General features: G+C 42.0%; 5 protein-coding genes across 5 annotated transcripts in view; 2 read left to right on the top strand and 3 right to left on the bottom strand.

The window, feature by feature from the left end:
• Positions 1 to 8,785: 8,785 nt before the first annotated feature.
• TBX19 (T-box transcription factor 19) lies at positions 8,786 to 21,988 on the bottom strand (the record flags this gene model as incomplete). Its single annotated transcript, XM_080353856.1, has 8 exons — positions 8,786 to 9,122; positions 9,927 to 10,059; positions 10,927 to 11,028; positions 11,894 to 11,955; positions 13,000 to 13,061; positions 13,851 to 13,985; positions 15,886 to 16,150; positions 21,792 to 21,988. The coding sequence occupies 8 exons, from the start codon at positions 21,986 to 21,988 to the stop codon at positions 8,888 to 8,890; spliced, it is 1,191 nt and encodes a 396-aa protein (XP_080209982.1). The 3' UTR covers positions 8,786 to 8,887.
• Positions 21,989 to 29,658: 7,670 nt separating this feature from the next.
• Positions 29,659 to 40,310, bottom strand: SFT2D2 (SFT2 domain containing 2). The gene is made up of 8 exons (XM_080353874.1): positions 40,194 to 40,310; positions 39,341 to 39,427; positions 38,949 to 39,034; positions 37,775 to 37,856; positions 35,682 to 35,717; positions 35,505 to 35,563; positions 34,713 to 34,742; positions 29,659 to 34,094 (listed from the first exon to the last, which is right to left on the bottom strand). The coding sequence occupies exons 1-8, from the start codon at positions 40,254 to 40,256 to the stop codon at positions 34,055 to 34,057; spliced, it is 483 nt and encodes a 160-aa protein (XP_080210000.1). The 5' UTR covers positions 40,257 to 40,310; the 3' UTR covers positions 29,659 to 34,054.
• A 3,587-nt stretch (positions 40,311 to 43,897) lies between these two features.
• Positions 43,898 to 51,902, bottom strand: TIPRL (TOR signaling pathway regulator). The gene is made up of 7 exons (XM_080363574.1): positions 51,682 to 51,902; positions 49,362 to 49,541; positions 48,426 to 48,525; positions 47,148 to 47,279; positions 46,643 to 46,738; positions 45,826 to 45,888; positions 43,898 to 44,182 (listed from the first exon to the last, which is right to left on the bottom strand). Exons 1-7 carry the CDS (start codon positions 51,780 to 51,782, stop codon positions 44,033 to 44,035), a joined length of 822 nt encoding a protein of 273 aa, XP_080219700.1. The 5' UTR covers positions 51,783 to 51,902; the 3' UTR covers positions 43,898 to 44,032.
• A 3,841-nt stretch (positions 51,903 to 55,743) lies between these two features.
• Positions 55,744 to 64,688, top strand: GPR161 (G protein-coupled receptor 161; the record flags this gene model as incomplete). Its single annotated transcript, XM_080357794.1, has 5 exons — positions 55,744 to 56,183; positions 56,975 to 57,699; positions 59,199 to 59,303; positions 62,001 to 62,120; positions 64,441 to 64,688. 5 exons carry the CDS (start codon positions 55,744 to 55,746, stop codon positions 64,686 to 64,688), a joined length of 1,638 nt encoding a protein of 545 aa, XP_080213920.1.
• Positions 64,689 to 67,935: 3,247 nt separating this feature from the next.
• The window catches only part of TTF2 (transcription termination factor 2), a gene marked incomplete at both ends in the record, with an annotated part of 19,831 nt that continues 16,540 nt past the window's right edge, over positions 67,936 to 71,226 (top strand). The window contains 5 exons of the mRNA XM_080358245.1: positions 67,936 to 67,963; positions 68,054 to 68,165; positions 68,406 to 68,492; positions 69,228 to 69,294; positions 69,742 to 70,716. Of these exons, the coding sequence (XP_080214371.1) occupies positions 67,936 to 67,963; positions 68,054 to 68,165; positions 68,406 to 68,492; positions 69,228 to 69,294; positions 69,742 to 70,716 (1,269 nt within the window). The remainder of the gene's footprint in view (positions 67,964 to 68,053; positions 68,166 to 68,405; positions 68,493 to 69,227; positions 69,295 to 69,741; positions 70,717 to 71,226) is intronic.

Raw genomic sequence — 71,226 nt, forward strand, 5'->3', positions numbered from 1 at the left:
TAAGTATGCACTTTAGAATTATAGGAAACTACTTGCTGAAAAATTTATGCTGTAAATTTTAATCTGTTCTAACTGACTTTGCTGAAAGAGTAAGCTTCATGCATAAGTACTTCTAAATGAGCATATACACTTACATCTTTCTTTCAGATTTGCCCATCTATGGCTGCTAGAACATAGTCCTTCCAAAAACTCGTAAAATTCACAGATTTTTATCCTTCATGATTACAGTATGCAGTTAATTGGAAAAAATAACATACTCTTTAGAAGTACAATCCTACTTCAGTCTTACCAGATCACACAGTTCTGGCAAATCTAGCATTTGCTTATTTCTTCCCTGACCGTCAAAAAATCAACTAGAGGTCCCCATATTGAAAAAGAACGCAAGACATACATGTGGAAAGAAATTATAGCAAACATCTCAACTTAAGAGTTCAGTACCCTCAAAATAAGCTTTTATTAGTTTTTTAAACCAGAATTATTCTGAATTTCAAAGTGAAAGTCAGTTTTAGCTGAAACAGTACCATTCAACCAGCCTTCTGAACATTTTAAGCAACACTTTAACCTCTCCAAAACAATTTTAAAGTATCAACGAAAACAGGTATTCCCTGAAAAGAAAACTCTGGTTTTTACAAAACTAACATTTAATATTAGTAGCAACAATAAATATTGGCCACGAAAACTGTCATCTCTTTGCATACATATGCACCTAATTGGTTATATTACCAGTAAATGCAACTTTTAAGCCACTACAGTTACTTATCATTACATTTTTTATTAAAAGCTCTAATTTTTTTTCCCAAAAAAGCAGCCAGGAATAAAAGAAAAAAAATGGGAGAGAGACTGTCCCAGTTCAGGAGAGTTCACAGCCTGAACAGGGAGGACAAACAAGCAAAGACAAAACACAGGTGTCAAAGAGGTTCATCCCTGTTTCTCCTTGTGCTCCCCTGGAAACCTGCCTCTCAGAGTACACCGATACTTAACAAATACCACCCTGCAAGTGAGGAACAACCCTTCTTAACCAAACAGGATATAGATTTGGACCGTGAATCAGTTTTTTCCCAGGGATCACACCCTCTCATCCAAGTCTCAGCTGTATATACCACACAAGCCTGGACTTCAGCTAACGCCTCACCATCATGGACATTTTGCATGTCACCCTTCTGATGGTTCAAGCATCATAACCATAACTGAGAAAAATCCATGCACATTTGAAGCTGGTCAGAAAAACATCAAGCCTGCTGTGTTGAGCTCCTTGTTCACCAGAGGGGATGACATAAAGACAGAAATTAAGCAGCTACATACCTGTCAGGGTCAGCAAAAGCAGAGCTGTAGACCAAAGGATGGGGAGACACGGGCTACCACATGCAGGCAGTGCTCTCATCAGCAGGGCATAACCCCATTGTGCCCCAGTCCAGCAAACAAAGCAGAGCTGTGATGGAAACACATCCTAGCAACAGCCCTGCGAGCATGAGGCAAGTCAAGAAGCCAGGTCCAGGAAAGCCAAACACCAACTCAAGAAGAGAGTCAGAGCATGAACCCTGTAACACAGCCCAAACAGAAAATAAGGCCCTCAGGCTGAGCTCAAATGAGGCTCCTGGGCTCAGGGGCAAGGGTGTGAGTGGAGGCCCCAGGTGAAGCTGGTCAGAGCAATTAAGGTTCATTAATGCACCCAGGGCTCTCGAAAAACCAAGGGTTACAGTATATTTTTGTGGCTTAAATGAGGTGCCTCGTTAATGCCTCAACACCATGAAGTTATGTTTTTATATTTTGCTTTTACTACATGCTCTCTGAAAAACAACCTATCTGCAGAAATATAAAATATACGAGGTAAGGGCTATAGCAGCCAACAAGCACCCTGTGTCTGGGGAGTTTGACTCTTCACCCCTTTGCTAGGAGTGTTGCACCAACTACAGCTGCAGAGATTACAGTGACATGGGGACATGGGACACGGGCTCCAGTCCTGCCTGTCCTCCCAGTGTTTGTTGCTCCTGGGTGAGATTCTGTGCAACCTACAAAGCCCACAAATTTGGCCTGGTCCTGCCAGTGAGTCTGAAGCTGTCCTGAGTTTCAAGTTTGTCACAAAAGTAAAGGTGAGGTAAATTACATAGGAGATTTCCTGATTTTTCACAGAGCAACCTAGAAAGACAGAAAACAGTGTTACCTCAATGTCACTGCCTCACAAACAGATTTCTAAAACATTTTAAAAGATTTTTTTGTGGCATCATCTAGCACTGCAGATTACTTAGATGGACTGTTTCCGTCTAGGAGTCAAGTTGTGGTTTGGGAACACCAGCAATGTCTTATTCAGATCTCAGCTCACAAGTTTTAAGAGTACTAGGACCACTGTGCTGTGTCTGCTGCCTCAACTGGTGACACATGTACAAACACTCAAGGCTCTGTAACTTTTATGTATAAGAGTATGCCGAAAGGCCTCAGTGAGACAATGCCTCATTTTGGCAGTGCTGTATGGATGTGCAATAAGAGGTACTCCTACCCCACAGATCTCCCACTACAGAGGCTGAGAGAAAATGCAAAATGCCCAGTTTTCAGATGCGAAAATGATATGCCTGGTGCAACACTGCCCCGAGACAAAAAAAGATGCTCAGGCACTCGACCTATGAGGCTGTAAATAATACATGCAAAGTTCTACAGAAAGTCTACAAAAACTATAGGCATTTGGTCAAGATAATTCAAATCCTCCCCTAGTTCACTCTTTCCCCACAATTCTTCATTTAAAAACTGAGTGTATCCTTCAATTGACCATAACAATCGCTCATACTTTATGTTGCAATAACATCTTAAATGAGAGACTTTCAAATCATATAGTAAACATTAGCATCTCTGTGATAAGGACTGTTATTTATTGTTGCTGTAGGCCTAGCAGGCTATGACGCACCATAGCTACAGCCATTAGGTGGAAACAGTGTTTTTGTACCAGTGTGTTGTATTTAGAAGGATTATTTTTAACACACGTACTTGCATAATCAGAATATATGACTAGAATATAAAAATGGTTAAGTATTATCAGCTGTTATTGTGCTCATCTTAAGAGCAAACAGAAACACAGAACCCAGATGAGCTGTGCAGAGGATCTGCCGAAGAATGAGAACTCAGAACCAGCTTCAGGAAAAAACTACACCTGAGCGCTGAAGCAAGTGTCACACTTCAGCGTGGACAAACCACAGCAGTTAAGTTTAAACTGACAGAACTATTTTCTAATATCATAAAATTCCAGATTCTTTTAGGTTTTAAAGTGTTGTTAACTGCACTACCAGCTGTACTTCTTTCCCTGTTTCTGCATTTGCTAAATTCCAGCCAACAAAGGGTCAGAGAATAGATATTTCATGGCAGCAGAGGTCAAAACAACAGGAGAAAACTGAAATAATGGCAACTAGGCCTAGTTTTCCGAATGCTACCAAGTCATTTTACAGATTCGGAGATGTGACACAACTTTTTTTTAACAGCTAAGACTGTGGAAAATTGCCATATCCTAAAGAAAATCTGTGATTGCTCCAGTGGTTGATTGAATCCAAATACAGAAGCAAATTTCTTCTGCTTACCCTGCAAACCACATGGCATTTCAGATTCGAACAATTACCTATATTTTACAAAACTACTTCATGTCTTTATTGAGCACAAAGTTGTAGATACTCTAGAAATGTGGAGTGCAAAAAAAACCCTAAATCCAGATCTCAGTCCAGGGTGCCTTAATGGGACTGTTACACTACTGTGGAAAGCCCACACTGGGAAAGCAGGAGGAAAATAAGGATGAACACAGATTATAGCAAAGTATCTCTCAACTACAATATACAACTGTCCTCCTAGAGGATAGTCTGTACTAACATGAGCTGATTTTTAAGAAGACACCCTGACAAACAAAAGATCAAGGCCAGAACTTACAAAGACCATGGTGTACAGCGTGTCCTTCATGAGCTGTCTCTCTGACAGGAAAAGAGGTGGATGGATGGATGGATGGATGGATGGATGGATGGATGGATGGATGGTTCACCAGCAGTACTGCTGACTTCTGAATTTCCTTGATGTTATGACTGATACGTATGAGCATCACAGACTGAGGCAAGCAAACAGTTCAGAGTGAGTCACAGAGAGAAGGATAAATTAAGATCGTCCCAACAGCCATGCTGGAGATTCACTGTGGAGCACCTTTCTGCCTCAGTCAGTGCTGAGCCAACACCCCAGCTGAGTACAGAAGGTGCCGCAGAGTTTTGTTGGCAAAAGTGGCCTTTACAAATGCCCGTCTCAAAATGCCTGTGTGTTTTGGCATCAGTATATACCAGGGAAAACTGGTGTCCAGGTTTTGATTGCAGAGTGACAATAAACCCCTGGCAGATGTATTGTTAACCTCTTCCCTCCCCTCCCTCTCCCCTCTTCCCACTCAGGACAGGCGATCAGGAGAGAAAGAAGGACAGAGAGAAGAGAGTTGGAAAAATTAACAATGTTTTACTAATGCTACTAATAAGAATAGAGAAAATAATACAAAATATACAAAACCAATCTTGAAAGTCTCAGCAACTGCAGAGCTGGCAACCAAAGTCCTGGATTGGACTCTGCAGCCAACTGGAGCTGGATTCAGTCTGTCACCAGGCCTCAGTTTGCAGGGACGACTAGCAAGGTCCTCTCCTAATGTCAGCCATAAGGAAAAGGGATGAGATCCTCATGATCTCCCACTTTTATATGAAGTATTCACATGAATGGGATATGATACTCAGTTGGTCATTTTCTTGGTCACCTGTTACTCGTTGGCCCTCTCATGAGATGTGCATCAATTCTCATCCATCCTTACCAGTCCAGTGACCTTGCATACCATTGCTGTCTACCAAAACATGTATCTGGCTTTTCAGGAAAGCAGCTAATATGAAAACTTCAGCTGACAGGCAAATTGACTAGAAGAGAAACTTGTTTTTAACAAAACCAGGACAACTAGGCAGTCATCCTAAAGTATTTCTGCAGCAGAACAATCCCCAAAACACCTGAAAATTTGTAAGCCTGAAAGCTCTTGAAGATCTGAGAACTCAGAAATATCCCAGTCAAGCACACTCAGAGATGAAGCAGCAGACCCACAGTGGGCCGGTGTGAGCACAGCGGCACGATCTCCTGGGGAGGGCAGGTCACAGCCCACTGGGCAGGAACACGGCAGGACAAGGGTGTGAAGGGTGTGTCAGCCTCACCACCCAACATGTTGCTCACCCAAAATGGCGCTGCCCAGGCTAGAGAGGAGCAGCAGCCATTGGAGTGCTGCCACACAATAGCCAGGTCATGTTAGGAGGGAGCAGGAAAGCTCAGGCACAATTAAATGGCCACTGAAGCCCACAGAAAGCATTAACATGCACTAAGGGCATCCTCCTTCCCCACCTGGCCACTAGCCCTGCCAGGCTGCCCAGCACCGCTGCTGGAAGCAGGGACATGGAGGGCAAGAGTGCTCAGCACTGGCTGTGAGTCCCTTTGGGGCCTGCGGGCCCTGTTACAGCTGCAGACCACAAACCAGAAACTGCAGTACTGAAGGCAAAACAGCCAAGATTTGGGCTTGAGGTTTGGGGTTTTTTTTTTTTTACCCTTTAGATCTTCTGCTTTCACTAACCCCTTTCACCTCATCATTTCTTTATACATTAAAATAAGGTGTCACACAAACCACCTTGCAACCTCACAATTAGTATCAGAGTACACTGCTAAAGCCCTGCAGAAACCAAAAACAAATGGTTTCTCCCTCTAACTACATGAAGATTTGTATAGGGATGTGCCCCTGGTCCTTGACCTCTGGCTGTCCAGGTGTATGGGTACAGCATGGTTGCCCATGTGGCCAGCATTGCTTCTCAGTCAGGACAAGACCTACCATGTTTTATGGGCCAAGAGACTCCATAATCTGGTTAAGCTAAAAAACATGAACTATCATTAACACCAGGTAGTACATTTACCCTGGAGACTTCAAAAGAGCTTTTCCAGTCTTTCGATGTGTTTCTCTTCCACAAAATCAAGGAGTGACTTTGTTAAAACGTATAAAAATTGGGGGAGGGTTGCTTCTCTTTCTGCAGTTTCAGTTACTGCTTATAGCAACCAGTGAAATATTCAGTCAGAAATTATTATTGCATGGTTTTTAATGGCAAGCAGAAATCTGTTGGTGAACAAAGGCATTACGGGTGCCAAACCAGATCCACAGTAATGGTTTATTGGAAGGGAAACAGTTCATATACAGTTTTAGGGAATCTGCCTCCCACGGGAGAACGGTGCAGCCAGCATCCCAGCCTGTTACTGCACTATGGGGAATTCCACTGTGCTGGAAAAAGAGATATACAAAGTTAAAGCAGCAGCTTTTCCTGTGATCAAGTGGCAAAAGCTTTCCTCAGTGCTCCCACTGCTCCTTAGAAGTGATCTGTCCAAGCCAGATACCAATTTTCAAAGCCTTTGTCAAAGTAGCAAAATGCCAAAGTAGTGAGCAAGCCTGGGGTGTTTTTATCCCTCTATGTCATTTCTCAGGCTTTGGCTAAATCAAATTGTCCGCAATGACAAAAATTAGCTTGTTTCTGACATCTCAGAACTTTTTGCCTCCTATGACGTGAGTCATGGCTGCTCTTACAGTGATAAGAAAAAAAAAAATTACTCTGCCTGTTCATTTTGATCTTTTTTTTTAATCCTTTCAGTCCTACGGGACTATCAGGAAAGGTAATTTGATTTTCTCCTAGATTGTTTATTTGTGCAATAAAAATGCAATTTGTGCAATATCTTACGATCCTTCTTCTATTACTGTAATGCAGTATAAGGGGAAACTAACAAATTATCCAACTCATTAACCATGAAGGAAGTATAGCAAGTCCTGGAACACAGACAAGCCACCACTTTCCTCTTTCAGCATCTATAGCTATCTTTTATAGGCTCAGCGTGTGGTGTGTATGTGGGTAGCTAAACAGCCAGAAGAGGGTAGCATTCATTAGTTAATAAGCCTCATCTGTAAAGCAGAGCTATTTTTGAGAGAAACACCTGGATTTCTGGCTGGAAGGTAGAGAAACAAAACTGAGAAATTTATGGCCAAGCTTTTGACAAAATATGGAAAGCCAGATTTACAGTCAGAACTGACAAGGATTAGGCTGATCACTGGCCAATGCCTCTATTAATAAAAATGCACATCCAGAGCAACTTCATTACTTTATTTTTAGGGAATAGCAGCACAAGTCAGCAAAACTAATAATGTTCACGTTGTCTTGCCTGCAGCGAATCTGAAAAATGGGGAAGTCATGAAAATGCATAACAATGAGAGCACCCTAAGGAGATGGTTCAGGGTAGAGGTATAGAATATGAAACAGGAGCTTGCGGAGCTTACCAGGGCAGATGTGCCTTTGATGGCCTGAGTAAGTGTCCTCCTTGCTGCTGCTCCTAATATTTACCCAAAATAAATGCTGCTCCCAGAGACTGTGTGCAATAAGTAAGTGTTCTCAAAGAGAGAGTTGCTGTATCTGTCAGAAGCAGAAACACCTGTGTAGGGACACCAGGTTGCAGGAGCTTTGGAGAACTCTCTTCTATACCTACATTGAGAATTTCCTCTTTGAGGGCTATCTATCCAGTCCCTGTCAATGTTCATAACTGTAAACAGGACTGAACTGCTGCTGGGCATCTCCTTATACAGCAATTTTTTCTTCACCCCTACAAGAGATCAAACGTCAGACTCTTCTCTGAGAAGTTGATAGGGCTTGCCTGAGGAGGTCCATGAGAGAAACAAGGAAGATTGAGGGATGACTGTTATTATCTACATTACAATTAGAAATTCCAGACAGGATCAGGCCTCCACTATGCCAGATGTTGTACGCTCATACAGAATAGGAAAAGCTGTGGCCTGAAAAGGGAAGCTGAAACAGACAAAAGTTCAGAGGGGAAACAGGTAAGAAGACATGAAATACCATAGCCAAGATCATACAGCCAGTCACTGGCCAAGGAATAGAAAATTCCTGGCCTGTCAACTTGTTTCTGGCAAAGCTACTTTAAATTGCTCAGAGGCTGTTAAATGAAGAAGGCTGTATTTGTGTTTTTACCTTGGAAAGGCACTGAGGAGACAATACACCATTTATTCATATTTTATTTGAGCTCTATACCTGAAGCAAAGTGGAAATGCAAGTTGAATCTTCTTTCTATAATTCTTTTCCCTCTACCCTGTCAAAAATAGCACATATAGAAAACATTGGAACTTTTCATTTCAGAGACGGTCACATCAGACTATAAATGCTCAACCAGATGCCCTTCACCCTGCTGCTACAATGCAGCCACTTTCTCAGCTTGTGTCCACTATCCCTATAGCACACAAACAGCAAACAGGAAGCGGGGAAGGGGAGGGGACAGAGAATACTGTATGCAGGTGGCATTAGGGTCTCAGACTAATTTAATCCCCTGAAGGGTTTAGTTGCAGGCATTTTGAAAACCTTCATTTGAGAGTTTCAGAAAGTCAGCAGCACTGTCCCTTCAAATTATCAGTTGCAAACTTGCTCACAATTTCCCCTGGACTTGGCCGTTAGTTACAGAAAAGACTTAAAATGACAAGCAAATAACCAGCTGCCATGTTGGCTTCACTCAGTCCCATGTCTCTGACCATTTTTTTATGTAATATAGAAGCAAAACTAATTTAAAAGATTCTTTCTGAACATCATCCTGAGCGATACATAAAGGTCATAAGGTTACAGTAATAAGCTGGTTCACATAACATTTCCTGCCTTTGCATTATGCATTTTGGCTTCTCTGGCACACGAGAGGTACATTATGGAAAGTGATGTTTGATGAAGTCGGTTTTCTGCATACACATCCCTGCCCTGAGCTGCAATTCTGGGAGGTCATTTGCCATTTGTGTCAGTCCTGTTTGGCTGAGCTTCCCTGGTGAGCTGCCTCTCCGCTAAAAGGAGTTTGAGGATGTCCAGGCAGGGTCGGCCAGTCTGGCCAGAGCGGTTTCCCCTTGCGTTTCCATGCTGCCAGACACCACTCCCTGCAGAGGGATTTGGACTGATGATGAAGCAGGTAAGGGGACATTACCCCTCAGAAACATGCTCGAAGGGCTGCTGTTCACCTCGCTTCCCGGGCTGGTGACATTTACAGCGGTGTTGCTCACTGTCCACAGGCAAGGGTAATGGCTGGGAAAAAAAGCAGTATAAATTGAATTATTTGTTTCAAAGCATTTTCCCCTGCACAAGACTCACCACAGTGAAGTCAAGTGCATTATCTACTAAAAGGCAGCTATCCAAATCAAATTAATAAAGTAAAACAGCCTTGCAGATCTTAAGTGAAAAACCATGAGCAACCATCAGGCTCTGTGGCCTTGGAGAGAGACGTGGAGAGAAATGTATAAATACATGTGAGGTTTCAAGATTTAAAGATGTTTTTCATTAATGGTTATGAATTTTAAAGAATTGCAGCTGATTCTCCTGGCGCCTAAATTAGAGAAGAAATGTGAGCATTTCTTTTGGGAAAAGAAGGGGAAATACTTGATAATTGATTGACTCTCCAGGTGCAAATTCCAACCATTCCTAGAACTGTTTACTACCCTCTTAACTATATTTTTATAACAGAACATGAATTAGATTCTTACATCCCTGCATGGGAGTAGGATCTTCATTTCATGCAAGAAAATAGTGAGGAACATACAGAGAAAAATAATTTGGCTTTAAAACGCTCACAGATTGTAGATACCATTGTTCTCTGTGGCTGTTCCAAGATCCTGGTTTTCAGCAGTGTTGGGGTAAAACAAAGCTCCCATTGATTTCAGAGCAGGAGATAACTAGCTTGTCAGAAAGATCTGTCCAGGAATCTTGAGTTGGGCAATTAGGATATGTTTCAAATCCTGGATGCCGATTAAAGCTTGGAATGAAGTGTGAATCACCAGGGCAGTCCTACAAACCTCACTGCTCCTGATACCAGCAGTTTTCCCATAACCTTACCTGGGTCCAGGGCTGGCAGCTCCCTTCGTGTGTGGCACTGAGAGCAAATTAGCATGTGGAGAGGATGGCAAAGTCCAGCTGTCGTGTCCTGAGAATACCTGAAGATTATTGCTGGAGCTCTCCAACAAATTAACTTGGGGGAAAAAAAAATACATAGCAAGCAATAAACAAATCCTCAGTAACTATTACAGAGACACTGTCTTATAGCAACAGAACGTGAGTCGGCCTAAGGAAGCAATCTGATCATGAGGTTCCTAACCATAGGTAAAAGGACAAAATTCATGTGTTTCTTAAGAGAGCTGCAAGGTGACATTGTAATTCCAGGCATGATATATGGGAAGGTACACCGTGATAGACATAGTATATGCATTTTTGCAAGTCTGACTGACAGTCTTTTCATTAATGATAATTGCCATTTTACTGGCAATGTTTTGATACAGATTTCCTTATAACCTGAGCTTAAATATTTCCGTTAAACATGATGCCTTGCTAAATTATAATCAGTAAGCAGACTACTCTATCCTTACTCTTGTTTCTGGGCAATTTCCTCTGATCAAAGTAGAATCAGTTTCTGGAACTCTGCACCCAGATCTAGAGAGTGAAAGGGCCCCAGAAGACATTCTGGCAATATCAAAACACCCTCATCTCAAGTCAGCTGCTGCCATGTTCCCAAGGATTGCTTCGGCTTGAGAGCACAACCGCTTCATGCCATGACCTCGACAGAAAGCTTGCAATGCTCTTTTTGTATAATTGGGAGCTGTACTTTGAGCAAGGTCATTCGCTCTAATTTATAATTAACAGTTACAGTGCACCCACCTCGTGGTACCTCTTGTTTTGCTGCCTTAAACTCACTCTGTGCATGCGGATTGTTACAGAGGCTCGTCATACTGTTTCCTAGCCTCCGCTCTTGCATGTTTTAATGCTTACACTAACCTAAAGCAAGGGTCAGTCAGGCAGAGAACACCTGTTCCCTGGAAGCAAAGCAGCAGTACAGTCATACCTGTAGGTGAATGATTTCTCTGCACGTAGGAAGGTGGGTATGGAGCAGCCCGATGCCCTCGCAGTGCTGAGTATCGCTCACAGCCGTGGGGAGTGTGTGGGGCTGGCAGAGGCAAAGGTCCAGCATACTGATAATTAGAGCTGCCTGATGCACACATTGTCTCTGGGTTGGAAATCAACCAGCCACTCACTTGGAGGGAAAAGAGACAGGAAAACTGTTACTGCTCTGAAACACTGCTGTGCAATGAAGAAACCAACCAGCCTTCTTGCAGAATCAGCTCTGCCTCAAAAATACCAGGCAGATTTCAAAATACTGCTTTATGGAACCGACAATCAAAAAGGAAACAAAATGAAACAAAACGAAACGAAACAAAACGAAATGAAACAAAACAAAAGCCAAACAAATAAACAAACAAAGAGCCCTGCAAAAACACCCAAAATGCCAACCCAAAAAACAACTGTGAGAGAATGTCATAAATGTCAAAGAACAGATTAAAGAAAAACGAACCATCATTAAAATGAACACAACCTCTGTTCTTCCCATTTTTTTTGACCTGTTTGCTAGTGAAAGGTAATCTTATAGTTGACTAAAAATATTCACATATTAAAAAAAAAGGGGGGGGGGAGAAATCCCTAAAAATGTCGTATATTATTTTGTAATATTGAAAATATTGAAAATAATATTGAAATAATATTGAAAAATCATATTACAGGAAAGTTACATATATATAAGGAAAATCATCACTCTGCAGAAACTGTTACATTATTTGTTCCTGTGATGTTTATAGATTTTTTAAAATTTTTTTTTTAGAAAAAGGTCCCTTTCTATGATCACGATTCAGGACTCAGTAAACAATCAGTATGACACATTTAAGCAAACAATCAGTATGACCCATTTAAGCAAGTCCCAGGTTCCCAGCACCTATCATATCACACAAAAATTCCATCCCAGTAAATAAAAACCTTACAGTGAGAATATGTCATATGTTGACCTTCAGAGGTTGTTTCTGGAGCATCCTTGGGGTGGTTTCTGAAAAGCAAAATACTTACTGGTAAAACTTCTCATTGAGAAAATACAAAAGATAGTTAAAACCAGAACTAATCACTAAAAAAAAATGGAAAGTAAGCTAAAAAGAAGGGAATTCCATTGTCTTTAACCACTTGATAGGCAGCAGTAGACTTTTCTGCACTGTTCCATTAAGAAGCAGGGACTTATGTTTCATGGCATGCATAAAAATTCTCCTAAATTTGCACCAAATTTGGTGGCAGAACCTGGAATTCTAAATCTACCTGTGGGCACCTTTCCTGCTTGTGCCACCAGGCTAAGCCTGACCTCCCGCCCAAACCAAAGCAGCTGGAAACCCTGACCGTGAGACACAGCAGCTTCCTAAGTGCTGAGAGGTATGGAAAGAAACACAGACTCTCCTGCAGGCAAGTGGGACACTTCACATGTCAGAAGATGTAGCAAGTCCAAACAAAATTTACCAGCAGTTATGGACCAGAATGCATCATTTAGATGCCCCACTGCATTAGCATGGCTGATGGCAAGTAACACTGTGAAAGGTAAATCACAATTCGTTTCCAATGGAAGCACCTCTAACGTCTTATATAGTGAGCACCTATAGGTTATTTCTAATAAATACATCATACATTATCACACAGGTTTAACAACAGCAGTGTAGTTATGTTACAGTTACAGTGCAACTTCACTTTAGTTATGCTTTTTGACATCTGCAGTTAGCTGTTATTCTCCCTGAGCTATTAAATTATGGGATTCATTGGAGTGTAAGTACAAAGTGGTGAACATATGCAGTAAGTAACATTGCTGGGGAAATTCACATCAACTTATTTCTGGCTTCCTGTGTAGATAGTACTAAGTTCTAGGAACCCCAGAAGGATATTCTCCCATTTCAGACCCTATTGTGGTAATAATTATACGGAGAGTCTTCCCACTGATTTCAGTGCAGTGACTCAGGATTTAAGACAGCAGAAACAAAATTAAGTTACATTATTTATCTTTCACATTGTGATGCCACAGTTTTAACCATATAAGCAGCAAAAAAAAAGGACTAACCTTTCTTTTGCATCCAGGAAGGCTTTGGCAAAGGGATTATACTTGATTTTGAGAGCTGTTATCTTGAGTTTACAGAAAACAAGGCATGTTAGTGAAGGCAGTTTGGAATAGAGACTTGACAAAATATCTTGCAGAGTAATCTAAGTGGAACTGACACAGTTACCCCTACAAAAATATATCCCCACATATGATGTTTTCCAGGGCTGGTTGTGAGAGCACTTTGCTCGTTGCAGAACACCTGTCGGGGCAGCCTCATGGCATAGTCCAGTCTGGGAAAGCCCAAGCGATGCTGGACCCTTTCAAGAGAGTTTAAACACCGAATTCACTCCAAGTATGAATCAAATCTGCTGCAACACTAGTTAAGGGACGTCACACAAGTTAGTAATTGTCACAAACCAAAGCATCCCTGAGTTACAATTTTGGAGTTTGGATTAAATTTTCCCATGCACAATTGCACTATTCTGCAATTGTGTGTATTACAAAGAGTGTGGAGAGAGAGGATTATCATTACAATTATCAGTTGTTGCTGCAGAAAGATACTGGACTTGAATGTAGGGGTTTGGTTTTTTTTCTGGTAAGGGATTGGGATGCCAGGACAGATGGACCAGTCTGGAATAGCTGTGGCAGGATATTAAGCTAAACCTGGCTTAGAACTGCAGCCAGACACTAGATTAGACAATGTTCTACTGCAGAGAAAAGACAGAGTATTAGAATGGATGGAGCATTATAGTGCATGGGACTGGTGGGGAAACAAGAAAAGAACCAGTCTGTCCATGCTGATCTTGTAGTTAATAAGCTTTTAAACATATCTCACTAATGGTGACCAAGAGCACAGCATGGAGTCCACCTACCTCCTCATTTTGATAGGCAGTCACAGCTATGAACTGTGTCTCAGGGAAGGAGCAGTTCATCACCATCCGGTGGGGGCCTCCTACGCGAACTATGTGTACCTGGGGCTCATATTTATGCAGGGAGTTCAACATGATCTGCAGAAAACGAAACAGACAGACAGACCTCAGTGCCACCCACAGCTGCTATTATCCTTTGGCTCTACAACAGACCAGATGTCACTGCTCAACCTCCCCAGCCTGTGATCACTGAGAGAAGAAGGACAGGCATCTCCCTCCCTTCTGACGAACCACAGGGCTGAGCAGAATGAAACTTCACTGGGTTTGGATTTAAAGCTTTTGATACAGCAGCATCAGTGAATATCTGTGTTAGCAGCTACAGCCTTTAAACCATTGGGCTTCCACTATACTAGAGGCTGTTGAAACAGTTTAAGGGGCAATCCCTGTCCTGCTTCTACCTTCTGAAAGACTCAGCATCACCATCACAGAAATCAAGGCCAGGAGAGAGCTGAGGCACACACCTTGTCATCTTTTTGGGGCAAGACGAAGTGCACCTAAACAAGCCTTAGTGGATGTCTATAACCTGGCATTCAAAGCTGTGAATAACATCAATTCCAAAACACACCTTTCTCAGGAAGTCAATTATATTGCTTAATTCTCTCTACTGCCAGAAAAAAAAAAGATACTAAAAAAAAAGTACTTTTGGAACTGCTGTGTGCACATATATGCGGAAGAACACAATCATTAGCATAAAGCACTGATAGTTAGCTTTTGCCTTCTAGTAACACCACAAAAAGGGAAGCTGAAGCACAGAGCAAGTGCATGGCTTACCTTAACATTTTTGTCAAGACTTCAGAAGAAATCCAGGAGACCTTCAGATGTTTGCTATTTAGTGATATTTACTTAGTGACTTTTGCTTAAGTTCTGCTTCTCATATGGCTTTTCCTTCCTTGCTTTCTATTTTTTTCCTATCGACTTCACCATATATACACATCATGTTCCCCTGTGGCTTGTTTGTTATTTGGTTTTTTTTTTTCCCCAGGGTATCTCTGACCCTCCAAGTTGGTTTCCTGTAGCTTTTTTACCCCTATGCATACTTTTCTGAGGCCTTTGACTTTTCTGCGATCCTGGATGCAGGACAAGAATTTGCAAATTCAGATCCCATTCTATGTTCCACAATAAATCTTGTGTGCTGATTCCGTGTGTGACTTAGGAAAAGTCAGGTCATCTTTCTGTTCTCCAGTCTCTAAAAATTGAGATAATTTCCTACCTAATTAGGGTACTAGGCTTATGGAGGTACCTCACAAACCTAATGGAAATAGCAGATGGAGTACATATAATATTTACGTGAAAGGAATTGATTCTGGGCTGACAAGTAGCATCCAATGTGGGAGTTTTGTACAAAACAAACAAGCAAACAAAAGGTCTTGTGCAACATTTTACCTTTAGATGCATCATCAAAAATAAAATACAAAACAAAACTAATTTTCCTTTTTGCATTTTTAAGGGGTTCAAAGAGAAAGTCACTTATTTCTGGTACATGTGGTTTCTTTCCAAAGGCCAAAGCTGATTCAATAGAATATTGATAATTATCATGATGCAGAAGCAGACATAGTAATTATTTCATTTAGGAGCAGCCTTTTATTCTGCTATCTGACTCCTGCCAACATTCCACTTACACCAAACAACATGGGGGAACACAACAAAAACCTAATACCCATGACCATTTTTCCTCCTTCTCTGAAGTCCTATGTAAAAATCCCCAGCACACAAGACCAACTCTGAAAAGCCCCCTGATGATTAAGTAAACCACAGCACTCTGTCTCTCTTAACATCAAGAAGTCCATTAAAATCTGAAAGCGCCAATTAAGGCCTGTTTATTCCTGTTTACATTTGGCCTCCAGAGAATAATTGGCATCTATGGGTGAAGAGGCCTGTAAGGGCCTCTATAATTACATAAATGCACCCTTGATATTTCTTGATTGGTAGGTGCTTGCAATTGAAGCCAAGAGGTGTATGGGGAAACATCAGGCCATACCTGCCCACTCCCATTGAGCTTGTTGGTAAGTTTGACTTTGCTGAAGGAAATGGCAGCTTTCATCCAATGGGCCCCAAAGTTGGGAGAATCTGGGTGGATGTAGACGCAGCTGTGGTTTGGTGGCTCTGGTTTCCCAGCTGGCACCCATTCTCCATTGACGTACTTCCAGCGGTGGCCATCCGTTGGGGCAAAGTCCAACAAGAAAGAATACATGGCATTTGGGTCTAAGCCCGACACACTGATCTTCAAAACAGGGAACATCCGTCTGGCCAGGAAACAACAAAAAAAAAGAGACACTGCTGGAAACTGGTTTTGGAGACTGCTCATTATGTTTGTGACCAGATCGTTGACCAGGTCAATGTAAAAAACATCTTCCCTCCCTCCATCTATCTGAAGAAACCTCTTAAAGGTTAATCCTTCATTTCATTATTTGTTCAATCATTTGGAAAAAAAAAAAACAAACATGTTACCTCTAAAGTAGGGCACTAAGGTCTTGATCATGCCAAGAGTTACGAACATGATGGACTGTGTATAGCATCTGGACATGCTAAATACATCATTAGGTGTGGGACAAGAAGGCATGAACAGGATCAAACAGAGTTGAAAATGACAGAAGGTGGAGCTGAATCACAGATTCACTGCATTAACTGCAGAATCCTGTTATAAAGAGCACCTCTTTGGTTCCTGAATTCCCCCGACGCACGCTGCCGTACTCTAACCAGTGGCCAACTCCCACCTTGTCTGATGCTGGATATATCTTCTGAAATGATCCTGCAATCTCCAGCACCCAGGACATAATCCCAGCCACGTACTCATCAGACTCCAGTTAGACTTATTAACCGTACTACACCATACAAAAGGTTTTTCTTCCTTCCCTGATGTCTCCCACTTGAGTGCTGGTTTCCAGATAGTGCTGTTCTAAATGACCTAATAGGTCTGCTACATTTTCCTTGTCTAAAAATACTTTTTTTACTTTATCGAGGTTGTATCACGTTAGTCTGCAATGACTTAAATTTAATAAAGTGCTTTTTTATCTAATTTTCCATTGTCTTCCACATATTTAATTACTCTTTCCTTCAAAATACATCCTGAGTTCTTATAATAAGGATATATTTATAAGCCTGTAGTTAGCTGAAATGTGTTTTCTCCCGTTCTTAAGTGCAAGCATTCACCTGCTGTCCCACTATTGTTACCTAAATCTCCAGTTTGAGAAGTCTGGTTAAAATCCTTGACATTAGACCTTGCACTTGGCAATTCTTTCAGTAATTTGGTCCTGTTCTTCTGTATTCCCTGACCTTATCAGCTTGCTCAGATTCTTCTGCTTTTAGTTTCACCGCAGATGCAATGTTGTCCTGTACTAAGCTCCAGACACCCATCACCCAGCCTTCCCACCATCTTGTGCATTTAAAACTGAAACCCTGCCTTTGTTTAGTTTTGGGAAAATGCTCCTTTTGTGCTTAAAGGTCCGAATGCCACATTTTCTCAATTCCCTTTTAATTATTATTGTTCCTCTTGTAAAGGAGATTTGCAGCAGCTCAGTTAGGCCTTCAGCAGTTTTCTGTCTGCCCCAGTACTTGTGATCCCTTGAACGGGCGTCTCGGTGCTTGGAAGTCTGCAGCCAAAAAGTTAGTAGGGCTCCAATAGTCTCAGGAACTGGGAAAAAACTGTGGTTAGCAGAACAGAGGAGTGTCCCAACAGAGGTATCTTATTCATTAAGTTCTATTCATTAAGTTTCTTAGCTTGTCAAAGAATACACGTAGTTTATGTGGAGGATTATTGTAGCTCTTACATATCACCTCCTACATTCTTCTTACATGAGTAAGAGGCCTCCCTGCCCAAGACATCTCCTTACCGACCTCTCCTGGCACTTGTCATTTTGCCGTGCCACATCTTTACACACAGGTCAATGAAGCTTCAAGCGCCTTTTCTCGATGGGTACAGAGAGACTGGTTACACCAAACAACCACAGCAATTACCTGAGGCTTGTAGATTTCTAGGCTTAGTTAGGTAGCAATCCAAGACATCCAAAATACAGAAGAGCACAAAAACTCCAAGCTGTCTCCAGGGACATCAAAAGCCTCTGTTGCCACAGCCACACTTTCCAGTGGCCCTCAGCTGCTGACAGTCTCTTGTGCTCCTACAATATCCCATTCACCACTTACCTTTCTGGACACCTTTATATTGTTCTTGCTGTATACATTCAACACTTTCTGCTCACAGGAAAATATATTATTTGAGAAAACTGAGATTTTTCATCTAATATCAATACTTGGTGATGTAAGGCCTGTGCAACATTGAGAAAGATGTCTTGAATCATGATCTTTCTAATTAAATAGAAGCTTAGCCAAGGATTTCTATGCTACATTTAATGTGTCTTCCTGACCACGGTGCACCATCTATCAAACTGGAATATGATAAAAAGTATGGATGCATTGCTCCATGTGCCTCCCAGACCACCTACAGCCAGTCTTCAAAGTAACACATATTTAGCTGAAATTGAAGTAGAGGGGAAATTCATCCACATAATTTAATTTCACAATATTTCTCAGAACTATTTGTGTTACATACAGATTGTTACTTCATCTGCCCACAACGCAGACTTCTCTGCCTCTCTACTTGCGAGGCTTGAGCTTATCCCCAAAAGACCTATAAACTAACGCCAGAAGAGAGTGTAGTCATCATCAAACCTAACCTCCCATATCACAGAGATTATAGCACTTCCCTGCGTTAACCTCTGCTTCACACACATTTAATCCCCACCTCACCTGAACCAGCGTGTCTCGACGGTACAGATTCTAACAATGGAAAACCTGCCACCTCACTTCTGCTGATTAAGTGACTTTACTGTTATAATCACATTTACCTTTTTTTTTTAGCATGGCACAGGATGATTTCTTCACATTCATTTCAGCCAGAATGTTGGTTTCAATGCTCAGGTCGGTACACACGTGATCTCTGCTACTGCAATAGCTGAGCACTTCAGCTTTTTCAATTTGTGTAGAGTAGATCTGCCACAATTGTTCCACAGCACAGAACTTGAGTGGGAAGATGTTTGGTATCAAACTTGAATGTGTAGTAACCAGTAAAGCTGCTTTAGCATTTAAGCCTAGAAAGGGCTTCTTACCCACCACTCATGTTTTCCTGCACTGATCCACTGGAGGGATTGCCTTCCTGCCTTCAGGCAATAACACAGATTGCAAAGTCTGAGGGTACTACATAGATAATATGGTATAAACACTGGGAGAGACAACTTGCTCAATCAGAAAGCAGAGTATTTGATATTAAAATGCCAACCCAATGCAATAAATCTGAGTAAAATAGAAGACTGATTCCAATTATATCAGCTACACCTGTTGGGATGTATTTTGTGATATAGCATGTGGTTTAATTTCTCTGGTGCCTGTCCTGTTCAGAATATGTCCATCTTCCCTGTGCACCTAGGCATATTACTATGGCAGGTGATGATTATAACGAAGTACAATACAGCAACAAAGAGCTATGTATGTATTAACACTGAAGTTGGTTGGTCTAATTATAACATTTTGGGACTCGCAGTACCAATTAGAGATGGCTCAATCACAGCAGATAGAATTGTCCATGCTAGGATTTTACACACGAGGATCACTAATCAATCAGCCTTTTGTTCTCTGGGATGCTCCTTCATCAGGTTTCAGTTTAATTTCTGAATTTTGTTAAAAATGTCTCCACAAAAACTTGCCTTAGTTTCCTCATGCGAAAGCTCAGACTGGCTTTTCTCGTTCATCATAGAACACAGTTTTCAAAAGCTTCCTTATCTCTTTCAGCAAGAATGATTGAGTTAGTCCTACTGATTTGAACAACATCAGAATTAGATCAATATTTTTTCTGTTGAGAATTCCTCTGGAGACAATCACTTAAAAATCCTGAACCTAAAAACACCCACGTCAGCCCTCACAGGAAACTGTCTCAAGTTTGTCTCCTTTTGAGATGCATGGAGATGTTTAGAGAGTTTTGCTGCAGGCTACTGCCTCCATTTCCATTTTTCGGTGTGCTGATGCGTTTGGTATGGAAGATACTTTCAGAAATGCAAGAGATCCTTTTTCACAGTCTCTGATGCTACAGTAACTTTGTTAAACGGATTTATGTAGCTGACAGTGTAACATACTTCTATAAATTTTTATTTTGAGATTACTGTAGTTCGATTGTAAATAACCTGTTCCTTCCCTCACTGACATCACTGGAGTTGTCACTGGCTTTAGGAAAAGTAGGATCGAGCTGATAAGGAACACGTTAGTTAGTATAAAGAAAAATTAGAAAGTTTAAACAATGAAATAGAAAGTAACCAGACATATTCAAATAATGAAAAATTCCTTTATCATCATAAAAAGGAGATTTTATCTACGCACTCACCTAGACATTTCAGAGAAACTGGTATCACCATGTAATAATGATTTACATTAGATGAAAGAAACTGAAAGAACCCTGTTGGTAAGGTGCAATTCTTTCTATTAATTTAATTAATAAGAGGCAAACTTATCTTACCTCATTTTTGGTCACTCATGCTGCTAAGAAGTCAGCTCAAGCTACCGTACACTAAGTAAAAGTCCACTCATAAGTTTGGTGTAGCCTAACAACAGCTTTTAAAGCAATTCAAATGAAGCAAAAGCAGCTTCTCGGTGTAAAGAGAATCTCGGGAGAAGATTTCTAACCCTACAGGTAATTAGGAGGAATCAGAACGGCAATAGGCAATGTTACAGCAAGAGCTTGTGTTTTGGGAAGGTAGCTGTTCTTTCAATAGAATGATATTGCTGACCCAACAGACTAGATTTTTTCTGTGAACTGCTTTCACCTGCATCCTTTGCCAATCTACAATCAACAGTGATATTTTCCACAAATTCTGCTAAATAAAAGTCTGCAAAATTAACAAAAGTCACACCATATAAGTAAGTATTTTTCTCCATCTCTTAATTTCTCTCTCCTATGCAGATCTCCTGAGATGTCTTGCAAAAGAAATGTGTGCCTGTTGGGGGTGGGGGGAGGAACAGTAGAGGAAAGGTGAGGGTAGATGAAATAAAAACCTTAGCACCACTCTGCTGGTGAACCTTATTTTAGTAGCTGCCTGTCTGATATGGGCTGGACCCTGTTGTCAGTCCAGTTCAGAGCAGAATCTCTCTGCAGAACCTCCTTCAATCCAGCATTTGATTCAGAATTAACATCCTTCCTGCCAGGCTTTGCACTCTTTTCCTGTGCCTTTCGGCGTTACCCGAATAGTAAGACATGTGATCTATTTTCGTCACAACATTTTGTCTTACTAAAACTGTGTTAACCAATATTCCACGCTTGTTTCTGAGGGCACCAGCAACAACTATGAAGCAATACAATTGTGGGACCATGCAATCCAGACTGCACACATGTGCCACGTAGTGCACAGGTTTATTGTACCCCTTTCTAGCGCAAGCTGTTTGTAGAAGCTGTTAATACCCAAGGCTAGAGAGAGGAACTGCAGCTGGGGATAACGACAGCAATCTACTTCTGTACAGTAATTTGATGTCTGCGGGTAAGCACTTGCTAATAAAAGCTGATGACTATTGGTACAAGACATCATTTGAAAGGTTTTGAGAAGTACCATCTATTCCCTTGCAAAATTTCCCTTTTTGTGTATTCTTAAGCCAGTCAATGTATTTCCCCAGCAAGTTTCACCAGTAGGAATAAAAGGTGGCAGGAACACTTTAGCAGTGACCAAAAAGGAGCAAGAACACCCTGTTCTGTCCATATGCTGGTTTTAGGTGACTCTGAGGCTACAGAGACAAAACTGCTATGTGTTCATTGAGATTCTTTTGAGTCTCCACACACAGTTTACTCTTATAGCTCTTAACCCCCCCAGCTGTCACCCACACTTAGCCCACAGCGCTGAGCAGATCACTCACCTGCCGTTCTTGGTCACAATCATCTCATTAGTGACTTCCCTGAATCTCTGCCAGAGCGTCGCATCCTCCAAGACAACCTGGAGCTGTTTCTCAGTTGGGTCGCCTTTGTCTCTCCCCGCCCGGAGTTCGCTCTCCACTACGCTGAGTAGCCTGGAGATGGTGCAGTCGCTGGGCTTTTTGCAGCCCAGGTCTGCCATGACGACTTTCCTGCCAGAAACTTCAGGTAGCTGCTAAAAAGACAAAAAATCATAAGCTAAATTGAATGAAAACAAGTCAGTTTGTCGGGTACAGGCTGACAAACGTGCCCTCCGTGCTCTTTTGCCACTGACTAGCTTTCCTCTGGAAGTCCCAATGGGCAGTGACACCAGCGTGCGGAGGTTTAGGCACAGGCTCCACACAAAAAGAGGACTATCTCCTAATTACCTGTCAGACGGTCAGGTGGGTGGCAGGCTGATGACTCAATTGGCTGCCTTGAAAGAAGAGTCCTCCATCCAAATTAGCATGCTTTTATCTTTTTTCAACCTGAAGTGGGTCTAATTGTTCTGCTTGAGAACCAGGTTTCCATTAATGAAAATTGTTTCATTTCCAGATTGAAACAATGCATGGAAATTGCGTTCACGCTGATGCCGACTCTAACTGAAGGAGCTGGTTAACAGTCAAGATAGTTACACAGAGAGGGTAGTCTTAAATTTTTTTCACCAGCCATGTTGAATAAATGCATTAACCTTGTTCCTCTGTGTTCACAAATCAAAATGTGGTAGCAAGAGACCCTTCTGTGCTGAGGTTTCGATGCACAAGGAGCAGGTGGCATCCCTACACTCCACCGCTTATGCCTTCTGTGTCCATCCCTTCGTCCCACTGTCATTCACAAAACTCCCGCTGCACCCTACAAGCAGCTGAACTCCTCTCTGGCTCCATCTCCAGGGACAGACCCCAAGCTTCTGGGGCTGGGGGGGACCCTACTGCTTGCTGACCTGTTCAAGGTCCATCCTGTACAAAAGCTCCCTCAGCATCCCAGAAACAGGCATTCCCTCTTGCCTCAGGCTGAGACCTTCTCTGACAGGCCTAATCCAACCGCACATACCCCCCATAAAGAAACCACCATTTTACTGAGAAGTTCAACAATTCTGGCACCCAGCCGAGGATTTGAGAGACCTGGGTTTGGTCCCATGCTAAAGGGTTAAAGTGGAGGCCACATGAGTATTGGTGACCCATAAACACTGGACTTTGACAGAAAATAAGGCATTTGAGTGCCTAATTTCTCCTGATACATCTAGCTCAAATAGCATTTGAAATTTCTGGTCGGTTGGACATGACGTAGTCAGGGGCTTGATTATGAAAACATACGGTTGGAAATGGTTTTTCGAGAAATATATTTTCTGGCTACTTATTGAGACCTTTGCATTAATTTAAATCAACAGCCCCTGTTGAATTCCTGTGTTTCCAGTTCTTTCCAGGAGATGAAATGACTTGGTGGATCATTGATAAGATTTATAAAGATTTATAAAGAGTCTGGCAAACTTTATAAAACAGGATTTAAGTTAAATCTGTCATTTGACATGGCTCAACAGATCTCGCAGCTCAAAACTCCAAGAGATATCATCTACCGAAGCAGCAAGAGCCAGAGCTTGTCGATCCTATTTGCCTTGTACACCACCCTGTTTGGCAAACAGTCCTACTAATCCCTCCAGCCCGACATGGAGTAAGGATGCTGGACTGCAAGTGTGATGTTCTGCAGAATGGGAGACTATGACAGAACGCTCAATTCCCAGCAATCTCAGCACTATCAGAAAGCGCAATCCAGACAGGTCTGAGGTATTTTTACATCTGGGTAACCCCAATCACGCTACTTCACACTCCTGTGCATTTTCCCTCTCTTCTTTTGAGCCTTTATGTACCTTTTTTTGAATTGTCAACACATAACAATTAGATTATCAGTCAACTCACCTTGTGAGTTACACTGGAAGGTGTCAAATAGCAATTTCTAGTTAACATCCAGCCCACTTTCCCTGTTGAACAACTGAAGAATGTACTTTAAAATTCGTAGCATATTTAGGTGCTTGGAAGTGTGCCATTTCACATTTGGAAAAACAATTGCATCTCAGGTAGTACGTTTGTGTAACATGGAATATGTTTATATTGGGATTCTCCTTTTCAAATGCTGAATGAGGAGAGAAGCTACAACTGTAGTTTTTCCCTGCCTGTGATCAAATGGCATAGCAAACACATAGGAGACTATGTAAGACGATTTTTAGCTGTCTTATAGTATAAAGGTAAATAAACACAGAAATCAGAGCTGGGTGAAGTACTGTGTATTTCGATTCAATAACCGGCTTTTCAGACAGCTCTAAACCAAATACATCTGTGGTATTTGGGGATTTTGTTGTTTTTTGTTAAAGTCTTATTTCCACATAGATTTTTTTATAATTAGTTGTTCAGCAATCATGAGATTCAAAGTTGAGGCATGTGAAGAGACAACAGGTCACAAAAGTAGTAATATTACAGTAGTTGTGCACAGTTCTTTCTATAGACAAATCAAAAGGGTAGCAGCGTGGTTTTCAGAATTACTTGCTGCCCATCTCTCGAGTGATAAAAGATCCAACCTGCCTTCCTCAGGACGCTTAGAGCTTATTGAAATCAAAAACATGCACAAAGCAACAACAGTTCATGTTGGAGTAAGGGTTTCAAAATGAGGAAGTGAAACACCCGCACCAGCAGACACAGGTGAATCCCCAGAGGTGAAGAGCATGTCCAGCAAAGGTTAATTGCAAATGGAGACAGCCACAAAGCAAAAGAAAGGGGGGGTCCTGCCCTGAGTGCATTGCTGGCCTAAAGCACTCCTGAGACAGAGCTGGATATATGGAAGGAATGGATTATGGACCCATTCCAGTAACAGGCTTGGAAGCAAGGTTTTCATCAATAAGACTGGATATTTTTATACCTAGCATCCCTAAGGGAGAAGCATGAAAGCATTTTCCTTGGAGCACCATACTACAACTTGCATCCTCCACAATAACAAAATGCACTTTCAGATACTAAAAGTAAGACACACTTGGGCACTTAGGGTTATCACTCACACAAGGGGCACGATGCTTGAAAGTCTTGTCTCCCAGAGGAAAAAAAGAAAACAACAAAAAAAAACAACCAAACAAAGCCCACACACACAAAAAAATCTAATATTTTAAAATACCTGACTTTCATACAGTTTGAATTTTAGCTTATGTTACCATAGCTCAGGATGCCTGCAACCAGAATATCTTGCAAAATGGCAGTAGTTACCTGTGGTTGGTTAGTGGGAATAGCCCAGTTGCTATTTTCAGCGCGGGGAAGGTTGTTTCAGCTGTAAGAGTTCAGACTAAGAGCAATTTATGATGTATCACAGAATCACAGAATGTTAGGGATTGGAAGGGACCTCAAAAGATGATCTAGTCCAATCCCCCTGCCAGAGCAGGAACGCCTAGGTGAGGTCGCACAGGAACATGTCCAGGTGGGTCTTGAATGTCTCCAGAGTAGGAGACTCCACAACCCCCCTGGGCAGCCTGTTCCAGTGCTCTGGCACCCTCACTGAGAAGAAGTTTCTTCTCAAATTTAAGTGGAACCTCTTGTGTTCCAGCTTGATCCCATTACCCCTTGTCCTATCATTGTTTGCCACCGAGAAGAGCCATCCAGAAGACACAGCTCACCACTGATACAACTGTCCAGCCTAGAAGAATCAGCCAAAGAAATAACAAGTTTCCATGCACACAAGCAAATGATCAGCTGAATGCAATCTGACCTGAGATTTTACTTTAACATACACATGCAGACCCATATGAATCCCATCGCACACATCGGGATTCCTCACATTGTACATTGTCTCTGCTTCACACAGCTGCCATGGGAGAGGACTGAGGAATTAAAATCAAACTGATCAATTTGTAGACAAAGTTATTTGCTTATTGTTGGCTTTTCATTTGAAAAAAAAAAAAAAAAAAGGTAGAAATCTTTACTTTGAATATGCAGCCTGTTTTAGAAGTAAGAGACATCCTCCAACCTTCTGTTCCTCTGTTCACCTAAATAACAACTTTGAATACTTCCCAAACATCCCTTCTCCTTCCTACCTTCTTGCAAGATGAATTTTTCCAAGTCTACAGAAACTGAGGCAGAAAAAGTTTAATGTCACCGGATGTAGGTGTTGCTGGGGCACCGAGAATAACCCCTTCTCAGCTGTCAAGTGGGTTATTTCTTGGCTGGATGGCGCATCTCCCTGAACCTGACATTTGAAGACAAGGTAATGGCACTTACAGAGCTAACACAGTAACAAGGTGACTGACAACCATTGTCACTGCAGGTGGGACAGAGCAGGGCCGAAGGACCATAACCCATCTTGCACTTGTCTCCTGTGTAATTAAATAAGCAAATCAGCAGGGGCATTGGAGGAAGCAGAAAATGTTCATATGAAACACATAATGTTGTAAACTTTCCCTGAAACCCCACTGGGAGAGCTGGGCACTTCCAAGCAGGGATCAGACACGTGTGGCTCACAGCCAGTTGGAACTAACCCATACTAGTTAAAAATATAAGTACAACACTCAATCATCTCCAGCCACATCCAGGATTTGCTAATAAGAATTTTGTGACTCATATTTTTAAATAGAATGTCCTGAGTTGGAAGGGACCCACAAGGATCATCAAGTCCAACTCCTAAGCAAATAAAGCAACGAGGACCTGGGAGAGCAGTGAAAAAACGATCCTGTGACACTTACTGGAGTTTGTTCACTAAGTTACAGCAGGAAAAAGCAAGATGTTATTTTTGGCTTTCTAATTAAACTCATTCTAAACCCCTCCTGGCCACCAGCTGGTGATATACAGCAGAAAGAAAGAAAAAAGAAAAGGTAATTAAAGAGGCCTTCCTTGCCTTGACATTGGATAGCTGTTTTTTGGCCTTTAGGCACATGTTTCCAAATAAAAGGCAGCGCTGCCCGATCAGGTGAAATCACAGAGAACAAGACTCACTCTTTCCACCTCCAAAGCTCCCACTGAAGCATTCAAGCCACTGGCCCCCCTCTGAACATCCAGTCCCAGCAACACGGGGAAACGTAACCTCCATCACCATGACACTCCCAGGAAATCAACACCTATCAACTACCAAGGAATAATTAGAAGAGGATAAAAAGACAGCTGCTTTCCCTCTGTTTTTTAATCATGGCTCCAGCCCCTTAAGAGATTGCTAGGGTCAAAGAGACTTAGAGAAGATTAGCCTTTTCATTACTGCCGAGGTGAGGGCACAGCTTCAGTCACTTCAACCAGGTATGTTTTTAGCAGTGAGATGGACAGCTTATTCACACAGTACCTCCCTACCTGGTGTTATAATTGGGAATATAACCGAGATGAATTCTGAGCCCAGAAAGCATGGGAGATTTTCCAGAGCAACCTTTTTTCTTTTTTAAAAAGAAAACAAGCAAAAAAGACCACACAAAAAACCCTGATGTAGTCAGGCTGGTGATAAACATAAGTTAGTTTGTTTTTAAGAATAATTTCAGATGTCTAGTGCTGCCTCCAGACATGCATTAGCACCTAGAGCAAGAAACTATTACTGTCCCCATTTTTAAGCTCAGAAAACAATAAAGAATTTAAGAAAATCTAAACAAGCTTTAAATTCTATTTACAACATCTCAGAATAAAACTAAAGGGTTCAGTGTTTATACTGGAGAAATCAAATGTGGACTTTTGTCTCAGATGTGTAAGTTAAAGCTTTTTGTTTACTATGAGAGTTACCAAGTTGCAATACAGGGTGTTTCAAGAAGATGGACCCAATTTGAAATTGGTTTAGGTTAGAAATTGGGTCCATCTTTTTGAAACACCTGTTAAGACTTGGTTGAAGCATTTGATTATCTCCAAAGTGGTGAGCCTGGTGCATCCTGTTACACACAGCTAAAAAACACGGGAGTATGTGCCCATGATAAAATAATTTGTTTTCACACTTCATCACTTTTTGGAAGTGACGCCCCTTCAGAGCTGCAAGGATATCATGTTGGCCAGCCAGTACTGGCAATATATCATTTTTTCACTACATTAGTGTTACTCCATACCTGCTTCCATACAGACTTTAGAGCAGAAACTCTCAGGAATAACCTCTCTTAGGGATGCCACAAGGGAACCCAAGAAAAACTTAAAAGGGTTTCAAATAGGCTAACTTAAAACATCAATCCCAGAGATTGGCAGCTTGGATGTAGTATTCCATCTGTAATTCATCAGCAGCTTTCTTCAGATAAATGACAAAATGGAGGATTTTGTTCCCTTTAGGCCCCTCCAGCTCCTCATGGCTGGGCAGTCACAAGCCCATGCCCCCACTCCTCCTGCGACCAAGACTGAACGCAATAGGAAAGGTACAAGTAAGGGAAGGAAATAAATCTCAGCACTCAACTTTGAACTTCTTGCATCCAGGAAACTTAATTTCCTGCAAATCAGGCCCTGTGGAAGGAGAAAGGCACAGGCATTATGAGGACAGTGCCCTTCAAAGAGTGTCATGACCAAATTTCATTGTGGTGCTTATGATTCTGCCCTGGTACTTTTAAATGGGATTCAGGGGACTAGACGCTGTAGCACGACTGATAAAGCCTTTCAGAGTATTTCTTAGGAGAAAACTTACCTACAGAATACACTTTCACCAGCACAGCTGATCTTTCATTGTTTAGAGATTTCAAATGAAGACTTAATTTTATTTATCTAAAAAAAAAATAAAAATCATTCGGGTATTAAGACTTCAGCATGAAAATGATGTGGCCAAGTTCAACAATTTTGTTGTTATGCAGGAGGTTGAACTAGGCAAGCAAAACAGCTCTAAGCTATTAAGTATAGAAAGGATTTATTGCCTTTTTAGGACTCAGATTCATAGCTGTCTTGATATGAAATAGATATATCAGGCTCTCCTGACAGTCCTTGAAAGCTCTAACCTTTTCAAAAACATAAAATACAACCCCCTAGGTTTTTATATTACAGGAAGACAGGCTGTCTCTTCTATTTCAAACAAAACTTTGGAGTTTCCTGTAGGAGAAAAATTTCAGTTTATTCAGCTTTGAGACAGAATTTGCTTGGAAGAAAAAAGATAAAAGAAAAAAAAAGTAACTGAAAACAGAGTCTCCCACAGGACACAAGTCTAACCACCACCCTTGCAAAAAAATACTTGTCCATCCGAAGAAAGTTTAATGCACTCTGAACACCCCAATGCAGAGCCCTATACACTGCCAAGGAATGTTAAAACCACAGCAAGTGTTTGGATGCATATTAGGTACAAACTTAAATGGATGTGCTTTCTCAAAGTTAAAAAAAATTAAAATAATTGCCTCTAATTTTAACACACACTTATAAATCTTTGGGTTTTTACTTCCAGCATACATCAGTATTCAGAGTTTATTTATTTCACAAAGAAGAGCACTAGTCTTTGCTGACAGCATAGCATCAGGAATTGTTCACTCTGTAGCATGGACTAGGCCAATAGTTCGTTGGCAAATCTAGGTTGACGCTTGAGGTAAATAAGTAATAATAAATATATCACCCCCACCTTAAAAACTCAAGTTGTGCCAACCAGTTGTCTAGGTGCATGCAACTATGCCAATAAGAATTTGGTTGAGCTAGACATATGCTGGGTGAAGAAACTGCACAGCAGTGGTGACACAGAAACCCCCCTCAGCAGTACCTGTTGTGTACTGCAAAGTTGTTGTGTTCCTGCAAAGGAAGAAAGGATGAGACAATCACAAAACAAACAAACAAACAAATCAGACACAACACAAACAAAACAACAAACCAACCCACACAATTCCAGCATCATCTGGAGCATCAGCATCATTAAAAACTCCATATTAACCATAAGAGCAATTCGTTTAATGCAATTACAACTTTATTGAAGGAAAAAAAATACAACACTTGTAAGTAAAGATTTCACTTCATTACAGAGAAAGTGGTAAGTTAGGAAGAAAGTTGTTTAAAGTAGAAATCAGTGTAAATACATAGAAAAAGCACAGCAGCAAACAGAATCAGTAACAGTCTAAAACATTGTGAAGAATTTCTGAGTTTGGTTTTTATTTTACAAAAGAATTCCACAGCGGTTAAATAAAAAAATTAGTGTTGTCACAATAACAGTGAGGCACGTGATTTTAAGAAAAATATACCATTTGTGTGCTTTCTGTCCTACATGGTCAGTATTTGCTGTGGTTGTAAACATCAGTATTTAAGACAAATGTGTGTTTAACCATCATCCCCCTCCTCCTCAGTTTTGATAGTCTGCAATAGCAACAGTGATCTTACTTTCATTAACATGATTAAGTACCAACACTAGGCAAGAACTGTTTTCAGAAACTCAACAGAGGCTCTTCCGATCTCTTAGCACACAGCAATCGACCCACAACTGAGGATTGATTCAGGCCTGTCAACCTGCACCTTGCTGGAGGCCAGGCCACAGCTGAGCCCCCAGCTTGCACAATAAGTATTCATACATAAAGCCTAACACACTTTAAAAAAATTTTTTTAAACATTATTTCTTAATATATTTCCAACTTGGTGCAGAAATTTCTTCTAAAAACTCATGAACAATCTTATTACAGTAGATACCAAAAAAGATGAAACTGGTTACATCATCACTGTAGAATCATCTCAGATAGTACCAGTATTGACAATAGACTTCACCATGTAAAACAGAGCAAAACTTTGAAGTAATGAAAAAAATCGGATCGTTTCATGTTTAGCATATCAGTACTTTGGGAACAGACGACTACCACTCCCCGTTGCCATTTCTACTCTATCTGTAAAGTCAGCTGATCCCACATATGCACACTTCATGCTAGAACTTTATGCTAAGACTGCTTGGTTAAGGTTATGTTATCTGTACTGCAAAAAGTAAAAAAAAAGGGGACAGGCAAGCTGACCAACAGTGAGGCTGGGCACTTCCTGGTAGAACACCAAATCCTACTGAGAACGCCATCCAACATCACACAAGTTTCTTAAGAAAAGTCAGCCTTAAGTGTTGTAGGCAACTCAGCAAGAACTTCGGGAAGGAAGGAGCTTTGTGATTTAAAACACAAATGTCTCTGCAATAGAGCACACACAACAAACACTCCTGCCTTGAAGGACATTAAAACAGAAAGCTAGAGAGGGCTTCAGAAATGCCCACCATCCTTCTTGCCAAGCAGATAAGTTTTGATATCATCAGCTTTGGTTAACACAAAGTAGTTTTAATGGCAAAATATGGTATAATCTAATTCAGATTGAAACTGCTCAAAAAGGAACATCTATATACTAGTTTACTCCATGATTATGTATTTTAATGAAGTGGAAAATCTTTTGCTGCTAAGTTTGGCAATAGCCTGAACACAACTAATTATAAGCGAGTGAGAAACTGAAGAGTTTTGTTCTGATACAGAAGAGTTATTTTAAATCAAAAACGCTTGTGGATGAAGTGATAAATCCTGAGTATATTCCACATATTGGCAAGAATATGGCAGGTCTCTCCTAATGTCTGACCTTCACAGGAACAGAACACAACACCAAAGGGCAACACAAACCCTAGTGGCACCCTGGTGATCCTTATGTCTTTGCCATCTCCCCTTGGGCTCCCCCTCCCTTATGGGCACAAGTGCTTAGCCTCATGTGCTATGCAGTCAAATTAAGATTTGTTCTTCTCTCTTAGAAGACTGTGGAGCTGGAATTACAGTTTTAAAAAGGAGGAGGGGGGCAGAAATCCATTAAAGTTTATTCACTATCTATTGGTAGCTTTCTAAATTTCGTAATTCTAAGTGGTTATGCTCACAGTAAGTAGCTGAAAGGTTCCAGTTAGCTAGTATGCAAGTTGAAAAAATAATATTCAGCATACACAAATCTGGTGCTCTACCAGAGGAACTGCTAGAGTCAGGGTACCACAATCCTGTATAAGATAGTCAAGGAGTAAGCAAACGCCTTTTACTCCTCGTGAACTGAGTTATTAATAAAAAGAACCCCATAAATCAAACTCCTTTATGTTGACTGCTGATGAGCCTGGAATGATGAACGGAGTTAACATTACTTTCCTGGAAAGAGGAAGGAGAAATGTATATGCTGTACTTACGGAATTTTCTGGGAATGTTCAGAGATGTTAAAACTAAAGAAATATTGGAATGTAAAAGGCATTAGAGCTTGATTTCAACTGCCCTTATACAAAGGAATTCTGTAAACATTATCAAAGTCCTAATAAAAGACTAACACAGGTCCTTTGACAGATGCAAATTAGGTTTTGAACCTATGCCCTGATAAAGAAGACACGCAGCAGTTTAGGTACTTAGATCAGTCAGCAAAAAGAAGCATCAGTATTTTTACTTCCCAGTCCCTCTTGGGCATTAACTAATTCTTCCTTTCAACAAAAGTAATAGTCAACCTAGCTATTTCAATACTAACTTCCAAATCCTCAGGGTGGGGGTAAGCACCAGGATATCGCCCTGTATAATTGATTCATCCCAACATCAGTGCCATGTTTTCAAGGTGGCATTTTCCATTCAAATACCTTTGTAACAGGAATTCTAGCCAGCTAGAATCCACAGAAAGCCTGTTAAAATTTCCCTTTCACACTATCCTCAAAATGGCATTTTTTTTTAAGAGGATCCTGACAGCAGATGGTACTGTGCTTTATAAATTATCAGAAGGACACTTGAGTTTAAGATTTTGAATTAAGTCAGTTTCTAGCAACTTTCTGGAAGCCATAGAATTATTTGGCTTCACTGTGGGCTTATACTTTACATCAAGTAGGTCTAGATTTTTCCTACGTTAAGATTTTTGTGGTACAAGTCAGGGATATAATTGCCATGCAAACACAATGCAGTTAAATGACTAAACTCTTGGTAGATGAGGAAAAGGGGCTTCAGTTCATACTAAAGCCCATTGGGTCACCATCTTCATAGACACTGACTCCAGCAAGACAGTTTGGTAAGAGGAAGGGTGAAACCAGTTAAACAGTATCCCACATAGCAGAAGCAGGAATCTGTGCTCAGATATTAAACAACTGGCCACAGCAATGGTTTGGGAGTAATGATTATACTTAGCGCAGAAGATAATGTAGAGTGGCCTTGGAATTTAGATACTGACTGTTCAGCATTTGTTTGGAGCTGGCAGCTAGATTGTTACAGGCATTCTTTGGTAAGACAGGCAATAGAAAAAGTGTACTTTCTCCTCAAAGTGGAAGTTCACTAGTGTATGCACGAGCTTAAAGAAAAACAAAACTGATCTCACTTAAAAAAAAAAAAAAAAGTTGGAGTTTTAACTTATTTACAAGTTCAGAAAAAAGTGTCTTCTCCCCAGCCTAAACTGCTTCAACAATAGCCACTTCCACCTTATCAACATAGTTTGTCCTTTGAGGAAGGGCATACATAAATTCTTTCTTTGCTTACCCATCTTACCCTCAGCTTTGCACTGCTCCTACACTACAGCTGGGGGAAAAGAGAAGCACCTTGGTTCACCTGAAAAAGTTCCATTTCTAACCTTGTATATATTGCCACTAGGTCTAAGCAAGGCAAAGAACTCAGGTTCCTAGCAGCTGAAAAGTTCTATTAACCTTATATTGCAAAAGCTTTTCCTACAAGAACAAGTTTTTACAAATGAAAACATCACTTTCATGTATTTCAGGGAAACACTATCAGTCTAACTGAAAATTAAATACTTCATTAAATATGGGAATATATCATACTTATTACAAAACAGTCTTTTCATTTAGAAATCTTTAAGAAGTCCTATAAACCTAAAATTTTGCAAGAGAGGCAGGAAAAGAAAGAATACCAGTATTCCATTATCCAAGGCAAACAGTGCAAAGATTAAGTGACATAAAGTTACTAGAAAAAAGCCCCACAAGTTCTTAGTAAGAAATCAGTTGGTAACTGATTTCTTTTCCTTGAAAAATAAATCCTCTAGACTGGCATAGTACTATCAGTGTTGAGGTATCCACTTTACAGACTTCACATATTACTTTGTTAATTTTGCCAAACCAAACAAATACATGATTTTACTTACAAATTATCATTACAATTTCCACATCTCTGCCCAGTTCTTCTGCCAGATTGAAGTTAATTTAGTCACAAACACCTTGTCCCACAGACACCATTGCTTACAAAACCAAGCAATTGCATACACTGGATTTAACACAAGGAGCCTCTAACGACAAGCTGAAAGGCACACGTTGAAGACAGAAGTAGGAAAATTCATACAGAGCGATCCTAACATAGCTCAACTATACTTCCTAGAACTTTGTGAAGCGTCCAGTATTCCTGTTAGGACAGACAGACTGAAATACATTTCTTCACAGCATCCCTACAGGCAAGAGAAAGAAAAAACAAAACAGAGTCACCTCAGTTATGCTGCTTGATGAGACTCATTCCATGCTGCTATCGTATTGACACTGAGGACTGACCACGTATCAGTTTCACTTATATAATTTGCATGACTACAGGAATGCATTAGAGACAAGGGGGTCTGCTCACCCTCCACCTGCCCAGCTGCAGGGGAAACGACACCTGTAAGCCTGTACTGAGGTGGTGTGGGAAGAGGAAAAGTGGGGCTGCTGGAGCGGGATAGAGAACTGTGTGCTCAAACACACAGTAGTGCTCACAGAGGAGAACAGGAAAAAAGGAACACGTGTCTAGTAACATTTTGGATGAACATCAAAGCATTCCAGAGGCAAGCCTTAAGTTTAGCATGTGGTCAGCACACTTACATACTTTTATAGGAAGTCCTCTCATTTTGTTATATTTGTGTTCTCCCACTAGAGAAGACACTTAGTTTAATTTTCAAGTTTAACCACAAGTATTTCCTCCCTCATAAAACACCACCACGGAAGAACTTCTAAAGCCATATGCTACAATGCTTCTATAAACCTGCTTTATCATTAAACCTCAAGATAACAAAAGGTAAGAGAGTGGGGAAGCTTACCTTGCAAATGGTATGAAGGAAATGCTGTACCTAAGAAGAAAGATTTTTAAAGTTATCCTTCATGTCTGATTTTATTAGTCACAAACAAGAAGAACAACCCCTCTAATGCTCTAAACAGGTAACTGCAGGATACACAATGAAAATGAAGCTTTAAGTCTGTGAGCAACAGGAACAAATATCCTTGCAAGTCACTTTAGCCCAGCCACGTTGTGGAACACTGGCAAAATCAGGGGCATATTGTAGAAGTGTTTTAAACACAATTCTCCAGCACCTAACTCTTGATGCTCCAATGCCTACAGGCAAGTAAGATTAGTCTTGAGGGCTGGCTAGGTGTTTGGTATAAGTTTCTGCACTATTTCTGGGACTTTACACAGAGCACATGTTAACTTAAAGAACACTGACGCTTAATTTGATTGGCACATCACGATCTTTTAAGAAGACAAATTCAGGAGAGTGTAAAAGAGAGATACCAGACAGTAAGCAACAAACTGATTTAAAAGGGAAAGAAAAAAGGGCAGTCTTACTTCAAGCTCAAAGAAATTAAACACGTTCAAAGGAACTTTCCCCAGAAAAGGAGCCCTAGGCTCTGTCTCCAAAGCCTCTGAAGTGGTGTGAGAGAACAAAAACTGGACACAAGTCAGCTCCTCATTCATGCATTGTCTTGCACCTAGAGGAACGGTGATGTAAAAATTCTCCTTCCCTCTAACTCATGCAAGGTCAAAATCCACCCACAATTCTGCTACTGAGTTACATATAAGCGAAAATGGAGCGTGTGGGGAGGAAATCACTTACCACGCCAAGGCAAAAAACTGTAAGATGCAGAAAAGGAGCGCGAGTCCTTGCTTACGCCACTGGAGGAAGAGAGAAAGGGCCAGGGTAAACATAGCACACAGAGAGACAACAATGTAAGGATCTTATTTTTACAATATACTTCAGTTATATATACACATATAGGACTCGAATACTCACCCAGAAAGCTGAACACAGTGTTAGTGCGAGACACAACTAGAAGGAAACAAAAAATTTCTATTAAACATACAAACTACCCCGGTTTATAGACATTATAACACTGTACTGGGTTCCTTCACAGAGAGTGAAACAGATTGTATCATAGTTTTGTCCAATTCTGCGTAAGAGCTTCCCATATTTAAAACACTCTCATTATCACATTTCTGAAGTGAATTAAAGCAATGAGAAAATATTAGCCCAGTATTTCCAGAAAATAATATTATGGCTGCAAAGGAACAAGTATAGGTTCCTACAGCTCTTTTGCAACACCAGCATGTTCCTGCTTCAACACACACACTTCTTGGTGTTGTAGGTATACACCACACTTCATTGTTTTGTGTAAGTCTTTTCAGTTACAGCTCTAGTCTTTCTGTTTCTGTACATGCCACATTTCCTGTTGATTCTCAAGGCTGTCATGGGGTTGAAGTTATGTCATTACTGTATTCTTACCAGTTAAAGAAACAATACACTTTCAAGACCTTCCAGCTATTGCTCAGCAGCTCTCCTCCTTAACATAAAGTCCATTCAAACTGGTACTTTTTCTTTTTTCAGGGTTGCACTCTGCCTTGACCATAGTTGAAACCTTGAGGTGTAGTAGGTAATTTTGGATTATTTTCTGTTTTAATCCTCAATTTTAGCAGGAGCCTCCTTTTAGTTCAAGTTTTCATTTTTGATTTAAGACACACAGTTCAGTTAGCCGTGACAGATGCTGCTACTTGATCTTCCTTCATCAACATCTAACTCAGCCTTTTGATATACATGTACCATTGTGCTACTAGAGATTATAATGTACATTCTTCTGCTTCAGTAAAAAAGAGATTTAGTATTCCATATTCAAGACAGTAGCACATGCATTGCCAAAGAAATCATAGACTTCAGCCCAACCATAATTGTCAACATCAAATGTAGCTTTTCCATTAGTTTTAAGGTGATGATTTGCATATTGCTCTAAATAATACATCATACATCTAACAACCGGCTTTACTGAAGTAAGCAACATTCCAGGCATTCTCCTGACTCCAGGCATTCTAAATGCATATGAAAAAAACACACCGCAGAGTAAGCTTCTTCCCTGCTCCTGACCTGTGAGCATACCCACAGTCAACTTCTCAAGCTCTATCAGTTGCCCACAACCTCTCTGGATGTTTAAAGAGAAAATAGGCAGCACTGATGCCAAGTGAATGCTCTGAAAACATCCACAGTGAAAATGGGAGGGCAGTTTCATCCAAGTTAAACCACCTTCCACATTTTACACTCTTCAAGAAAAAATATGAGAGTTAAAGAGCCAAAAAAGCACATGCATTTTAAATAAGAAAGTCTGAAACTTAGCAGCAATTTTACATACACTCCAACCAAGAGAAGGCTGGCCAGAATTTCCATCTTCTGAATATAAAAATAATTCCAAGGGCTGATTTCAGTCGAATGCTGAATTTGCAATTTCATTGTGTCACATGAGTTTTAGAACCTGAAGATATCAGCCAACTGGGATGATTTCTGTATTTTTAATGCAAGATGACCATGGTATAGAGATTCTTCAGTTGCTTCATCAGGAAATGATGATATTATCAAGGTAGAAACACCTACACAGCTCTTTAAAGCAAATGAGGTAAAATTTAAAAAGACAAAATTATGCAAAACAGAATGTCTAACAAATTCCATAGTACAACTTTTTAAAAACTAGTTTCCCATCTTTCATCTTTTAAGCAACATGAAAATATGATGTTTTGACCTCAGGCACTCTAAAAAAGCACGTGCATGGTTCACACATGTCGGCCACAGACCCTTAATGCTCATTTAGCATAATAACCTGGCTTCAGATCAGTCTTTTGTAACAGGAAGGTGTTTTTTGTGGTGCTACACATACTTTTCCATTATAGCAGATATGCAGGATGTTTCATGTTTTAATTAAAACAAACAAACCCCAAAAAACACATCACAAAAAAAACACCCACAAACATCTTGAGACATAGTTAGATCAATGTATATGAAAAGACTTTACAATGGAAATTGTTTACAGGTTAGCATGAGTTAAAACTGAATATTCTGATACTTACTAGCATAACAATAGTAGCAATCAAACGTGTAGGCTCAAACATCCTTTTCAACTGTTTCATTGGTCCCATAAGGAAAAGAGTGCTGTCAAAAACAAAATAAGACGAATACATAAGGTAGAAAAGCAAAAGCGAAACTTGGTAAGCATCTTGAGTGAGGGAGTTATTTTTTTTAATTGTTTGCAGCCATATGGGACACCAATACATTGTTGTTACGGTAATTAGTGCTGCATAACAAAAGAAACAGGATATACAGTGAGATAAAATCCATTCCTGCTTTTTTTTGTGCAACATATTTATTCTATAATTGTTCATCTACAATTAACATAAGCAGAGCAGAACTATCAGGCTAGAAGTATAGGTAAAGGTCAGCGTCAATTAGATCCTTCTTGACAGATGCTTTTTTTAACCTGCTCTTCAAAAACACCAGCCAGGGGCTCTGCATGGATTGCCAGGTAATCCAGCTCAATTCCTCTACATAAAGGGCTGTTTTCAGGCCTGGATCCACGTCCCGATCCCTTACGAGATCTGCAGTCCTCTTTTAGAGCCCTGGTGATTGACACTGCTTGAATTATACAAGGTGAAAGCTTTATTGAAGGTGATATTTCTGCTACATATACTATATTATTCTGTCTCATTACTATGTTATTTCCAATTCCATTCATTGTGCCTTCTAATATCCTGTTAAGTTTCCTTCCAATCACAGAAGGTTGTGTCTGTCACAAAGTCAGTGGTGCTGTACTTCAGGAACCTCAGCAGCCACAAATGCTCATCAGAAAAGCCTACCCTGACTGACAGACGGCCCTGAATACATTCACCAACAGACACAGAACATTACGAAATGCAAAATGGCAAAGAGTAATTTTTTTTCGAGAGGGGGGAAAAAACCCCAACAATAAAATCAAAAAACCTCAATGCCCAAAGCAAGAGTTTCATTCTTCTTTACTGATTAGTAACTTTCATCTTGAATGCATTGCTAATAGCAATAAACAAAAATTTTCTTTACCATTTCAGGGCACTACTGGAGAAATGCTGTTCCTTAAAATTCAGCAACAAAAGATGATCTACATAAACAAATCTTCTCACACAACTTCAACAGTTTCTACCACTTATATACCTCCACTCTTCATTCTGCTTTAGTTTCTCATTAGGGAAGTAATATAAAAAAGATTGTTACCTCCCGATAGATGCAATATTCCCCAGTGTATAAAATACTGCGAAGAGCGTCAGCCCCTTCTTTGGTATCCATAGGAAGCAACTGCCCTAAAAAGGAACATTTAGAAAGGGGAAAAAAAATAACATTTGTTTTAAATTGCAAAAGAAATATATCCAAGAAATGTCACAAAGCGAAAGTCTTACGAAAAATTAAACCAAATCCGAAGAATCACACATACACATAAGTAAATGGCATTTACTGGCATTCTTGCTAAGAGTTAGTGCATTCTATCTAACTGGAATTAAGTCAGATATCTTCCCAGAGACTCAAAAAAAATCAAGCAAAAGCACACAGCAAGGCTGTAATTATTTGGGCTCCTGAAATATCGACGAGATCTGGCAAAAAGTCCTTACCAAGAGCGAGCACAGGCACCCTATTGCAAAACAAGCAATGAAGCCTTTCACTCTGGTCCCCCAACCTAATGATGTTGCATCAATAACCTAGAAACGAGGAGAAAAATAAGAGTGCAGGTTATTATCTGCTAACAGATCGTGTCACTTACCAAGCACATAAGATGCTGAACTGTGCCCTAAGGCGGGGGGAGCCCCGTTTTTCCAGCCCCCCGCAGGACGTGCGGGACGGGGGTTCCGGCACCGCCCACGTTTTCACTTTCGCTATTTCGACAACTGCCCAAACAAACAGGCGGTGGGTTGTTTGTTTGAGTGGGGTGGGGGGTTTTTTGTTTGGTTTTGTTCGTTTGTTTTTTTCCCTGCCCACACCAAGCAAGCGTACCGGCACGTTCACGTTCCCCCGCTCTATTTTGGGGCTTGCTGCAACTCGCCCATCCGTGGCCGGCCGGCCGGGGCTCCCTCAGGGGAGTCCTCCCCTCCCACAGAAACAACAGCCAGGGCCTCTTTCCCCGGCAGCGGCTGCCTGCGGGGCGGGGCACGGCACGGGGGGTCTTAAGGCACAAACAGAAGTTCAAGAGACCGGCTCCAGACAAACCGCCCTCCCCGGTAGCCCCCGGCCGGCTCCGCCCCGGGGAGCCGGAGGCCCACGGACGAGCTGAGGCGGCGCAGGCCGGTCCCGCCGCCGACTGCCCAGCGCCGAGGGGCCGCGGCAGCGCTGAGGTGCGGCCCGGGGCCTCCCTCCTTCCCCCGCCGCTGCGCTCCCACCAACCGCCGCTCGCCAACCGCCGTCTGGACCGCAGCGCGCAGCCCCCTCACCCCCCGCACGGGCGGCAGGTGCAGCGGCGCGGAGCGTTACCTCGGACAGGCCACTCGGCTCCTCCGCGTCGCGGCCGCTCAGCACCCGCTTGAGCTTGTCCATGCCGCCCGGCCCGGCCCGCGCCGTTCTCCCCCACGCACCGCCGGACTGCCCTTCCCCTCCTCACGGACTACGAGCCCCGGCATGCACTGCGCCGCCGCGGGCTACCTGCGCTCCGCAGGTACATGAAGGCCGGCGGGGGCTGCTGGGGGATGTAGTCCGCCGGGGGGACCTCCAGCAGTGAGGGAAAGGAGAACAGCCGCTTCCTGGATTCTGCGAGCTGCCGGTGAGCCCCCCGGGGCAGTGGTGGGGCGCGCTGGCGGTGTCCCGGGGGGTGCCGTGCCGTGTCGCGGCGGTGAGCCCTGCGCTCCGAGCGGCAGCCCCGCCGGCACGGGGGTCGGGGGAGAGATGGTGAGGGGAGAAAGGTCTTGGACGGCGTGTAGCTGGTCCTGTGCTGCCCCCCGGACATTCCAGCCGTCCTGGGACAGTTCGACGGGGACAGGTGCACGAACTTCAGTACTGCAAAGCTTCAAAAGCTGTGAGATTAGCAAAGACTAGCCTGGCGCAGATTCCCAGCTCCGTGTGGCAGAGGGATTATCTTCAAAGTAATTTATACATTTGGGTTGTTTAGGGTTTTTTAACAAGACAGCAAACACCGCACTTTCCCTAAGAGCCAGGCACTTACTTCTCCAAGCCTATGATAGCTGACATCTAAACTGTCCTAGCATTAATATTTTCCAGCCTTCAGAAAATAGACTCCATGCCCTCTGCCAGTTTTACTTCTCTAGTTGTAACCCATCTCCTCCCACCACTTTTGAAGCCATTACCTGGCCACAGTGAAGCTTACAGAAATAGGAATATAAATTCCATTTTGCTCCTGCCACTGTGGCTTTTCCCTGGTTCTGAAAAAGTCTCACCTTATTTTTATACCTAGCTGGGGTGTTCTGATGAGAGGCAAAGGCACGTGGATGCAACATCTTACTAGCACACAAAATTCAGTATTATGAGTAGTTATTTCAGTTTATTTTGCTCAGATAAAAACAGAACTATAAAATGTTTGGTACATTTTATTTAATGACATACAAGAAGGAATATAAACTGCCACATGTTAACCTTGCCACAAAAAGAGCTGGAGAATCACCCCACTCCCTCCCCCTAAAAATTATGTATCCAAAGTGGTACTTTTATGTGGAAAAACTGTACTGGAGAGCTTGTGGCACACCAGTTTATACTGCTGCTTCTTGATAATCTGTGTGGTACAAGAGAGGCACCAAGTGCTCCAAAGCTTTACTTTGTAGTAACTGTAACCTCCTAGACACGATCTTGTGATTCTCCTCACACGTGTTCCACTTAAATGCACAGCACTGAAAATAAGATGGATATTACATAGCTATATGTTCAGGATTCAAGTCCATTCAAGACAACTGTATCACCAGGTCACAAAGTGGTATGTATGATGGACAAGATAAAATACACAGTATAAGCTAAACATGCAGAACACCTGTTTCAATGCAAAGTGTCAATGCTGTGGGTTTTCCCCCCACAATACTTTAGCCCAATGGAGCTTAATGCTAGCATCACTGACCAAACCCAAACGACAATTTTAATTAACAAATTCAGATATAGTTCCCTTCATGCTAGAACTACATTAGCTCTCCTCTTGGTCACTACCAGCTTTAAGGTGTGTTTTTGTAAGCCTTTAAGGCATGTAAAATAATATATGCTTAAACTAACTGCCATGATTTACTTCCACCAGCAAAATGTTGTTCCCTTCCTTTTCACTCTCTTTGTATCCCTCTATCACTGGAGTGGACCTAAATAATATTCTACTACCAAACAAACTTTGATCACTTCCATGCTGCATTAATTTGCAGCCCCTTTTTCATTCTGACACTAAAATCTTTAGTAAACAAGGGCAGGAAGATGAAAAAAGGCAACAGAATTTAGGACTCTAATGGAGAATATAGAGGACCTCACCTCTATTTCAAATTGGCCATAAATTCATTCACCCATGTCATGTCCAGCTGACAATGACGTGGGTCAGAGACTTCAATTTCAATTCTCTTCACTCATTTTATCCTATGGATCATAGGATTCCAAAGGTAAGGCTGAAGGTGTAGCCAGGAAAAAAAAAAACCAATACCTTTTTAGACAATAATCCTCACAAACCCTGAGTGAGGTGGGCAACTCTCATTTCTACATACAGGGAACTGAAGCACAGAGAAGTCACCTCCCTGTGGCTTGAGTAAATCAGTGACACAGGGAGAACTGCAGTTAGTTCCTGCCTTTTGGCCTTATGATCAATTTGTTAGATGAGGCTGCCACAAATAAAAGTGAAAGAAAGTGTGTTGTTTGTTTTATTATGAAAACAGCCACTTAGATGGCAGCAGACTGCTTTCTAAAAACCTCAAGATCATCTTTAAGTGAAAACCATTTCTCAAAAGACCTGGTTAAACGCCATGTTTTAGGGTGGGTTGTTTCTATTAAGCCATGCAGTGTAGAATATGAATATTTTTTTAAACAAATAACTCCAAGACATCAGAACGTGTACACATTCTTACCTGCCATCACCTTAAACCACAAGGCCTGCTTTTTGCTAGTCATTTGCTTCTTGCACTTCAATGAGTGTGAGCAGTAAACCTAGCTCCCCATTCTTAGGCCAAAACACTAATGTAATTTAGGATTTCCAAAAGCAATACAAATATTTGAAGCTTAATCTACCAAGTGTTGAGTTAAAACCATGACTGTACCTGTGATCACACTTCTATTAATATCAGAACTTAAAAGAATTTAGAAAATAAACCAAGACTGCATATCTGGAATACATGTTAGCATCCTTTTAAGGCTATACAGGATCTTGTTCCTGAAACTGCAAATACCAGCATCCTTTAGGGATTAGAGACTAAACACCACTTTCTTGCCCAGTCATAAGCCACTCTGCAATTTAGCAATTTGACTCTCTGGGCAGCATACACAGGCCAGGCACCATCTGATATGTCCAACAGAAGGTCAACACAGTACAATGTGTTTCCAATAAATACAGTACGTGGCTGTAGCAGCATACAGACCCCAAGCAACAGTCTCCAGAAGTGCCTAGAGAAATCTGGCTGACATCAGATTAAACCAGTATTTGTGAAGATACATCAGTGTGTATCTCAACAGCCAGCTTTTCTTCTGCTCTGGAGTGAATCTCTCACAAATAACGTAATTTTGCCTTTGTATAGTGTCAAGCAAATTCATTTTTCCCACCTTAAACTTATCCTCAGATGAAAAGAATATTCTTAAAGTAAAGTTGGGATCAAAGACTCCAAAAAGCAACTGACTTAGTTATCAGCTCACAGTAGGGGAAGCCAGGTAAAATGTGTAGTTTAGAACCAACAGCTCAAAATATATGCAGAAGAAAATATATTTTTAAAAATTTTTTTACTGTGTATGATTTCTCAATAAAAGTAAAATCATGCCAATTTTACAATTCCAGTAGTCTCTTAGTATCTGAAGCAGCAACAGCAAAATCTTCATAGAAGTGTTTGTGGTGGAGGGTCCAGACAACACTCCTACTTAAACAGTGAACTAAACAGAACCCAGACTCTTAACTGTGTTTTTCTCCAATGCTGCTGAAAACCGTAACTTGTCACCAGTCTATCATTAACTCCAGATACAGGTTAAAAAGAAAACAAACAAAAAACACCATTAGCAAAACCTGCTTGAAATGTTTTCTCTCAGGGCTACAGAAAAATTAGCCAAATTCTTTATTCCACTAGTAGTGAAACCGCCCCCCATGGCAATGGTTACAGGATCACATTATCTCCAGTCTACTTCAAGTCCATAGAAAGTCACATTTATTTAGACTTAACACACGTGGTTTCCAGTGATGCTTCTGGTTTAGGCTCCAGCTTCTCTGGGAATTCTAGCTTTTCACAGATTGTCTCCTTTATAGGTAGATACTGAGAGATCTCATTAGGTTCCGTGAACAGGGAAGGCGGAACATGCTAAGAAGCAAAATTTTTACATAGAACAAGTGAATGAAATGAGGGGGAGAATTAAAAAAAAAGTATTCCAAACCACAACTTCTACGGACAACTAATCTATAATTTACCTGATTTAAACACCCGAAGTCAGGTATGATTATTAAAATTTACCTTATAACTTCAAATGTACATAGTCTTTTACTCCTTTTGTGTATCAATAGGCTAAGGAAAGGTATTTAATGTTTTTAATCAGGAAATTACAAGAGCACAAGAAAGTCAGAGACCATTCATGAACAGCCACAATGTTTTAAATAAATATATTTATCATTTGAATGCAACAGTCTTTTTGAGGGTCTAGTTCTATATGAGACTAGGATGGCCACAAGGGATCTGATGCTTAATGTCTTCTAGCCATTGCAATTAATTCACTGGAGTTGCTCAGATTTAGCTATTGATAGTTGATATACCTCAACATGTATCTTAGTTTTATGAAGTCCACCACAGATATTTATACGAAAGAGTAATACTCATTGGATCTTGATTTCATATTTGAAGGAATTAGGTGGTTTCATTAAGTTAATATGTTTCTCTGGAGATTCCTGCAGACAACTTAACTTCACCACATATAAGCCATTTGATAAAAAACAAAAAAAAAACCCTATACTGAGCAAACCACCTTCAAACTTTCTAACAACATTCTTTAAGAAGTGTACCCAGAGCTACTCAAATGAAACTGGTATTCTGTCTACTCCTAACATGTGAGGAATCCTACTGCTGTTTCAATTATTTCAAACCTAACTGAAGCAGGAATCTTTCTTGCTTTACCTGTGCAAGGTGATCTAAGAAACTGAAATACTGTACACATTTCCTCTCTGTAACAACAGGCAATAAGAATTATTTAACAGTGTAGATGGTAACTTTTAAACATGAGGTGAAGTAAAACCTAGATCACTGATTTACATTTCAAAACCATGAAACTATCCAAAAACTCATGTCTCTTTATAGGGATCACATATTGTTAAGAAATGATACGGTATTCCTTTCCTCAAAAAGAAAAATATTTTGCAAAAATGCAAACTAATAACACATTAGTCACTTTTTACAAGTGAAGGAAAAACAAGGGAGAAGGAAAAGTAACAAGAATACCCAAGATCAGGTGTTGGATCAAGAATAAACAGATGCAACTCCAAATGTGCCATGAATTAGTCTAAGCCATTACTAGAGTTTTAAGGTAGGCTATTAAACTCATTATAGTTGGGAAAAAAATGAATGAGCCTATTACCAAACACATCTTAACCCCTAATACTATTTACAAGCACACAAACAGCCCTGAAATTTAGTATCATGGGACATGGACTATCTGATGTTTTTGCTGAACAGCTCTACAAAAACCCTCAAAACAAACAAACAAATCTTGTTAACTCAAAGGTAGAAAAAGTAACTCAATCCCATATCTTGCCATGTGATCAATAGATCTGAGCATTTACAAATGTAAATCTGTCCTGAAATTACCAAAATAAATATTGCATAGGCAGAAAGGTTCTTCCTCTGTATTGATTCCAAACCTAAGAAAGAACAACTTACTGACACTGCATTTTCTATGCTGACCATAAAACAATATTAAAAAGCAATCAGAAAAACACACATTTAAAAAAATGCAATACCTTTAAACTTGATATTTTGCTTTCTCTGGATGTGTATTCTCGCAATATGTAGGTCTTGTCCGCCTAATGGTAAAAAAATGGCAAAAAAAAATTATAAAATTATCATCTAGTATCAGTGCAAAATTAGCATTTTAAATATATTGAATTTAGTAAGCTTTTGAATTTGAATGACCACAGATTTTCACCTGGGAGTAGAACACATGTTCAAATTTACGAAGACAGAGAAAAATGTTTAGCAATGTTCTCTTTCCCAAAAGTCACCTTTCTGCATGCAAAAAAATCTATGACTGAAAATGCTCATTAATCTTTACTCAGCTAAAACTCCTACATCAGTATGAATACAGCTAGACAGAATAAGCAAACCACAACTGTTACGTTCTGTACTGTTTATGAGATAGTAGAATTCAATGTTGTATGGACAGTTACTTTCAAGTTAAAACTTGCACTCGTGTATTAGACAAGACAAAAAACATTTACTGGGAGACGACGATAAGAACAATACCATAGCATTTAGTGTTGCCTATTTTTCCTCTTGTATTTCCTCTCTGATCCCTCTGCCAACTATATTTAAATGATTACTTCACATGCGGGGTAGCAAACTCTACTCATACAATACCTAGCCCCATGGCATCCAGCAGTTGGTTGCTACTGCAGCATCACCACAATAATAAAATACACTTGAAACTTCATCAGTTCAGTTAACCTCTATACCCCTAAACACTAGTTTTAAATTACAGGAATATCAGCAGGTCTTCTCTGAAAGAAACATGGCAAGGGAGCATCTGTAAAATATTCCTGATGGTGAATAAGGGATTACCTCATGATGAAGCCTTGTATCATTCATCCTGATAAGTACCCCATCAACTCGCAAGAAAAACCTCAACAACACAAAGAAGCTGGAAGGCATAACTCTCTGCAAAAATAAAGATGTTCCATTCAGCATATGACAGAGTTTTAATTTAAGTATGCACTTATCTACATTAGATATTCACAACAAAAGACAGTATGAGGAGTTTCAAGTAGTAAAGTCAAAATTTGGGCTGTTGGTATCCTACAACTATCACTGGACAGAAGGGCAGTCAGTGTCTCAAAAGACTCTTACGCAGGATGCAGAAAGAGGGATGAGATTGTTACCCGAAGCGACTGACAGATTTCAAGATAACATAGTTTCCAGTAAGATTATATTTCTAAAAGTGGTGATAAAGAACTCTGCATTTTAAACTTTGAATCCGAGAAGGAACAACATGCAAGAAGTGACTGCATTTTGCACACATTAGCCAACTGAGTCACCAAGTGTCATGTATACATCTCTCAGTACTCACTATTTTTACACTCAAACTTGATACTCCATGATCATGAAGTTCATCTTCAAACAGAAGCACTTCTTCAAAAAACATTATTTGTTCCCTGGCTTTCAATTTCTCCGTATTTATGTGTTCTGTTGTAGGAACAACCTAAAGAAAAAGATTAAGAACAGTTAGCATATGAGTTTGTTGCCACACTATATACATTTGGCCAGATCTTTTAAATCCTGCAATTGCTAGTTTTATAAAGGAAAAAACTTTTAGGGCACTAAGCTTAAAATATCCCAAAATTCTAAGAGGGAAAGTTAAAATTAAAACCAAAATTTTCAAGAGGAAATGGATCAAAGCAAAAACCAAGAGTGGAAAATTCTGAATAAGCTTCCCTCTGGATACATGCTCAGTAGGGTTTCATCTGCAAACAATTCTGTTCACTTTCTGGTTTTGAAAACATTCGAAGATGCCTTAACATACAAATGAGAAGTGCTGGGTTCTAAGTAGTATTCCATCCACTTAGCATCTCTAGCCAACTACAAACCCTGCACAGGATTCCAACAAAGCCCTTCCATAGAAATCAAGTACCTGTATGTTTTCCATCTCAAGGTCCCCATATACACTCATACTTTTCCACTACAGACTACAGGCAAACAAGACATCATTTCTTTCTATGCTGCACATTTAATTCTGGTATAACTCAACTATCTATAGCTAATGCGATCCTATTGAATTAATATAGATTACCTGCTTAGTATAAACAGTAAAGAGAAGTTGGAAACTTCAGTCTTATTTTAAAGTAAATAAAAACAAGAGAGGGCCTATCACTTTAAATATGGGGAGTTACTATTGCAGAAAAACATAAAGCCATTGATAGCAGGCAGATCTACACATCTGCTTATACAAACAGGCAAGCAACAGAGAGTAAAAGTACTAAAGAACTACATAGCTGATAGTTCTGTCGTGTGTAAGGAGCTCAGGGCTCTGGAGGGCCATCCAGCAAGCCCTGAAGATTCCCATGTGCTTTACTCTCTGAGTAAGTCCTCACTAAGGGACACAATGGCACCACTTTAAATAATCCTAAAATGCTTTAAAAAATATCCCAAACAGTTATTAAAACAAGCCATTATTTGATCTGGATAACATGCTAAGAGATATGAAAAGCCCAAATTATACTCTGAAGTCAGAAACTGTGAAGCATGAAAGATTTTACAGAAGCCTATTGAAAGATAATTGACAGCTTAAAAAAAGTGTGTTTGACTGAAACAATATGCAATCAGCATTTAACAACAAGAAAACAGTTACCTTTAATGTTGCAGTATCTCCCAGCAATGTTCCTTTGTAGTCTGTTGTGTAAGTCCAATCATATGGCTTCACGACTTCTTTAGTGTGCTCAGTCTCACTCCTCAAGAAGTGAAAGAGAGAACAGAATGCTTTGTAGTAATTCTTAAAAAATTACAGCTTCACATAAGATTACATATTACGATTCCCACAGCCTTCAAGAAGAAAAACAGCAGCATTGTCTGGGCTGCAATGACAATGTCAAGACTTAATCATACAGTATTGCTTCTTTCATAACATGTTCCCATAATAAATTAGAAAACCATTACCAGAATTCCTGTGCTAACACTATCTCAGTCATATGAGTTGAAATAAAGATCTCAGTTCAATGTTGTTGAAAAATTTATATTTCAAGACCGTTTTTTAAAGTAGGCAGAATGCAATCTGCTGACAACACATGACAATTATGAATGCTGCTATTTGCCTTAGTTTTTAATCATAGCTTTGATTTCTCTCTGTGCTTTATTTCTAGGTGCCCTGCAACTAATTTGGTAAATACTAAGCAGTACAATTAGTTATCATGCAAGGTAATTGTTCTGCTATATTCCTAAGGCTAAGATTTTGAACATGTGTAGCATTTTGTACTTTGAACTGCCACAAGATACAATGCTGCAATGCTCAAGGCTCTGTGATTTTGAATAAACAGAAATGGCATTAAGCCATCTTAAACTTGTAGTTTATTTTAAGAAAGACAAGACACAATTTAAAAATACGGTTGGCCCATTTAACATATTGAATGATCATGGCAAAGAAGAGCTAAGTGACTTCTGTGATCACAACTGTATCTACAGTAAACCAAATGCAACATGGTCTTCAAGAGTTCAGTCTGTTCTTTTAACTACTTCATCAGAGTTTCACATACAACACCAGTACTTGCCCACTGGTAATAAAATACTGTACCTGCTCTCTTGCCACTCCTCTGCACAAGCCACTTTGATCATACCTTGACAGTTATTGACACATTTTAAAGCATCTGTTGCATTGAACTCTATTCCAAAACCACGATCATGTTGTATTCTTAGGATATTGTCTCCAAACATCATCTCTGGTAGAGAAGGCATGTGTAATTCATCAGCTAATCTGCACAGAAAAATAAAAATCCCGTGAGGACAGATCACTCAGCTACAGTTCAGTGAAAGCAGTCCTTGTTTTGGAATAAGTATTCTTTAGACCATGGTAACTTAAAAGACACATCATCAATATCTTCTGTAAAACTTAGTTGTCTTCCCAGTTTAATCATTTGACATGAACTGCAGAGTCATTGATCCAAAGTGACTCTTCCATGATAAAGCTGTTGTTGAAACATTCCTTCTCCATCAGGCTCATACAAAAGTCTCATACGTGAGAAATCAAAAAAATATCTGATAAGCACAAAGTAGCAGCTTTCAACCTGTTGTGGCAAATCTCTGGGTGGTCCATGAATTACGTCGGCAGGTGCCCAAAAACAAGTTTTAGGAACGAGCACTCATCAGCAAGTTTAAATTCACTACACAGTGGTCTATACCTCCAAATTTAGAAGCCTACAAGCCTAGGCCACTTGACCTGCAAAGACTGACTTCAATAAAAGAGTCATTGGCTATGGCATATTTAATCCTTCACCTTTCCACAGAGGTTGCCAAGAGATTTTTTGTGATATACATTTATCAGAAATAAAACTCCTACAGATACTAATGATGTTCATCAAGCAATAAAAAAGGCAAAATGCCAAGAGAAATACATTATAAAAGGAAGCTGACTAAAAGCACTGCAACTGGATAGCTCTTGAAAAATCTGCAGTGAAAGAATTGTTTTGGGGTTCTCATGCTAGGTGCAGGTAAACAGCTAAATCTGGGTTCTTCTTCCCCACCCTGTAAAATCCTCTCTGTTCTTTCAAGCTTATGTTGTGGTTCTTGCCACTGCTTTTCAGCGTTTTTCAACACATTCTGAAAAACTCTGTGTCACTTAAAAACATCTAAACAGATAAATGTGATTTCTGAAAATTACACAGATTACAGGTTATTTTAAAATAGCTATAATTAAAGAAATTGAATAGATCAGAAGATGAGTACAGCAGGCTGTTCTAGTTGGGCGGTTCAAGACTCTCTTATTTACAGATAACAAAGAGAGTTAACATTCTCCTGATGAAGAATAAAGATCTTAATTTTTAAGAGGTAGCATCCTACAAAATAAAAGTCTTAACAAGCATGCCATAAAAATGGGATACTCTAAATAGCCCTCCTTCCCTTGCAGGACATAGGTACAGCTTAGCTAGAAGGTGAATCCTCTTTACAGGAAAATTACTAAATCACAGGATTCAAGTTTTCTAACCTGTAACTGCAAAAACTAAAGGACCATTACTAAGAAGCAGTTTGAGAAGATTATTTATGCATGGAATGTAGGGTAAAGATATAGGAAGGAACAAATGTTTTACTAGTTCTATGATACCCAGTTTTCAGAAAAAAAAAAAATCAGTATAAGCTGTTAAATTGAGAATTTTAATGTTTACAGTAATAAAATAAAACATTTTGAGACATGGGACTATCAAACACCCTCAGAAAAGTTAAAAGCAACATGAATGAAGATGCATTTAACAAGACCAACAAGATTTCCAGGTATGTATTCCAGAAACTGAAATAGAGAAGTATCTGTCAAATTCAACTACCACCAAGGTCAGATATGGCACTAAATAGCTGAACTGTTCAGTTCAACATGAGCAAATCTGACTTAAGTACTTGATGCTCACAAAAGAGCACTTCCTTTGACTGTCTGACAGCAGGAAAGAGAAAATAATACATTTTTAATGAAATCCTCTATCTTAAGACAGCTATCACCATTAAATAGCTTATAAGAGACTGCAGACCGCATTTAAAGGAACGTTAATCACCATTAAAAAGCAATTAAGAAACGCAGGCTTCAGTTCACAGAGGCCCAGATCTCCAAAATCTTCGGCACTCATTAAAACCGAAATTCTGGGAACCATTTGTAACCCAAATCATCACAGTTTCTCACGCCAGAGAAACAAGTTTACACTCGCGAAAAGAAACAAAACCCCGAAATACTGGACTAAGCAGCGTCCCCCCTGCCCAGGGAACGTTATTTATTTCCTGCGCGGAGGAACGAAGCGCCCCCAACCCCTCGCCGTCAGGCGGCGAGGCCCCAGCCCCGCGGAGGCTCCTCCCGCTCCCCAGGCCCGGCGCGCCCCGGAGGCACCGGACCGTCCCGTGTCCCCCACCCGCCCCACCTCTCGGCCTGTGCCGACTTCATGATGTGCGTCCGAGCGGCGCTCAGCTTCCACGGCCCGAACGTGAAGTCGCGCCGGCTGCTCTGGAAAACGGGGTGCATGGCGGAGGCGAGGGGGAAGGCCCCGCCGAGGAGCAGGCCAGAGGGGCCGGACGGGGCAGCGGCGGCACCTACCCCGCTTCACCTCACCTCACCTCCCCGCTGCAGCCCGTACGGCAGCAACACCGCCGCCGGAACCGCCGCCTCGACGGAATTCCGCTTCCCGGGGCGTGCCCACGGGTGCGCAGCCCAGAAGCTGTGCGGCGGCAGGACGTGATGTGTGTGGGGCGGGCTCCTGTGCGGCGCGGAGCCGCCGTGCTGTGCGGTGACAGCGCGGGCGGGAGCTGCGTGCCCCTTCCCGCCCGGCGCTGCAGCAGGCGCGCAGGGGCAGCGAGTTGGGCGGGGAAAAATTAACGAAATACAACAAGGGCAAGGGTAGAGTCTTGCATTGGGCAGGAACAACCCCAGGTTCCATTATAAGTTGGGGAATGACCTGTTAGAGAGCAGTGTAGGGGAAAGGGACCTGGGGGTCCTGGTGGACAACAGGATGACCATGAGCCAGCACTGTGCCCTTGTGGCCAGGAAGGCCAATGGCATCCTGGGATGTATTAGAAGAGGGGTGGTTAGTAGATCAAGAGAGGTTCTCCTTCCCCTCTACTCTGCCGTGGTGAATATTGTGTCCAGTTCTGGGCCCCTCAGTTCCAGAAGGACAGGAAACTGCTGGAGAGAGTCCAGTGCAGGGCAACAAAGATGAGTAAGGGAGTGGAGCACCTCCCTTATGAGGAAAGGCTGAGGAAGCTGGGTCTCTTTAGCTTGGAGGAGACTGAGGGGTGACCTCATTAATGTTTATAAATATGTAAAGGGTGAGTGTCACAAGGATGGAGCCAGGCTCTTCTCGGTGACAACCAATGGTAGGACAAGGGGTAATGGGTTCAAACTGGAACACAAGAGGTTCCACTTAAATTTGAGAAGAAACTTCTTCTCAGTGAGGGTGACAGAGCACTGGAACAGGCTGCCCAGGGGGGTTGTGGAGTCTCCTACTGTGGAGACATTCAAAACCCGCCTGGACACATTCCTGTGTAACCTCATCTAGGTGTTCCTGCTCCGGCAGGGGGATTGGACTGGATGATCTTTTGAGGTTCCTTCCAATCCCTAGCATTCTGTGATTCTGTGATTGAGGTGAACCATGCTGCAGTGGCAGGTACAGAACGCCCATGTGCCCAGCTGGCAGCCGTGCGTCCAGCCGCATCCCCGGTGGCTCCTTGGCAAGGCCAGCCGGAGGGCAGCAGGGCAGGCCAGGCGGCACGGCTGGGCACTAACGCAGGGTTCCTGCAGCCGTGCTGCTGGTGCGGTGGTGAGAGCCATCACAGGGAGTGCTTCAGCCCTGGTGGTCCCTCGCCAGACTTGGATGTAACAGAATTCACAGCAGAGTCAATTACTCTGTTAAGCAGTATTCTGTATTTTATCAGCGCTGGGGAGCTCTAGGGAATCATTATCCAGAAGTGCTCCAAAGACTGGAAGCTCTTGCATTGCTTATATTCACATAATTATTACATATGCATTACAGTTTTTGAAAATTTAGACATACAGTACATCTATACTAAGAAATAATTTATATTATAATTAGTTTCTTACTTACATCTATTAATTATTAAATATAAACTAAGCACTCTGCTTCTAAATGATGTATTAATCTTCTGCCTCCCTCTTGTCATTCAGAAGGATCTAAAACTTGAAAAATATCCCCTTGTTTTGCATGTGGTTAGAAAGCATTTGTCATGTCAGTTGGTTAATGATGGGTACATGTCTTGTAACTTAATCACAGTATATATTAATTTAGCAGCTTCTCTTCACCCTTTATACTGTGCCCACCCCGTGCTTGGCATCAGATTGAGGGTGAGGAAGAAGCCTTCCCAAAACCCACTCTATTACTTTTAATAGCGTTTTGGAGTCCAGGCAATCCAGCAATTGGGATCTGCCCCTCTCTGTGGCTGACTTTGCTTCGCGTGCGGGAGCAAGTCGCTTCATCTATGTAAAATGGATTCCCCTGCACCCCCTTTTAACCAGATTCCTGCATTTTCAGCGCAGAAGGGCTCCTGGGCGCCCCGCGGGGCTGCTCGGCTTCAGCCGGGTCATGGGCACAGCCGCCCTGGAGCGGCCCGGCCCGGCCGGGGGAGTCCGCCCGCCTTAGGGGCGGCCGCAGGGAAAATGGCGGGCGGGAGGCCGGGGAGGGGGCGCGGCGGGATGAGGCGGCGGGGCGGGCCGATGGGGAGAGGGGGCAGGGGCACGGCCATGGCGGGGGAGGGTCGGGCCGCGGCTTGGGGCCTCTCTACCGGCGGCTGCTGCGGGGGGTCCACGGCGCTGTAACCCGAAACGTCCCGCTCTGGCGGCGGCGGCGGGCGGTGAGTGCGGTGCCGACAGCGGCGGGCGGGGACAGCGGCGGGAGTGGCGGCGGGACCCGCTCGCCGCCGACGGGACCGGGGAGGGCGAGGGATGCCTGGGGCGGGGGCTCCCGCCCTTTGTTCGCTGCCGGAGGGAGCGAGGGGGCAAAATGGCGACCCCCTCCTTCCCGCCCCACTGCATGTCCGGCTCGACGCCGCTGCCTTTGTGTGTGCCGGCAGCCCTGGCCAGGGTTGCCCGGGGGTGGGATGCTCCCCCCTGTGCCGGGAGGGGCAGCGGGGCCGGAAAGCGGCAGATGTCCCCGGTGTCGCCCCTCGGGGGTAGCAGCCTTTCGAAACCCTGCACCGCTCAAACAGCACTGTAAAAGCTCACAGAAGCGGTGTTTGGCACGTCTAGGGGGAAACTTGTGGAGAAGCGCTTTTGCAAACAGCAGACAGCTTCTTTAAAGAAGAGCGAAGTTATTGTTTCTTACAAAGCACGGGCCAGTAATGTTTTTAATTATGCTCTTAGGAAAGCACAGATAAAAATGGAAAAAACGTGGCTCTGCAGCCTGACATTACTGCCTGAGGCCACAGCAGCTGTGCGGATGGAAGCATTTCTGTGAGTACTCCTGGCCTTTTGGGAGCCATGGGTGGGCACAGCGGTGGAGTTAGTAAACCTTCCCCGAGTCTTTAATTTTCAAGAAATGCAAATGTCACCTTTATATTAATTGGTGGACTCTTTAGTATTTTTGTGTGCACGTATGCATTTTTTGTGGTGTTTTTTCTTCAGCCTGCTGGCCTGCAGAGGGGTGAAGGATTGAGTGAAGTAGATAGGAGTGCCTGTTGGAGACAGCAGGGAAAAGGCTGCTAAGGAATTGGGAGAAATACCGAGGTTTCACGAAATGAGGTTGTGAGTCAGTGGGATGGGCGCTGGCACTGAGAAGTCAGGGCTTAAAGGTTCTCAAACGTTTCTGTAGAGTACCAAGGGTCTTTCAGACCTCATGTACAGAAAGCCAGTTCTCCCACCCTTTGATATTGGCCATAAAATATAATCACTGCTGTAGCTAAGGTGATATGAACATGGAGAGGCCATGTTAGGAGAATTCATGCAATGATCCCTGAGTCTTTGGATGTTACTTAGCAACTGTTAAGAAAGAGCCCGCAGGATGTGACTAGCCAGGCATCCACAGACCACCAGCAAATGTTGCATAGGCAGAATACATGGCAACAATCAGAGTAGACAGGCAGACTTTTTTTAAAAAGGTGACATTTTTAAATGAGAGAAACAAAGACTGATAGTGATATTCTCCTTGTTTCTTCACAGCCTAGATGAAGGGACTGAGTGAGATGTACAGCTGGCAAGTATGGCTTAGAAACAAGTAAGATCCATAGAAAATTTTAAAGTAAAATACGCTAATTCTCTTCCTTGTTCCTCCCTCTCTACCTCTTTTTGTATTTCTGACAGTTTCTTCTCTGTTCTAGGCTTGGCATTGTCATTGACCTCTTTGGTGTACCCATAGGCAATGTCCTGCCCCTTCGCTTTACCGTCTAAAATGGTTTCCTGCATCCTACAGGTAAATTTTAATTAACAGAGACAAAAGGGCCTCCAGTTTTTGGAGAGAGTTTGAAGAAGTCCTGCCTGAATGTTTCTGAGCGTTGTTCTGCTTCTCGCTGCTCAGCATGTCTTGGCTGCTCCAGCTCTGCACGCTCTGACCATGAGCGGCAACTCCTCCCTCAGCAATGTGAAGGTCTTGAGGAACCTCACCACGCAGGAAGACGGGGCAGTCAGAGTCACAGAGTCCATTGCTATAATTGTCATCGCTATTTTCATCTGTTTGGGCAACCTGGTGATTGTTGTCACCCTCTATCGGAAGTCTTACCTTCTCACGTTGAGCAACAAGTTTGTGTTCAGCCTGACCCTCTCCAACTTTCTGCTCTCTGTACTGGTGCTGCCTTTTGTTGTCACCAGCTCCATCAGGCGGGAATGGATTTTTGGAGTTGTTTGGTGCAATTTCTCGGCCCTGCTCTACATGCTGATCAGCTCAGCCAGCATGCTGACTCTTGGACTCATAGCTATAGACAGGTAAGCGGCTCTTTTCTAACAAAGGGTAATGAATTGCCTGGTCATTCCATAGAATGGCTCGTTGGCTGTTCATAAGGTCGAGAAGCACTGCAGTGGATAATGCTGTGTACCATTGTAGTGTCATTTTTTCTTCAGCCCCTTGTGAAATTTTGATACAGAAGAAAGTGGTGTCATCAGTAATACAAAATGCGGACATGCATCTAAAGTATTTTTTAAGCTGTTTGTGGTATAATAACGTACTACTTGAGAAAGAAAAAATAATGACTTAAAATTCCAGATTATACCCCAAGCAGGAATGCACCCATAGAGACAGATTTAATAGCTGCATGTGTGCCTTCAGACAAGCTTTACAGCCTTGCCTGCGATGATGATGGGTTATGGATAATGAGGGTAATGGGTTCAAATTGGAACACAAGAGGTTCCACTTAAATTTGAGAAGAAACTTCTCAGTGAGGGTGACAGAGCACTGGAACAGGCTGCCCACGGGGGTTTATGGTGTCTCCTTCTCTGGAGACATTCAAAACCCACCTGGACACCTTCCTGTGTAACCTCATCTAGGTGTTCCTGCTCTGGCAGGGGGATTGGACTAGATGACCTCTTGAGGTCCCTTCCAATCCCTAACATTCTGTGATTCTGTGATATGTATTTTTACATGTAATTATTTTTATAAACAGTGTCCCTGAGCCTGCTTTGACGTTTAGAGGAAAGAACTAGATATCAACATCATTAAAATAAGGTCTTTTTTTATTATACGTCTTTTGTGCCCCTGTTGACTCTTTCTTGTCCACCAGGTACTACGCTGTCCTGTACCCGATGGTTTACCCGATGAAGATAACAGGCAACAGAGCAGTGGTAGCTCTCGTGTACGTGTGGCTACATTCCCTCATCGGCTGCCTCCCTCCCCTTTTTGGCTGGTCATCTTTGGAGTTCGACCAGTTCAAGTGGATGTGTGTGGCGGCCTGGCATAAAGAGGCTGGCTACACTGCTTTCTGGCAGATCTGGTGTGCCTTGCTGCCTTTCATGGTCATGATGATCTGCTATGGATTCATATTCCGCGTGGCAAGGATTAAGGCCCGCAAAATCCACTGTGGTAGTGTCGTCATTGTGGAGGAGGACTCCCAGAGGAATGGGAGGAAGAACTCCAGCACCTCCACATCTTCTTCTGGCAGCCGAAGGAACGCTTTCCAAGGGGTTGTCTACTCAGCCAACCAGTGCAAAGCTTTCATAACCATCTTGGTTGTCATCGGTGCTTTCGTGATTACATGGGGGCCTTACATGGTAGTAATTACATCAGAGGCGCTTTGGGGTAAAAATAGTATTTCCCCTGCCGTGGAGACATTGGCTACATGGTTGTCCTTTTCCAGTGCCATTTGCCACCCACTGATTTATGGGCTGTGGAACAAGACGGTGCGCAAGGAACTACTAGGAATGTGCTTTGGGGATCGGTATTATCGTGAGCCCTTTGTTCAGCGGCATAGGACGTCGAGGTTGTTCAGCATTTCCAATAGGATCACAGGTAAGACGTGTGGCTGCAAGAGTCACTCTTCCTCAATACTAGTAGGTAATGCTTAATGCCTGCATGTTCTCGGCATGTCTCAGGGCTCTGTAAACAAGGTAGGACGTTTCTGGTGGTTTCCATAGTCTTTTGTTCAGGTTATCACAAACACTTGAAATAATGTTGTGGGGGTTTTGTTTGTTTTTTGTGGTAGTTAACCTCTTTCTCCTACTCTAGTAAAATTTTCTGTGCAGGATAAGGCATAGTGATGAGGTTAATAATTTATTTTCTTCTCTCTGAATTCCTTCTTTTCACATGCCTACTATTTTGTGTTCTCCAGGTTGGACCACTACCAATAGTAGCACTTTTTCTTTGATGCCTGGCTTTATGCTGCAACTCTTTGACAGTCACTGAAGTTACACTGGTCTTACTATTTCCATAAACTCAGTTCTTAGCCTTAATGGTGGTGAAGAAAAGATCATAGAGTAAAACTCTGTAAAAGAGTAAAAGTGTTTAAAGTCTGCCCAGGTTGAAGGCTGAGAGTTTCAGTTGCTCAGTTTGGTGTGGTTTTTCTGTTTGTTTTTAAGTAGCAATGCAATGGAACTCTGATTTTTTTTTTAATCACTTTCCTGGTCCTGTTGAGAAGCTTCCAAAAATAGGACATCTTCATGGGATCCCTTGCCATGTTTCATGCAGTGGCAGGAACTGAAGTTATTTAATTATGAAGGAAGATCTAAATGCAGAAGGAAAGGGAGAGCAGCAAGGCATCCGCTGTCTTTTCTGCAACCTGGAATCACTGGGACTCCATCTAAATGAAAGTTCTGCAGCTACATCACAAGCTGCAAGGGCTCTCTAACACTTCTTCCTTTGGCAAGTCTGTGTCCAGGGAATGCTATGGATGAATACATTGGGAACTGAGGTGGGGAGGGAAATTTCTTTCCAAGTGAGAAGAAGCTGACTGCTTCAAATTTATCAGGTGTCTTTGCTAGAGGCTGATAGGGAGAGGGGGTGAAAAATCCCCAGCCAAACCCACAAAAAAAAAAATCTCAAAGTGGCATCCAAAGAGAGCAACTTTGTGAGAATCTTTCCCTTCTTTTGGGGGTTTGAAAGAAGCCAGGCATCTTGGTGCCACAGCTCATGAGCTTCCTGCCATACTATAAAGGCCTGTTGCAGCTGCTGGTGGCTACCAGGTTATTCTCTCTCTAGAAGGTGTCTGGCAAATATCCCTGTCTCTATCAGTCTGTCTGGCTGATAAAACACATGCAATTGCAAAATGAGTGGGAGGGAGATGGTGCAGGTAGAAAGAATACTTGCCATATGGAAAGACTCCAGGGATACCTGAAAGCTGCTGCCTGGGTTTCTAAGATGGGAAGTCCAGGAGTGGTGCGCTCTGGGTCAGCAAGGTAAGTTCTATACATAGAATAATAATTAAGGCAGTAGAATGGGTATTACTGGAATGGGTTTTTACTAGTGCAGATCCTTTAAACATTCATTGTGTAACAAGAGCAAAACTCTTGCAGATTTGGGACTATCTCCTCATCTCACTGCCCTCATGGCAGGTGGGCGGCCATTAGGAAACAGCAGCAGCACTGGAGAGACAGGTTTCAGCTGCTCACAGGACTCAGGTAACTAACAGTCTCTTGCTTTCTTTTCTTGGGCAGAAGATTGCACTGGTAACTTGGCAGAGGTCTCTGGGATAGCCTGTATTTACACACACAGATGTCTCTTGGTGAGTGGATGACATAAAGCATCTGTTCCAGCAGTTACAACAAAATTGCTGCAGTTGTTTTTCTAATTTCCTTGCCCTCAATATATTTACTTGCAAAATACTGTTTACTCTGAAGAGTGATGGCCCTCCCTTGATAACGTGTCCGGGGAACAGGGCTCACTTTTTTTTCTGCCCTTCTCTTTTGGCTTTTTTTGTTCTTCAGGGACTTTCCTTGTATCCACAAGGAACAGAGCAGCAAAGTTCTGTGGAGAAGTGTTTCTCTGTTTCCTGGTTTGTAAGAGACCTTGTCTTGTTCATCCTGCAGTGTAAACATAAACACTTAGGATGGTTTCAGCTTATGATTTTATCATTACTTAAGATCTCTCAATTGAAGATGATTTGGAAAAGGCAAAAAGAGCTCTGATGATAATTTTCTATCCAGAACTGTAGCTCGGTTTTTCTGGAAGTTAATTCAGCTACCACTCCTTAACTGCACTACAGTTATTTTAAATAATATTTCTGCTCTAGAGACAACAGAGGGTTCTAAAATTTGCTTGATTTTAGAGGTTTGTTTCTTATTTTTGTAAAGGAAGTCTATGGAGCTGGATTTATCTTGGTAGTTGTTTCACACTGGTAGATTTATGCCTGTTGTGGGTATTCTGGAGCTATCTGTGATAAAGGAGAACAGCATGCTGGTAAACTTGCCTTGGTTAGGAGGATGTCGTGTTGTCATCTTGTGAGGAATGGTACTGAGCAGTTTAAACAAATGAACAAACTACATACTGAATGCTGTTAGAAGTGCCGCTGTTTGTTATGGAGAGAGTATAGTCCATAACCTGGGAATGGATATACAGTGATCCACTGTGAAATACTGCTTCATTGGATGCCTTTAATGTGAGGAGCTGAAGAGCAGAAAGAATTTGTAGCCCTCTTCAGTGCTGCCTCCTGCAGTACTTGATCCTGTGGCCTGTGATGCAGTTGTGTTTTTATCTACTCTGGTAAACAGAAGCCGGGCTTTTCATGTTGTGAAAAACAGATGAAGTAGTAGGAGAGGAAAAAAATCTTGAGTGGTGTCAGCTGTACACGAAATATTGAAACCTGAGCCCAAATTGCTAGAAATGCTGCCTTAAGATCAGTGATTCCAAGGACAAAGATCCACCCTGTAAGAATAAAAGGCTAGTCTCTTCACTAGCCCCATCTGAAAAATTGCACTGAACTAGGGCATTAAAAAAAAGTGCTAAAATTCTGCTCCATGGAAGAAAGTATCTCCTCCTTCCTTGTGCCACCCCTCCATTGCACACTACATTTCTGAGGAGGATCCGGTACTCTTGGAGATAGGTAGAAGTTTACTGTTTCCAGTAGACAGCCTCAAACCAGCTGATCCACAGAACAACAAAGCCGTTACCTTATTTAGGACTGTGTATTAGGGCAGCAGCTCATTCTCTTTCTTGTGTGCTGGAGGGAGACATGACATAACACACAAGTTTCACCTTGAAAAGTGTATAACTTTACTGACAATTCATTGTGATATAGCAAAGGCTAGATCTACGGAGAAGTATGTTGTCTAGAGGTAAACCCCCAGCGATGTCTTTCAATTTCTGTAAAATGGGTCCTGCAACACCTCCTTATCACAAAAAGAATAATTTTGGGGATCAAAAGCAGTCAAGTGGGTGAAGAGGGATGTGAAGAGGGATCTGGATGAGTTATGAAACTTACAAAGGCTCTTTGTCCTAGGCCTGTTGTCACATCACTGGTGTAAACGGACTGATAGTAAAGTGTCACACATGGAATGTGTGCAAGCTGAGTCTTCCAACAGCAGCTTCCCTGAGCACTAAGCACTGACTGAGCATCCCCTCGAAATGCTTGCTCTGCTTCTCCCTTATAGAGCAGAGACCAGTATTGCAAGGACTGTCTAAGCTGTAGTCTTGTCCTTTGTGTGAAATCATTGCAGACATGGCAAGCTGAATTGCCTCATGTTTGCAAAACTCTGTTTTATATTGGAAGGGTGCAAAGCAAATGCAGGGAGGTGAAATTAAAAAATTACTCCTAAACTGAAAAAAATAACTCATCAGACGAAAGTCATTCCTAACCAGCAAGGGATTTTTGTGTGTTAAAATACACTTCAAGAAAGTCAAAATAGGTTATTAGAGACAAACTAAATTGAACAGAAAAAAAATCTCCAGTTCACATTTCCGTCCAGGTCTGATTACAAGCATGACATTTGACAGCTATGGTTGTCTGCCTCTCAGGCAGCCATTGTTAGCCTATTGTCTTCCTCAGGAAATAGGGAGAGTTGCCCTGAACTTCACCCTTTATTTACTGAAGGTAAGGTTTCACTTTTGTCTGCTGTCCCATTGACATTATAAGCTCTGCAGCTGAGCATTTTGGAGCTGCTCAAGGTTTTAGATGATTAATGAGAAAAGATTGCCAAATCCTTTCTATGAAAACTCTGACCTCATTCTTTTTCTGTGCAGTGTTTAATTCAAGCTGAAGTTACTCACAAAAGCTGGGTTTAGACATCTTTGAAGGAACTGCTATAGACTGAAGAGTTTTTGCCACCACTTAAAGATTGTATCCCAGTGTTAACTCTGTTTTGCTCTTATGTTTGTTTCAGGAACCGAGACAATGCTTCTTGAAGATTATAGCTCAGATGGCCTTCATGTGCCACACTGCATTTATCCTCCTCGAAGGAGGAGTTCAGTGACGTTTGAAGATGAAGTAGAGCAAATTAAAGGTGGGTTTAGGGGTAAGTATGGAAATGCTCAGATCTAAATATATTGCCTTAAAACCTGTCTGACCACTGTTCACCTTGACAGACCTGACCATTTGTGGAGGTACAACAGAAAGTAAGATCAGCTCTTTCTTCCAGTTCTCAAGTGGCCACAGACAAGGACAAGAGTCAGAAGCAGGGATTCCCTGTATAGCCGTCATTTATGTTTCACAGCAGTCTCCTCTCTGCAACTCCCCTCATCTGGTGGCTGTTTTCAGTCTGTTTTCTGTTCTTAAGGAACACATTTTTCTGCCCTCGTACTTCGATTCCATCATCCCAGTGTTTCTCATTTGCTGCCTCATCTCAACTTTGTCATTTAAATTCTTCCATTTACAGACCACAATGGTTTGAATATAATTTCTTTCTGTTTCACTTTTTTAACTTAACTTTTACTTCACTTAGTTTACTGAGTATGTTTCTCAGCAGATAAGGGTGAAAAGAGATGAACCATATACACTTTTTTTTTCCCAGTCAACTCACTTGTTGATTCTGTGCTAGCAAAGTGCTACTGTGATCGTCTGTAAAATATGGTAAAGTTGGTTTAATTTAAGCTGATAGTTACAAAAATATGGACTAGAACACTTCATTATAACAACTGTATTTACTAAACAATAAATAATTGTGGACAATAGAAAAATTAGCAGAATGCATTTAAGAAGCAAGTAATAGTAAAACCTGTCTGATTTTTTTTATGATTCTGAAATAATGAGAAGACTCATATATGGAATCTTCTTTTCAGACATTTTGGCAAAACTCACTCTTGCCTTCTTCCCAGCATAAGGTGATTATTTCTTTGGACAAATACATTACCATACATTTTCAGGTGTCTTTCTGAGTGATTATGTAGAGGCAGGCATTTAATTTTTTTTGCAGTTTAGTGAAAGGTCTTAGTGCAAAAGGTCCCCCAGGTTCAGCAGTTCTCCCTGGTATGTCACAGAGTTTTCAGGATCTCAGCGATTTTAAATTATTTCAGTTTCCTCATTGAAGGATTACATTTAACATGAACACCTGTGTTGCCCAACATATTGGTGGGTGAAGAAGTATATAGACACTGCCAAAGCAATTACATCAACACTGAGGAGCAGGTGTATCCAAGGTAATAAAAGATTAGGAAAAAGTGTACCACTGTCTGCAACTGCAATCTTCAACCTCTCCTGGCATGGAAAGCTCTACAGCCTCCTTGCTGGAAATGGAAGTGAGTCCCACAGAGTGGCTGGAACAAATTTAAACCTAAAGACAGCAGACTGCTGGTTTTAATAACTACTTGGAAGAAGCCCTTGGAATTTGGGGACTGTTAATTTATAAACACAGAGTCTGGTGTTTGGGCTTCAAATGTATTATAAAATAGCTCTTAAACTGCACTGTTCGTATCTATGAAGTGCAAGATCTTAGTCCAAAAGCACTGGGAAGGCTGTAAGTCATGCTTCATAGTATCACAGTATGTTTGGGATTGGAAGGGACCTCAAAAGATCATCTAGTCCAATCCCCCTGCTGGAGCAGGAACGCCTAGGTGAGGTCGCACAGGAACATGTCCAGGCGGGTCTGGAATGTCTCCAGAGAAGGAGACTCCACAACCCCCCTGGGCAGCCTGTTCCAGTGCTCCGTCACCCTTACTGAGAAGGAGTTTTTTCTCAAATTTAAGTGGAACCTCTTGTGTTCCAGCTTGATCCCATTACCCCTTGTCCTATCATTGTTTGCCACCGAGAAGAGCCTGGCTCCATCCTCGTGGCACTCACCCTTTGTATATTTATAAACATTAATAAGGTCACCCCTCAGTCTCCTCTTCTCCAAACTATGCTTACAGTAGAGGAAGGACAAATTGAGGAGTTTGTTCTTGTCTTCTGCTTGCGTTCTTGTCTGATGGCAGACAATTCCCATTTTCTCTAATCCTGGACTTGAGGTAGTAAGCAGAAAGCAGGCTATTGACTTCAGCTGGGTACAAATTCAGACTAATAAAATCATGTGTGCATAGGTTCAGATTCAGAAAAATCATTCAACACACACTTAACACACATTTGTGTGTTCATCACCAGGTCTGATTTTTTTTTGGCTTGAATTGGAGTTAATCTTTCTCTGCTTGACCTATCAAGGTCACTCTGAAGCTTTGTGTTCAAAGAATGGTTTAGGAACCCTGGGTATCATTGGTTTTGTAAATGTTCTCTGTAGGGTAGTTATTTTGCATGATCATAGCTTTAGGAAAGGATCAATATTTATCTTCAAGCATTTGTGCAGCCATTCGGATCAACTGTCTATTTTCTTATATGTTGTTTTTTGTTTTTTTCAGAAGCGGCAAATAATTCTGTTCTTCATGTAAAAGCTGAAGTCCATAAATCTCTGGACAGTTACGCATCTAGTTTAGCAAGAGCTATTGAAGCTGATGTGAAAATCAGCTTGTTTGGGGAAAGCGCGTTACCAGGAGCTCTGTTCCCTGTGCGGACTCTGCCTGGAAGCAGCATGAACACACGGCGTGGTATCAGGCCCCATGCTAGCCAAAGACTTCAGCTGCAGAGCATCGATGAAGGGAATATTTGACAGGAGCACTGAAGTAAGAAAACACAATGAAACCACTAAGTGGGACCTCCTACAGCTGTTAGTGTTTCAACAGAACCAGGATACCTTGTCAGGATTTTTTTGGTGTTTTTTTCAACACTTGAAAAACAGCTCGATTCTGGTACTTATATCAGCATTTTACAGCAGTATTTGTTTACGGTTTAGGGGTGCTATTGATTTTTTTGTGCTATGTCTTAAATCTATCACACAGTGCATAGGAATGCAGGGTTTGGTGTCATCGACCAGATCATTGAATCTTGGGTCCAGTACTGGCCAAAGACGATACAGAAATCTAAAAGGAAAAGTATGTGCAGTGTTACATTCCTTATTGCATTGATCTGTTTCTGACCAGCGGGATGATCAGTTCACACTCGATATCTGGAGTGCATTGACAGGAGGTTGTGCATTGGATACTACACATGGCCTTGCTGTCACAAACTCCATAATGATGGAGCATGAACTTCACTGAGGGACAAACCCTGAATTTTTCAGAGGGCTCATGCAGATTATGGTCCTCCTTACCCTTGCTAGCAGGTATTTCTAGCTGTTTAGCCATGAGAATGCTAGAGCTGAAACTGGATTGTGCATTGCTTCTGTGTTATGACACACCAGCTTCACTGTATGTAGTGGGTAGGAGCAGACCTGTCCTGGAAATACCACAGAGAAGGTATTTGAGGACATCATCAATGTAGAGTTCTTCAGTGCAGAGAACTTCAGTTCACTTCCCCAGTTTTGCTTTTACTAAAAGGGCGCGCTATGGCTCTGATAAGCTTGAAAGGATATAAATAAGGTATTACCACTTCAGTGACAGATTCAGGATTTACGTTGTCTAGAGAGAAAAGTTCTACAAGTTTCTTTTTTAATCAGGAGGGAATGTAGTATTTAAACTCATTACCTCAATGCATATATTTCTTGGAGTATTAATTGAGTAATCTCTAAAATAAGAACATTGGGGACTTCATATTGCACTTTGCATATTCTTCAGCACTGTACAGACATTGCCTTGTCAGGCCTTTGTGAGAGGGCTGGTCAGCCCTGCTTGCCAAGGCAGGGGAGCCCAGCAACAGCTGAGCTGCTGGCAGTGAAACAAGCTGCAAAGGTGGAAAGGTTTTGGATGAAGAGAGATGAGGTGGATCATACAAGCATGACCGGCTTCAAGTGCCTTTTTGTGCCTTCCTGGCCTGGCCCCTTCCATACTTTGTGGGGGTTACAGCCCTGCCTTACTGCTCATCTCAAAGAGAGGGAGGCATAAGTAAGATAATTTCTTGGATGTGTGTCAGTAGCAAATGGACTTAAGGACCAAGGATTTGTGTGTGTTTGCTCTGTGTCTGCTTCCTCCATACTTGCGCCTTTCCTCAGCAGCAGTTTGTGTGAGTTTTTGCTGCAGACTGGGGCAGGATGTTTCCATCTCGGCAAAAACTATGTGTTCACTTGTTAAATTATGGCTGTGTGTGACTAACTTGGAAGCACAGAAGGAAACTGTTTTTGAGGCAGAGCCTCAGTCCAGTACTGTATTTAGACATCCTATTTGTCTGTGTTCCCAACTCAGAAATATATTTCAGCACAAGCTGATGTCCATCTCTGGACAAAGCCACTAGACTTCATGAACTAGTCTGGATCCCTTTACATTCCTATGTAAGGTTTAACTACATGCTTAAAATTCAGTACATGGTTTGCTGATTAAGAACAGGCTCTTAAAGCAAGAACACTTAAGCACCAGTAAGGTGGCTCTTTGCATAATGCAGGAATGAAATTACTAATAATGGTGAGGTCTTCTCTTCTGTATTTTTTGCTTCTAGTGTGTTAGAGAAATTGGCACCTGTGGGCACTCATTGAAAAAAAAAAAGACCCAAAATTAAAAATCCCAGTATTTGCCAGGAAATGCCCTGCACTGGAGTCATTATCGCTATAATTATCATTACAAACACATTTGCTCATTGTACTCAGCACTCCTTAAGGTATAGATTTGCCTGAAGTAGCTTGAACTATTTTATCTGTGTCCCTTTTATTTCATATTCCTGCTGCAAAACAAGTGAAGTTGTTGCTGAACGTGAAAAGGGCACACATCAGTATGAATGCATTGTGGTGGAGTAAAATCAGTGCTAGCCCAAAACTGCGTGTATTTAGGAGGAAGAATTCCAAGGCACATGTGAAAGCACAGAACTGTTAGTATTGTTTAAAAAGCACGTTTTTCACAAAGGTACTGAGCCAAATTCAGCCTTCAAACAGGTTGGTGGAGTTACATCAGTTTACACTGTGACTGAATTTGGCTGCCAGTGTTAGTTTCACTAATTGTTATTTAGTGTAAATGTTGTTAGTATTTTTGTACACGCATTATAACATTTCCATAATTCTGTTCTTACCAGAGTTATCTCACTTGAATTTCCATTAACAAAAGCAGTAATTAAGAAATGCACACATTTTTTAAAAAATGTATTCTTTATGTTAAATACAAAAGAAAAAAAAATCCAGCTGGTAGTGGTCCATGGTGTTTGTTTATGCTGCTGTTATTTCAACTTAAATTTATTTCCGAATAGATTTTTGCTTTTAAAAGTGGAGCCATGGCTGCAGGCGCTGGAGCTCACTGCTCAGCCAGCGCGCCTCCCTGTGCTCCCTCAGGCAGGAGTTACATTAGGTAAAAATCGATCATCATCATAGAATGTCCTGTGTTGGAAGGACCCACAAGGATCGAGCCCACCTCCTGTCCCTGCATGTGACAGCCCCACAGTTCACACCATGTGTCTGAGGGCGTTGTCCAGTCTCTTCTTGAACACTGTCAGGCTTGGGGCCGTGACACCTCCCTGGGGAGCCTGTTCCAGCGCTCCACCACCCTCTGGGGGAAGAACCTTTTCCTCATGTCCAACCTGAACCTCCCCTGGCGCATCTTCCTGCCATTCCCTCGGGGGCTGCGAAGGCCGAGCGAGACTTGGGGGCTCTTTAGGTTGGCCACGCCCCGCCCCTCGATAACCACGCCCTCTTGGGGATAGCCCGCCCTCCCCTGGCTTGCGCCCGCCAATTGCAGCGCGACTTCCTGTTCCCGCCCTTTTCCGCTGGTGTTGGTAAAGCACCTGCGCGGAGGTGGGGGGCGGGTGAGCGGAAGGGGGCGGGGAGCAGTGAGCTCATAGCGCAGCGGCGATTGGCTCCACCGCCTCCTCGCCCTGCTCTCATTGGACAATCCCGCCAGCGCTCGGCTGGTTTGAAGAGCGGGCGTGGCGGCTGCTGCCCGGCGATGGAGGCTGTGCCGTGCGCGGAGCACGGTGAGGGGCGGCGGGCAGGAGACGGGTGTCCCGGCTGTGCTGAGGGTCCCGGCCTCGGCCTGAGCGGTTTTTCCTTTCTCTGCCCTGCAGGGTCCCTCTGCTTCCTGAAGACGGGCGTCCGCGATGGCCCTAACAAGGGGAAGAGCTTCTACGTGTGCGGAGCGCAGGGCCCGGCGGCCTGCGGCTTCGTCCTCCCGGCGCCGTAGGTGCAGGGCGGGGGGCGGCAGGGCCTGCCCGCTGGTGTGCGGCTGCGGGGGGCGCACGGCTCTTCTGAGAGAAATTCAGTGCCTGTCAGCAGCCATAAACGGCTATTTTCTCAGTCACGCGGCCTTTGTGGGGAACCTACTTGAGTGTTTTGTCTAAAGTCATCGTTTCTGCTGTTGCTGTTCCCCGGGCACCTCGTCTTGTCTCTGTTCTTCCTCTTTCCCTTCCCTTTTTTCAGCGTTCCTGCTTCTCACTGCTTGATCCATGAGGGGTGCGTGGTGGAGCTGCAGGTCCTGGTCCAGCAGCAGGACAGAGATGAATATCAGTAAGTTCCTGAAGGTGGAAGCAAAGGTTTGTTGTACAGGTTTGAATGCTTGGGATTGTTTGATGGTGGCTCGCTGGCAATTTCCTTCTAGAACTGAAAACGTGCATCCAGCCTGGAGACCTTCACTTGGCATGTTTCAAAATGTTTGCTGTTATTATTAGCAATTGTGTTCAGTGGTAAAAACCAAAGCAATCAGATAATGTTTGTTTTTAACAGAATTGAACATGGCTCTGTGGCTGGATTTATCCAAGACTCATGATGATTGCATCGAATTCCCACATTTTGCTTCTGATAAGGTTTCTTGCAGCAGTCCTGGTTGGCTGCTAGTTTAAAAAAAGATCACACACAAGGTTTTTCTGTTCCTGAGGTGCTTTAAAGATGAGGTGGCCTGTGCAGTGGAACTAAAAGAATAGCTGTTCCCATACACCTTGAAAATCATTGGATGCTTCTAAGGCTCTGAACATAAATGATATTTTCCCTTGAGCAGGGGTTTTATTGCTAAAATTAAAAAATAAGCAACCCACAACCCTAGGAATCTTTATCCAGGGAATGATGTTTTTTAAAAAAGCTTTGTTTTGCTAATGTTCATGGCCTTTTGCTATGCAGGAATCTGCATGAGTGCACATCAAGAGAACTTGTCTGTGACCTTTTTGGTGTGAAATACTTTTTGGCGCAAAATGCTTAGAGTTCCTTTACTGGCTCCTGCAGTTCAAATCTTGTTTTATTTTTCGGTAGGTTGTTTTACCGATGCCTTGAAAGTAAGTTGAATGGGAAGAAATGGTGTGGAAGTGTCCCGTGGAAGGTATGAATGTTTCATTTGTATTATGGCATCAGCTTATTCCAGCATGACTCTTCATTCTGTATACTGTAATCACCTCTGAGACTACGTAGTGGGAGAGCTTGTATTTTCTAGCTGAAAAGTATATCAGCCTGCTGTCCTTCAGCTGAGGCTTCTCTTACTTCTTAGACTGTTCTCCAGTCTGAAAATAAACCTGGGTTTGATCTCTAGCAATCTTCTTTTCTTGAGGGTGGTGCTGTTGAGCCTTGGTCCCCAAAAAACATGGGAATGGCAAAGAAAGCAGAAAACCAGCAGTTTTGTTTTCCTTGTAAAATGTTTATCCTGATACTGTTAAAATTATAGGAAAGATAATGGAGAATCAAGTGTTGCTTGAGATTATCAGGTTGTGTGTATAGTTAGCAGGCTTTAATAATTTGTATGTTAACACTGACTCGCTTGTATATATTGCAGGATCCAAAAGCTACCAAAGTGTCAAAAACCTTAGAACCACAGCCCAACACAGCACCTCTCTCCAATCCCAGTGGCCAAAGAAATCCATTCAAAGTGATAGACAAGAATTGTGAAGTGTTATCCTGGAAACAAATTAAGCAAGGCAACGGAGAGGGAAATAAAGCAAAAGAAGTAAAAGCAGAGAAAGAGAGCATGTTGGTGTCACATAAAGAAAAGAAATCAACTTCTGGTTCCTCCATAGAGAAAGAACCTCTAGAAGGGCTGAAAACTAAAAAGAAGCAGTCCATGGGAAATAGGAGCGACCCAGAACTTAAAGAAAGCACAGCGTCTGAATCTAAACTTAGTGTTTCTGAGACTTGGAAGGGTAAAAACACCCTTTGGGAGGAAGAGAAATATGGTGGCAGTGGCAGAGAATCCAAGAAGTCTTCTGAGTGTGTGGAGAAAGAGGCAGGTGGCAGATCAGAGCTCTTTCCACTAAGTCTTGGGAAGCCAAGTACAGGTACTAAGCCTCCAAAGGAAGAGCAGCTTGGAGAGAAGAGCTTAAAAAGCTGTAGGGATAAGGAAACCAGGCAGAAAGAATATGTTGATGGGAAGAATGGAGAAGCTAATCCAATGTCTAAAGAAGATGTGATTTCCCTAGCAGGACCACAGTCTGCGTTGCCACATGCTGCCCTGCTGGGAGAAGCAGAGGCAGAACCACCCAAGACACAAATCAGGCCGGGGCTGGGACAGCCTGCTGACGAAGTCTCTGACAGTGACAGTGATGAAGTAGAATTTGTTTATTCCTCATCAGGTAAAAGTAAACCTGAGAAGTCAGTTGAGGATTTGCAGTCAAGAGAGATTCCTTCAGGAAAACCAGGGAAGAGTATGCAGGGGACATCTTTGCCAGGAGCTGCAGCATCGCGTGACATGGAAAGACCGCAGGACCCTAAAGCTCTTCACAACCATCTTGTAGTCCAGCTGAAACAGAAGAAGGTCATTTATTGCACCTATTATTCCTCTTTGGTTTTGGGTGGTGGTGTTGTTTGTTGGGGTTTTTGTTGTTTTTTTGGTTCTGTGTTCAGTGTGGTTTCCCTTCCCTGTGACAGGCATCAGAATCAGAATATGATATCTGCTCACAGCAGAAACTAAAAATATTTGTATGGTTTATGAAGACAGGGCAAGGGAGGGAAATCAGCCTAGGCACAGCCTAGTTCTTTTAAGCTACATAGGAGACAATTACCCCTAAGGTAATACAGCCTTCTGCATTTGGGGGTGCTCTGCTTTGACCTGCCTGTCTTTTACTGAGAAAGTAACATGCACAAAAAGGAACAGTGCACAGCCAGCTTAATCTTTTTAAATAACGTGGCTGTTTCTGGTGGTCTCCTTTGGCCTTGTGCAGTAAGAGTGATCTAGCCGTGAAAGCTCACACTAAGAGGAAATAAATTACCTATCTGTTTTTTTCTTTTTAAATAATTGCCAAAAATGATGTTTCATAGTTTTTAC

The sequence above is a fragment of the Nesoenas mayeri genome (genome assembly GCF_963082525.1).
Source record: "Nesoenas mayeri genome assembly, chromosome: 1".
Taxonomy (NCBI): domain Eukaryota; kingdom Metazoa; phylum Chordata; class Aves; order Columbiformes; family Columbidae; genus Nesoenas; species Nesoenas mayeri.

Bases quoted from the DNA above. Each gene is read 5' to 3' on its own strand.
- SFT2D2 (XM_080353874.1), bottom strand. From the start codon at position 40,256: ATGGACAAGCTCAAGCGGGTGCTGAGCGGCCGCGACGCGGAGGAGCCG. The intron at 39,035-39,340 runs GTAAGGACTTTT...GTTCCTTTTTAG, and splicing joins GGTGCCTGTGCTCGCTCTTG to GGCAGTTGCTTCCTATGGAT. The intron at 37,857-38,948 runs GTAACAATCTTT...TGTTTTTGACAG, and splicing joins AATATTGCATCTATCGGGAG to CACTCTTTTCCTTATGGGAC.
- TIPRL (XM_080363574.1), bottom strand. From the start codon at position 51,782: ATGCACCCCGTTTTCCAGAGCAGCCGGCGCGACTTCACGTTCGGGCCG. The intron at 46,739-47,147 runs GTGAGTACTGAG...TTATTTTTGCAG, and splicing joins CAAGTTTGAGTGTAAAAATA to AGAGTTATGCCTTCCAGCTT. The intron at 44,183-45,825 runs GTATTGCATTTT...TTTGCTTCTTAG, and splicing joins GCAAAATATCAAGTTTAAAG to CATGTTCCGCCTTCCCTGTT.